This window comes from Suricata suricatta, chromosome 17, assembly GCF_006229205.1.
Source record: "Suricata suricatta isolate VVHF042 chromosome 17, meerkat_22Aug2017_6uvM2_HiC, whole genome shotgun sequence".
NCBI classification, from domain to species: Eukaryota; Metazoa; Chordata; class Mammalia; order Carnivora; family Herpestidae; genus Suricata; species Suricata suricatta.
In genome coordinates this window covers 50,400,881-50,472,509 of record NC_043716.1, presented here as the reverse complement: position 1 = coordinate 50,472,509, position 71,629 = coordinate 50,400,881, and the positions used below count along the sequence as shown (strand labels likewise).

The following is a 71,629-nucleotide window of genomic DNA, read 5'->3' as shown; positions in this document are numbered from 1 at the left end:
AATCCAAGACCACTGTCTGCAGAGGTGGGTACGGGAGAGAAGGTGAGAACCGGGGAAATGGCATCACAGGTGGGGAAGGAAGCAGTTCCCACCGTAACCCAATCAGTGCCTCATGCGATAAAAACACGGATTTACCCCTGCAGAATCTGTGCTGTCATATGTACATCTTCTTGCCCTGTACCGTGTAGAAAGGATCACTGGGGTCTTTTAGGGGCAGCTCTTTATCCACCGCTTGGTTATTTAACTTGCAACTGAATTCCAAGCTTCTGGGAATGCCAAGTGCAATGAGAAATGATGGAGATGGACACGATCTGGTGTCTTGTTGAAGGAAAGGGTGGTAGACCCACACCCTCAAAGGCTGGGGCAAGCCTGCAGGGTGCTCATTTGCTTGTCTTCCCCGGGCACCCTTCTCTGGACCCCATGAAGCCCTCCCTGCCCTGTGTGTTGGTAAACGCACAGAAGAGAAAAACCACAACAGAAAACGGATCACCGGCTTGCTGTTTGATTTATGTGTGGACACATTTTCGGGCACTGCAGTGTCTGAATGGGCTGAAGTTAAAGCAAACAAAGGTTGTGGCAGAGCTGAGTTCTGGAAGAAGCTCTGGAAGAAACCAAAGAGAAGACAAGAGGCGTGTGCCCCAAGGTCAAGGAGGCCAGAAGACCACAGGGGAGTAAAGTGACATTAGTCCACTGTATCAAAGCTCACCTTTTGCTGTATCTCTTTAGTGGCAGTGGGGAGGAGGAAGTCTGTCTTCTTTCTGAGCACCTGGTTGGAGCAGGCACTTTCCATTCACTGAGGCTGCTTAAGGATCGGTGGTACTAAGTTTTGTCTCCTTCTGGCATTCAAAAGAAACTGAGGTTCAGAGAGGCCCACCAATGCTCGAAGGCACATGACCACCACCCTGCCCCCGAGAGACTGGCAGACCCAGGACTCACACCAGTGCTCCCAGATTCCAAGACGTTCCCCTCCACAGAACCGCCCACCGCCAGGCCCTGCCGGAATCTTCCATTTACCCTGGCAGAGCCTCAGAGTAGACGTGGCAGTGGGGAGGGCTCCCGAGAAGGTGGACTTAGTCATAAGTGGCCTCGCTCTGTCCCCAGCTGCCCACCAGCGCTTCCCCTCCCCAACGATTTCACCTTGTCTCCTTTGGAGAAAACATGACTTTAGCCATTGATGGCACTCTGAGGCCAACAATACACCCATTGCAAGCACACCCCATCCTTTACCCCAGAACAATCTTTAGGGCTGGCAGTCCCCTCCTACCTCCTAGCCCCCCACCCCACCTGCCTTGACTTTCCTTAGTGGGGAGAACTCTCTGCATGACAATGTCTGGTCCCCCCTGCCCCGAGCTGCCCTTTTGCTCTTAGCACCTAATGAAAATGTAACCGTATTTAACCCCCCACAGTCCCAGATTAGCAGGAGAGAGCCCAAGTGGGTTTAATTCCTTTGTATGATAAGCATCCCGCTCTCCATTTGGACGGTCCAGCCCCTTCTCCCTGGAGAGGACGCAGAGCCGTGTAGGGCTAGCTCGGACCTCTCAGCTGTCCGGGCACAATGGGGAAAGTATCTTTTGTGGCATTAACGGCTTTGGGGAGGGGAGAGGGGAGGGTACGGGCTGGTGGGGAGGGGTGCAGTTGAAGAGGAGGAGAACAATGTGTGAGAAGCTGAGGCTGTGGGTTTCCCACACGGACCAATATGTCCCCCCCACCCCCCTCTGGGAGAGACAGATCTGCAGCGACCAGCCCACAGCTGATCCCGCCTTGATTGGCTTTTTTTTCCCATTGTGCTCTCTAGGGACGAAAATCCTTTTGTGGCGTGAAAAGAGAGGCGTTCCTGCAGTCCCCTCCCTCGAACTGATTGGCTATGTCACAAGATGGCCAAATCCACCCGGATTAATGTGCGGCCGACCCCGGCCCAGAGTGAGGATGTCTGAGTCCGCCCCTTCGGGCCAGCATGTCTGCTGCCCTGGGAGCAGGGAAGGGGGACCCGGAGGGGCAGGCCACCACCTTCTTCATATTTATTATTCTCCCCACCCCCCAAGCCCCGCGGGGATGTTTATTCATGGGCCACATCTGCTGGCTGGCAGGCGACACGTCTCTTGTTAGAATGCCTGTAGTCCCCAAGGAGCCAGGAAAATGGGGCACATTCCTTAGGACCCGCCTCTTCACTTTGCTCACATCGCCCTTTGGCTTTCCAGCCCACCTGTAGACTTGGGTCTCCCCACTGCTCAGCAGCCAGCCTTGCCGTGCCCCCAAGCCCTCACCTGGAGATTCTGGGTTCCCTTAGCTGCCTCCTATGCTCCGAGCTGGATCAGAAGGAGAACGCCTTCTCTCTCTGCCCTCTGCCCCTCTCTTGCTTCCACCTGAATCTCATTTCTCCGTGTGACTTCTTGTAGGAATGAATCCCAAGCCTTTAAAACCAGCTCAGAATTTTGTCTCGCTGCCTCTCTTGATCTGAAGAACACTTGTCTTTCTCTGGCTTCTTATATATACATGGTAAAGCCTTGGTGTACGAGCATAATTTGGTCCAGAAACATCCTTGTCATCCAAAGCGCTTGTATATCAAAGTGAATTTCCCCATAAGAAAAAATGGAAACTCAGGTGATTCATTCTACAACCTCAAAATATTCATATAAAACGATTACAATACTGTAATATAATGCAAAATAAGAAAGAAAAATAAATTAACCTGCACTTACCTTTGCCAGCCTTCGTGGCCAGTGTGAGGGAGACCAGAGAGAGGAGGGATGCTGTGTAGGACACGTTCACTATCACTGATGGGATCGCTGTTACCTGATGGCTCAGTGGAATCTTCTTCTGTCTGAGGACCATTGTCTATGTTCGCACGGACGTTGACTACACTACAATATTAATAAATTCTTGTCATATGTTGTATTTAATGTAACTGGCAATCAGGCAGCAGGATAAAGGGTCTGTATGTGCAGGCAGCCTGACCTAGAAGGAAGCAAAGCCTTCCTAAGCTCACTCTTGTCTGGAAAAGTAAACGGCTTTCCCATAGGTGTTTTGAAGGGACAAAAAATACACCAGTGCCAGTTGTGGGCACCTTCCAATGTTCTGAAAAATCACTGATTCATGCCAAATACCGGGGCCTGAGAGCGAGCATGGGAGATGATCACCCACAACCCCCCCGAGAGAGAGAGAGAGAGAGAGAGAGAGAGAGAGAGAGAATAACCATTGGCTCATTTGTGATCATGTGATGTTCAGGGTCATATACTACTTGCATTTCAAGACATCACTCGTTTATCACGTTAAAATTTATTAGAAACGTTTGTTCGTCTTGTAGAACCCTCACAGAACGAGTTACTCGTAATCCAAGGTTTTACTGTATATTTGTTACCTCTTTCATCGTGCGTACCGTTCTCTACCATAAGTAATCATGGCTCCTGGTGCGTTGCTTCCTCTCAGAACCTACAGGGTCCTGGAGGACAGGGTTTGTCTCTGGTTTACCTTTGTCCCCTCACCTGCCCCAGGTGCTGATTCGTAGAGTGTGTGCACCCCACAGCTGTGGTGGAATGGAGCGAATGAACGCAAGCTGGACCCAGGTCTTGGACCTCTTTCAGACCTACTGTGGGTACTGGGACTAGTCTAGAAAGTATGCAATTGCCTTTCTCCTCCATTTGAAAGTGACACAAGTCTGCTTCAACGTTGCTTTCCATTCCTCGGTCCCATATGCGATGTTAGCAGTAGCGCGCATCGCTGCTTGACATCTCTGAAGATGAGATGCGAGGGAACTCAGAAGACCCCAACACGAAGAGGAAGCAGAGACCCCAGATTTGAGGGACAGGACACTCCATCGAGCCCCTCCCAGCTCTGTGTGTCTGTAGGATCAGCTCCGTGGCCATCAGGCTAGTTACTACTTTTATGTTGGGAGCTGGGAACACCTTTGCTGTTTTCCATCATACTCACTATTGGTTCTGGGAACAGGAATGGCCTGCAACATGCTTAGAAATATGGGCAAGGAGAGAAAATATGGGGAAAATGAGGGAAAGTGTAGCATTTTTATGGACAAGCTGGGTCAAAGCTTTACAGGGTTTAAGTGAAGAAGTACTAGCATACCAGGTTGTGTTGGAGTTATATAATTTTAGCAGCTCTCACTATCAAGAATCAGATTAGACAGTGGCTAGTTCTCGATGTGAATGAGGAGTATGTCAGTGAGATCCTGGCAAGGGGTGGATGTGGCTTCTAAGTGGGATAATAAATAGGACTTCTTTGAGGTATGAAGTGGAGGGATTAGAAGAAATCAGAGAATTGGAGTGTGACTGGCCCATGGACGCTTTTTACCTCTAAGTACTGCTTAAAAGTTGCTCTGTAGTATCAGTCATTCACACATTAGTATGAACTACTTCGATCACATTGCCATTCTTTTAAATCTTAGCTGATATCACCTGCCCTAGGTAATGGGAACCTGATTATCAGGAACAGATGTGGGAAGGGGGGAATGAAGGCTAAGAAAGCCTTAAGGTCCTCCAACAAAGGTTTCCAGGAGGGAGAAAAATGCAGAAAGGGAGAGGTGTGGTTTTTCAACCAAACTCTACCCGCTTGGTAAAAAGAAAATGGGTAATATGACTTTTCCACCCCTTTGTTCCCAGAACCCCGCAATAATACTTGTTGCTGCAAAGTGCATCCTTAAAGGTTAAAGAAGGGGACCTAAGAACCAAAAACACCTGTTCAAAAGGAAAGAACAAAAAAAAACCCCACAATATGAGCTCCTAGTTCCAATTAAGCTTGACACATACTATTTGGAATACAGTACATTCCCAAATAGGGATCAGTGCATTGGACTAGGTGTAGGGGCTGAAATCAAGGTGGGGGGGGAGGCATGGAGGAAGTGACCACGCCTCTCAGGGTATCTGATCCTCCTCCTCTGATTAATGCAGAATCCCAGGGGTGTATACATACCACGCACCCTAGTGTGTCTTCCACGGGGGACTCGTGGCAGTGACCTGGAGTGTGTCAAGTAAAATGCAAGTCTGGGTCCCTGAGCAAAACCTGGCCTCTTGAGAATTTGGAAGTGGGAGGGCCCCCTGGGAATCTGCATTTCCACAAACACCCAGGTGATCCTTATGCACACACAAGTTTGAGAACAACTGGGCTAAGTAGAAGGAGCCGAGTCCAAACCCCTCATGGCCCCTCAGAACCCACTGGGGTACCCACCGCCCTCCTGAGAAGATGCTGGGCTGAGGGGAAGCCCCCCCCCCGTGATCTCAGAGTTAAGCAGCAGTGGGGGTGATTAACACTTAAAATGGAAAAAAAAAAATCCCACTTCGAATTCAATTAATTAACTCTGAGAGCCTACTTCTTTTTTTTAAGAGAACTAGCTTTCATAGAAAAACGTTAATGTTTGAACATGGAGATTCACCTTCCAAGGCATAGAGGGTTAACCGGTAGCTTTGGGAAAGTGATGAGATAATGGAAATTTTGAGACTTTTCTTTTTAAAGATACAATGTTCGTCTCTGCAGTCCCTGGTTGCCAACAAAAGGTCAAGTGCCCCTCAGTAGGTTCATGCAAACTCCTATGCGTTTATTATCTGCTTACCTACATCAATGCACAAATAACGCATTTATTTATTCTTCGCTTTCTAAGAACTCAAACGTCGAGCCGCAGTTTAGTCTGAGGGAATGTTGCACGAGTCCGGCTTTATGCTAATGTTTACGCCTCCATTTCAAACTGGGTTGAATTGGGCTTAGAACAGCTGGGGAGAAGATGGCCCAGGCAATGCATTAGGAAACAAAATCTCGGATGAGTTTTGGTTTATCCGAAGAAAGTGTTGAACTTGGTATAGTTTCTCTCAATGGAATCCAATAGCTATTTTGTACTTAAATGTCTATCTTTTATTTTAAACTTTTTTTTTAATGTTTTACTTATTTTGATACAAAGAGAGACAGAGCATGAGAGGGGGAGGGGCAGAGAGAGAGAAGGAAACACAGAACCGGAAGCAGGTTCCAGGCTCTGAGCTAGCTGACAGCACAGAGCCTGATGCGGGGCTCGAACCCACAGACGTGAGATCTGACCTGAGCCGAAGCCGGAGGCTTAACTGACTGAGCCACCCAGGCGCCCCTATCTTTTATTTTAAATAAGAAGAAACATCTTTAGCTCTGCTTCTGGTCTGAAGAAAATCTGCCATGTTTTTAAAGGGCCAGTTAATTAGAGCTGAGTTAGGGATGTCCTAATGAATTACTTCCCAGCAAGGTGCATGCATTCTCTTAGATTCCTCTTAAGAGTTCTCTTAGGACAGAATTTACAGCCTCCAAGGACAGTTTTCTAAAACAAGCATTTTAATGAAGTAGTTTGTTAGAATGTTCTCTGGCTCAACGCCTCAGAACGGTAGTAAGGAGTATAAATACCATACATGCCAAAATTGGATTATAAAACCTATAAATTTTCATACGTATTAGTTTATGTTTACCACAGTTATATGCACAGTTCTTTGCTTTTTTTTTATTGAAGTTCAATAATATGCCTGTAGAATAGTGCTCAAATTACAAAGGTGAGCGGCTCCGTGAATTTCATGAGCTGAGCACTCCTTTGAAACCAGCTCTCGGATTAAGAAACGGAAGCTTAGAAACCCCTTCAGGCTTCCTTCCAGTGATTCCTCCCTCCTTTCTGCCCAAGGAAGCCCTTATCTTGACTTTTAACACTATCTGTTTGCGTGGCTTATTTCCGAAACTTCTAGAAATGAAATCACACGGTACCTGTGGTTTTGTCTCCGGCTTCTTGTCATCCAGTCTGATGGCTGCAGAAAGTCATAGACTGTTTATTCTCATTGTGGTAAAATATTCCATTGTGTGACAATACCACAATTTATTTTTCCGTTCGGCTGTGGATGGACACTTGGATGGTTTCCAGGTCGGGCTGTCATAACTGGAACATGCCAAGAGTTTGAGGCGTCAAGAGCAGGTTGACAGAGCAGGCAAGATCAGTACGCTTTCTAATTGATAAAATCCTACTTAAAATTTGAAATACGATGCTTAAAAAAAAAGCACTCCCAAGTTGTAATCCTGTCATTATACTATGGAAAACAAACAGAAGTCGCCCTGTCTCCAGAGGTTATAATCTAACATAGGCGAGAAGGTAGCATGTAAGAACAGACGGCACAGAACTACTGCAGGAGCTCGAGATGATGATGTAATGGTAGTTTATTGAAAATGCTCACAATTTGCATGTGTCAATTTTAATTCAGAACTGGCGCTATGCTTTTGTACTACTGGTGCCTCTAGAGGATTTTACTTGTCCTTGACCTGGTTTGCCCCGGGAGCCCAGGACCGCTGGGCCTCATGAGAACTGAGGGCTGGGCTCCCCCTCCCCTTCTCACGTCTCAAACGCCAATGAGAGCTCTCTCATTTTTGCTTTGCTGATAGATCTGCTTCCCAAGCCCTCTGCAAAGTTGCTTTGCTGTGTGTGCTTGTAGTTTCTGCTGCTCCATAACAGTGTGCCCATGACCGTGGCTGGCCAGACTAGACTCTGCTTTTTCACCTCCTCACTCAACTCCATCTGCTACCTGGGACCACGTCTTGCTCTCTGTGTCCTAAACCCCAAGCCCTCAAAGGTGGAATCTGCCTGGCCCGTTCCTGTCGTGTTCACTTGGTGCGTTGGATCGATCGCCTGTGAGTGAGGGGAGACAGTCAGCTATTATTTGGATGGTGGGTCCACATGACCTGCCGGCCTGCCAAGTGGGGTGAAAGTAGCTGGGGGTTTTCTTGGTCGTGTTTTTAAAATACTTTATTGTCAAGCTAACATACAGGGTACACGGTGCGCTCTTGGTCTTGGGAGTAGATTCCCATGACTCATCGCTTACATACAACACCCAGTGCTCATCCCAACAAGAGCCCTCCTCGATGCCCATCGCCCATTTCCCCCCTCCCCCATGCACCCCCAATGCTCACTTTGTTCTCTATAGCTTAGAGTCTCTTATGATTTGCTTCCCTCTCTGATTGAAACGATTTTCCCTCTCCCTTTCCCTGTGGTCTTCTGTTAAGTTTCTCAAGTTCCACTTATGAGTGAAAACATGTGGTATCTGTCTTTGCTGACTGACTTATTTCACTCAGCATAATACCCTCCAGTTCCATCCACGTGGTTGCAAATGGCTAGATTTCATTCTTTCTCATTGCCAAGTAGTATTTCATTGTATACATAAACCAAGTCTTCTTTATCCGTTCATCCGTTGATGGACATTTGGGCTCTTTGGCATTGGCTAAGTTTCAAGTTCCCTTCCAGTGTGGACATTCTGTGAGTCCCAGAATGTTGGTCCCATCCAGTCCCGTCTCTGCCCAGAGAGAACTTCATTGTCATTCACCATTATCATTATCATTAATTTTGATATTGATGCTCCACGATTCAATTACTAATTTTACATTTTTATCTAAATGCAACACTTCCTTGCCGGCCAGAAACAAAAAGCAAGGCTCAAGTGCACACAAGGAGTAATTGGTGCTCATGGGGGTAGTTAGTCTGGAAGTCTTCACTGAGCCCTGTTTGGACTGGAGCCAGGTCCCCATGTCCCCTCGGGGCCTAGCTCTAAAATAACGACACTGCCCGAGGAGCAACAAACATGTTCCTGGATCTAACTGAACTGTGTGTGTCCTTTGTATATGGAAAAGATATTGTGGGATTTAGAACATTGGTTTTTTTAATAGTATGTTAAGCATATACATGCATATGAGCATATATGATATATATGGACATAATACATGAATATAATTAAATAGGTGAGCAAATACACAGATGTGTGTATATATGTGTGTTGTATATAGATGTGTATATATAATATTATAACATAATTTTATTAATATATACCTTTATTATATTAATATAGAACATATTGATATATAATATATCCTATAGTTTATTACAGTGATATTTCATATGAATTCTATTAATATATAATTTTGCACAAAAACAAGTGGTTCTCTGAGTCAGTGTGATGGCCATCTCATTAAATTCCTGGAATGTTGGCACTAAAAGGGATCTATCTCTTTGCTTTTCTAAAGAGAGGGCGAAGCGTAGAGAGGAAAGCAGACTTGCCCAACGTCACAGAACAAGCAACTAAGAGCCGGAAGGACTAGACCTCCCTTCTCTGGCTTCGTAATCCGTCAGTGATCTGCCCATTGGGTTTCCTTTCCACTGTCGCTTCCCCTCTGCAGTGGGACTGGGCGGGCTGAACTCACAATCAGGTGCAAAGAACCGGTGCCCTGCTCCCCCAGGGCGGTGTGGGCTGGAGAAACCCACCAAAGGGGACTGTGGACAGGGTGGTTTTTACTCTTTGGAGGAGTGGGCACGTCTGGGGTGCTTGAATGTCCGGTTATGGGAGGTGGACCAGCGAGCACACCATGACAGGAAGGCCTCCGTTCTGTATCCCCAGTGCCGGAGTGCTTGGAGCGAACTAGAGGTCCAACCAAACACGTTCGCTATATCAACTTTCTTATTTAATTAGCTTTCAAATATAAATGACTACAGGGTGGGTTTATATTTTACATTGTCACCTGTAAGCCATGCTTTGGCACTGATGAATGAACGAAATGTCCGGGAAGCAGGCTTTCTATCGGGGAGAGCGAGATAATGTGAAATCACCGGGTTCTGGGAAATGGGGAGTGAGAACAGGCACCGACCAGGAAAACACTCACATCCAGGGCAAGTGCGGTGTGTTTCACAATCTGCACTTGGACTGCCCCCGCCCCCAGGGCCCCGGTGGCCATGCGAGAAGCCTGTCCCAGGGGCTAAGCCAGCGCCCCGCAGGTGATCCTTCCTGGGTATTTGTCCATTTCCTATTTCCCCTGAGTAACTAGATGTTTTCTTTCTTTCCCTTACTGGCTTGAACATCATAATGAAGACACACTTTCCAGCCCAGTGTCCTTACCTATGAAGCAGTAGTTACAGCCACAGACCGCAACCCCCCCGCAGTCAGGCTGTGGTCCACTGGGTCATTGCTTCTTCAACCTGTTCCTTAGTTCATCCGATTGTCTTACCATTTCTGAGTGTCTCCTTGCAGCAGCCTCCATATACAGGTTCTAGTTCATCTTTCCACGACAGCCTTGTGTAAAGAGTAGGTACTTGTTTCCACACCTTATAGATGAGGAAACTGAACTCTCCTCTCCAGTAAGTGACAGAGTTTGAATTCAGAATCTCTGTTGTCTGATTTGAAAGTCCCAGCTCTTTGAGCAATACCACAATTATCTTGCCCAGTGAGGTCTTCAACTCCACACCCTTCATTAACACCATGAACATGTCGTTGGTGACTTTTCAACAGTCTGGCCTTACTCAGATCTGTTATTCATCCTTCTTTCCAGGCTTCACACATCCTCACATCCCTGGCATTGGGCCAAGCGTGACACACTTATTAAGGTGCATCAGTCAGTAATTTTTTGTCTTTTCTTGGCATCCACCAGCATCTACTTGAAAGTTTCTCTAGTTTTAGGGCACCTGGATGGCTCAGTAGGTGGAGTGTCCGACCCTTGATTTTGGCTCAGGTCATGATTTCATGGTTTGTGAAATCAAGTCCGGCATAGGGCTCTGCACTGACAGCGTGGAGCCCTCTTGGGATTCTAACTCTCCCCCCCGCCTCTGCCCCTCCCCTGCTCTCTCTCTCTCTCTTTCAAAATAAATGAACTTAAAGAAATTTTCTGTAGTTTCAAGGGCTGAGCTGAAGTTTTAAATTTTTTTTTAATGAAATTTTTAAGTTTATTTATTTTGAGAGACAGAGAGCAGGGGAGGGACAGAGAGAGAGTGTGAGAGTGAGGAAGAGAATATCAAGCAGGCTCCAAACAGCCAGCACAGAGCCCAATGTGGGGCTCGATCTCACAAACTGTGAGATCATGACCTAAGCCAAAATCAAGAGTTGGACACTTAACCAACTGAGCCACCCAGGTGTCCCTTAGCTGACATGTAAAACTGAAATCTAGAAAAAGGGATCTGATAATACTCTGATGTCACTGGACAACAGTGAGTTGTAAGTAGAGAAAATCTTGATTTGGGATGTGCTTGCCATTCATTCATTCATTCATTCATTCATTCATTCTTCACTCATTCTTTCAGCCCTCCAGACATCTTAAGCATCCCTGAAGAACCAATAACTTCAGAACACAGTGCTTCCTCCCAGGTCAAGGCCCCCAGTTGCCAGCCTGACAACCCTGTGTAGGATGCTGCACACAGAACAACTTAAAAGGACTTTGGAGGAAAGTAGAAACGCTACCAACTGCCTCTTGCAACCACTGTCTTGATCATTAGTGTTAGATTAACCTGCATTCAACAAGTCCCCTTCTCTCTTTTAGGGCCACTGCCTCAGATCCAGAGACAGTGGTGATGAGCTTACAGGCGTTTCTGCTACAATCACACTTCTACTCCAGCTTAGGAAAGAAACAGAACAGTTTGACCCTAATGTTCAGCGTAAGGAAGGTACATCATCTTTTCCCCCCAGTTTACTTCTTTCCAAGTGTTGAAATGAATCAGTTACATCATTACACAGCCACATCATAATTCTTTTCCTTTCCATCTTTTGCTTTTTCTCTTTGGCTCATCTTCAGGCAACTTTTCTTGTCGGTCAGTCCTGCCAGGATTCAAGGTGTGAAGGGAGAATAAACGATGGTGGCACCATTTCTGGGAGGCTGGTCACCGGGAGCAGATTTGAGATCAGTGTTAATAGCTACCTTTGTCCTCATGGGAGGGAAGAGGTGAGACACTGACACTCACAGGACACACACAGTGCATCAGACACTTTTATGCAGGTTTCTCCCATGGATCCCCAAGCGAGCAGTGAGATCAGTGCCATCTCCAGACTTTCCCACATGGGGACACTGAGGCTCAGAGAGGGTAGGTGACTGGCCAAAGGTGCTCAGCCTGCACCAGCAGAACCACTTCTGTACCTGACTGGGCTGGCTACTGCACCCTTGCCCTTCACCCACCCCCGGGTAGGCTGTCCTCTGGTGGTGATGCTTCCATCTCCTTCCAGCCTTCAGGAGCAGCAAGACAACGGAAAGAGAAAGGGAAAGTGTGGCCCACCAAAGACTTAAATTTAGATGGGGCATGCAATTGAGGGCAAGGAGTCCAGGAAACCTAGAGATCTGGTCCTGGGGGGCAGACAGACCTACGCTCAAATCGTGACTCTGTCAGTATTTTGCTCTATGTGCTGTTGATTTCTCTTCACTACAACAGTGAAGAGAATTAATGCTATGGAGTTAATTGCAAGCAACGCTTACCACGTAAGAAAGGTCCTGTATTAGCAGGCGTTACCCAGTTACCAAGGTGTTTGCGGAGTCTGGGCTCTGCGATGGATTGTCCCATCGTACATATATACTTTTGGGAAAATCTTGGGGCTACGGTGCATTTGGTGAGCTCACCTGCAGAATGCACTCCACTTCCTTAAGGGGCCTCTGCACTTGATAACCAAAGTAATTGAACCACTCTGCGGCCAAGGACTGTGATCCTTTTCACTCTGGCTTTCAGATCGCAGGGCTGCATGAGAGATGGTCTAGGAGTCCAGCCACACCTTCCTCCACCACCTCCTTCGGAAAATGCAAGCATATGCCCTTGCGACTCCAGTGGGTGGAAAGCGTGGCCAGGGGACACCGGAACAGACCAGCTTCCCCAGGCCTGGATCCAGGTGGGCTCATAAATGCCGATGCCTCTCACCGAGCTAACCCACAGACTCCAGCGCCAATGCAGACACAGACAGAGGAGGGGACAGCCAAGACCCCCAGCTACGGCTGCAGGCTCCCCTCAGAGCTCAAGCTTTCCAATTCCTCCTTCATACCTGTCCTAGCCAACGACTTTGACCCTTGGTAGAAAAAAAGGAAATAATTTAAAAAAATTTTTAATGTTATTTATTTTTTTAATGTTCATTTACTTTTGAGAGACAGAGAGAGACAAAGATCGAGCAGGGGAGGGGCAGAGAGAGACACTCAGAATCCGAAGCAGGCTCCAGGCTCTGAGCTCTCAGCACAGAGCCTGACGCAGGGCTCGAACCCATGAACTGTGTGATGGTGACCTGAGCCAAAGTCATACGCTTAACTGACTGAGCCACCCAGGCACCCCAATGTTTATTTATTTTTGAGAGTGAGAGTGAGAGAGAGAGCGAGAGATAGCAGGGGAGGGGCAGGAAGAGAGGGAGACACGGAATCCAAAGCTCCAGGCTCTGAGCTTTCTGCATGGAGCCCGATGTGGGACTTGGACTCACAAACCGTGAGATCATGACCTGAGCTGAATTTGGATGCTCAACCGACGAAGCTACCCCAGGCACCCCTAAAAAGGAAAAATGTTTGATTGAAAACCAAGAACCCTCAGAATTTGAGATATTCAGGCTGCCTTTTTTGTGAGAACCCCAGAATTTAAAAATCTGTGCAATTCAAGGTTGTAACGGTTTGTGGTATTCCTAAAGCATTTAGACAGAACAAAGGAAGTTTCCATAACACTCACAACTGGACTGATTTTATGAATATCCTTACATGAGGGTTAAGTCAAAACTCTGAATTCAAGGTGCTTTGGAGACTCACAGCCTCCTCTCAGCACAGTCTCTGCAGATAATAAATCTTCTGGCCAGCGGTCTTGGTGAATTGCTGCAGGATTCCTGGCCTCAACTGGTATCTGAGAGGCATTTCAGGCTCGGGGCTGAGCGTTCAGGGTGCAGTTCCCAGGATTCCAGCACTAAGCTCTGGCCACCTGGACTTGCATGAAATAAAACTGGAACAGCAAAATCTGCGCCCCCGGATTGAAGCTTCTGTGGTGCCTGCAGGTCATCCAGCCCCCCAATCCTTGCACCAGATCCCTCTTTATGCCCCCAAACACACACCTGAGCAACAGCCTCTGGCTGCCCCGCACTGCGGCCAAAGCTCTCTGGACACAGCCGGTGGGGGACTTTGGATGCCATAGCGTTTTCCCAACCGACATGAAGTGGCCTCCGAGGCCCAGAGGGAGGGGCCGAGGCGGGGAGGCGGGCAGCCAGGCGGGGCTGGGACTGTGTGAGCGTGGCCGGGCATATTGTTCCGCAGCTTTGTGCTTCGGGCCTCGATGGGGCTGATTTAGAAATCCTAATCAGAGAGCTCTCAGGACTTTCCGGGTGTGACGTAACTTGAGCGGCTCTGGGGGGTTCTTTGTTCTCTGCTGACAGCTGACTCGGTCTCTAGTGGGAACAGTTTGAGCGTAACTGCGCACTGCATGCCCGGGTAGCTGCAGCCTTAACTCTTTGTTACCCGCCTCGGGGTCCCCTCTCTTCTGCAACGCGTCAGTAATGCAAGTCACCTTTCTGCGGAGGGAGGAAGGGGGGGACGTGCTGACTGGGGGAGGGCGCCTTGTGTGCCACACCTGGGACCCTCTTGGGAAAGCAAGTGTCCCCGGCCCCCGTGCAGTCTCCCTCCACCGGCCACCTGGTCTGACTCTGGCACAGGCTAGGACCAGTCGCGTCTCCACAGGTGGTCGCCGCGATTTCTTTCCACCCCTGGCGCGACCATAAATACATGCTCAGCCCTAGGGGATTCTTCTGCTCTAAATACAGAGACGATCTGTTCAGGAAATCTAACGAGAAGGCCACGCAGGCAACCCGTAAGAGCACTGGGCTTGGAGTCAGGCAGACCCCGTGGGGTTGCAGGGTCACGGACATCAGGCCAGATGTTTCCTCTCTCTGGGCCACCGTATGTGCACCTGTAAATGTGGAGATGGCGGTAGGGACAGCGCCACCCCCTGGACTGCTGGGCGGTGACAGGAGGCTGTGCAAGCACCGGGTGGTGGTGGGCATTACTAGGTGTCAGTGAGACCAGAAAACTCTCCAAAGAGAAGGTGTGGCTACTCCAGGAAGCACGGAAGAGGTGAATTTTGTGGGTGTCTCTTAAATTAAACCATCGTTAATTTTCCCTTTGGTCACGAGCTAGCAAGGCAGCCCTAGAAACTTATCTTCGGCACCAAATCAGTTCTTCATTCCAGAAGAGTGCCAGTGCTGAATGGGCACTGAGGGTAGCCGAGATGACAAAGTCACAGACGTGGGCTCCAGGGGCTGACATGCAGGGGGCTGCATGGTTAGGACCGTTGGTTGCAAACGTAGAAGTCCAACTCCAACTAGCATACGTGGAAAGAGAGTTGAAAGAAAAGATGTTGGGGTGGCTCGTGGGATCCCGGGAAAAGTCATGTGGCAATTCACCTGCCGGCGAAGGGAACAGCAGGACCAGGGGGTTGATTGTGGTCGGCCCCCTCTCTAGGGTGACTCCCCACTTCCGTGTGTGCTGGCTCCACCGTTCTGTCTCACTGCAGGCTATCGTGAAGCTCAGCGGACGGCACAGGTGGGAACCATTCCCGAGTTTAATATTGCAGAGAATTCCTGCTGAGAAAACTCATTGACCCAACAATGGTCAAATGCCCATTCAGGCCTGAGCAATTCTGGCCGTGGGACAGGCTCCTGTTCTGACATGGCCATGTCTTCTGAAGCCCCACAAATGCAGACAGGTGGATTTAACCAATTCTCAAAAGAGTTACTGGAAAGACAGTTGTACGAGAAACCACTACAGAAGCAGGATGGGATTAGGAATAGGGTTAACTTTCTATCTCTAGACCAAAAGAAACCACTGAAAAATTTTAAACCGAGGAATAAAAAAAAATGGCCATGTGTATATTTCCCAACTATAACGGGAAGAGCAAATGGAAGGGAAGGGGATGATTTTGGAGGTGGAGAGACCTATCAGAAGGCTACTGCAACAGTCCAAGCATTAGATTATGAGGGCCTAAAGTAGGGTGATGAACACAGGGGATGGCCAGAAGGTGACAGAAATGAGAGATATTTAAGAGGTGATCTCAACAGAACCAGTTAACTAGATACTGAAAAAGAAGAGAGAAATGATGACTGTGACCCCTAAGTCTCCCCTGGGAAAACACATGTTTAGAGACATGGACTAAAGGAATAGTTCACTACTAGTCGTATCTGATAAATTGGTGGGTCAGTAAAACTCCCAGGAGTGTGTGTGTATGTGTGTACATGTAATGTAAATTTGATGTATATATACCATATATATAAATATACAAATTGTGTATCCTTTACAATCTACCTGGAGGGGTATGTTAGGATTGTTTTTGTCCCTGGGAAAGAGGTGAGGAGACAAGGTTAAGTTGCCAACAGAATAGTGACCATTCCCTAGCCTGGTCCCAAACACAAGCCTGACTCCCTACAGAAAACAGTGGCCCAGAGTCACAAATGGGGTATATCTAGTTGACACAATGAGATCCAGAGATGGAGAAAAAGGAAGACTTCCCATTGCCTCAAGGCTCTAGAAGCAACCACAGGCCAGCGATGATGAAGGGACACCACAGTCTTTGGCAATCCTGACGTTCTGTGTTCTCAGCATCTGCTCAGCAGCTTTTTCCCAGAAGGTACCAGTGGCGGCAGCAGGGGGGAGGCTTCAGCTGTGGAGTGAAGCCCCACAAATGAAGGGTTACCAAGGGACTGTCATGGGGGGCAGTGCATCACCTGCTCTTCTACCCCTGCTCCAGCTTTATCCAAAGAAATCTTGCTTTTTTCCATCTTGTGGAAGGCTTCAATCTGGGAGGACACAGGGGTTCTTTTGAAAGAGTATCACATTTTATTCTGATGGATAAGATGTAAAAGCATCGGAGGAGGACTGGAAATAAGGAGACCAACTAAGATTGAATTACAGTGTTTAAGTGATCTGTTCATGAGAACCTGAAGTAGGGGGTGGGGGTAGACAGAGCAAGGAGGGGGCAAGATGAAGACCAATAAACAGATGGGCTCTTCACGGCTTACAAGTTGCACGCGGGGGCCAGGTAGGAAGTGAGGAACAATTAAGATTTCCTAATTTGGGGCTTCAGCAAAGAAAACGGTGTTTCTATTAACAGTGTCTGAGGAGTCGATAGTGTGGTTGGAATTCAATGAATCTGAGACACATACAAGTCCTCATTTGAGAAGGAAAAAAATAGGAAGTGGTATATGTATTAGTCAGATGCTAAGACCACGTAAGGCCAAGACACAAGAGGTAGTCTTCCACCATGAGATTTGTTGAGATAGCTGAAATGGTGAAGATTACAGGACCTGCATGTGTGATGAATGCTATTGTAGAATGTGTTTTGGACCAACAGTCACAAAATGAGAGGCGAGTTCCTGCCTTTGGAAGGAATGCTTCAATTTATGATGTGGTGTGGATTAGTGTTCTTTTCATTGAGAGCTCCACCTGTCATCTTTATATCCATCCATCCATTTATCCATCCAACCATCTATCCATCTGTCCATTATTTTTGAGCATCTCCTATTTTCTTAACTCTGCAGTTGTGGGGAGTCAAAGAACAAAGCATAGCTTCATCCTCAGATTAGCAGAATGCAGCCAGTAAATCACTAAATCTCCAAAAAGAATATTTGGCATTAACTTCTCAGTACTTTCATTTGTGTATCTGGTCAGAGTAATTAAGGGGTCTTCTTGCAGACCAAAGATGAGTTAACATGTTCTTGTCAGCTACATGACAAATAGTTTAATTCCGGTAGAATGCCTAAAAGTTTTTCTCAGCAACTGGCATTGGGATTATCTACATATTACATTATTCATTTCTAATTTAAATTCCTTATTGGTTTCTGGAATGCTTGAGCACTTGCAACATCTGTTCTTCACAATGGCCCACATTATATGCTCAGAGAATGCAAATTCATTTAAATATTAGCTTTAGCTACCTATAAAAATAGATCTGCTCTTCACAGAACATACAGTCCACTGTAAAATGTTCACTGTCTTTCCTGACTTTCCCCCCACCTTTTAACAAGAGCTACCAAGAGTTGACTGTGCTTGAATACCATGAACAGCACAAGCTGGTGAGACAGTTTGGTGTGTTCACCAAGGTGTACCTCTCTGAACAGGAGATTTCATTTGTAATCTTAGTTTCCAGATCTCCAAAACTTGCTTTTGTTGGTCATGAAAGGGCAAAATTGTCAAACAGATGGCAGTCTTGGTTGGTATATTGGTTAGGTTGTTTATTACTTTTAGCAATTTTTAAATAATTTATTAGGACTCTTGTTTTGAAAACAAAACAAGTAAACAAAAAGACAGCCCATCTCAAACTCGCTTCAACAACAGAAGGATTTTTTGGCCTACCCCATTGAAGAAAGAATGAATAAAATGGAATTCAGGGTTGGTTTGATCAACAGATTAATTAAATCATCAAGGAGTAGCTTTATTTTGACTTTGCTCTGTCTTCATTGAGGCCATCCTTATCTTCAGGGTGGCAAAATGTCCAAAACTCTAGGAATGTCATGCTTCAAACCATGCTTTCCAGGAGTGAATACATTGGCTTTGGTGATCCTCCCTGACATAGTTAAGAACTTACTCTCTCAAAAGTCCTAGCAAAGTTTCCCTCAGGATTCAGGAAAATGCCTTTTGATTGGCATAGACTCCATTTACCTCAACCAATCATTGTGGCAGGAAGATCAGAATCTAATTTCTGATTGGTCTGACCCTGCAGCTGGATGGAGTCAATCTCTATTTAACTCCAATAACTGGTATACAAGGGAGGAAAGAACTCTTAGGGATTCAGCTTTAATTTCTAGTACAGCAGGGCTTAGAATTTTCCAGTGTTCAATCAACCAGCGTGTTTTGAGTACCATGCTAGTTTTTTTGGCAACTCATGCTCCACAAAACCAACTACAAGAGTTCTCGTCTTGATCCTTACAACTACTGCAGTGACAAAGCAATGTTGTGAAAGTCTAGAACAATCAACTCAATCTGTCCTCCAGCTGCAGAGGTGAGTGCTGTGAGTGTCTTGTTAAAAGAATCATGGCAGTTACCTAGAATTAGAACAATGCAAACGACTAAGTTCAAAGTACCTAAGTAGGAACATGCTATTTGCATTTTTTAAAAAGTAGGAGTACCTAGGAAGTTCCCTTCCTCCCATATTTATGTTTGATGACAGTTTTGGGAAAATAATGTCCACTAGACCTACTGGGCTGTGATACAGGTCCAGTTAATATTTGACTGTTAGCTTCCTGTTATACAGAAAACTAATAGTGAAGAATAAACCACAATATCTCTTAAAAAGATGCCTTTCTGCTTGTCAGTTTTGAGGAGGTGTTTACTGTTTCTCCCAACAGGAGAGAGTGGGGAGCATCCTTTGTCAGTATGCAGGCCTTATTTTCCAAAGTGATTGAAGGAGTTTCCAGTGACCAAGTCTTCCAAATTTCTGCCAAACTTCAAGGCTTCTTGAGCATGTATCCATTATTCATACTTGTGGGTGAAGTAGAAAAGGGAAGAAGAAATGGGCACTGCAAAACCACTAGAGCTTTCAGTGTGTGGTATCAGAAGGATGCAACTCTCAGTGGCAAGAGAAGAGGCTCTTGGTCCCAAGGACAAAGCCCACCTGTGTTGCTGAGTCCACAGTCCCCCATCTCACTCTTTCCCCCTCCAACTTTCCATAGACTAAAGGATCTTGTTGGATCATATTGATTCCCCAAACACCTGTGTCCACCAGACTGTCCTTTATGGATATTTCCTGATCTCTTGGCTTCGGCTGGCTGGTGTTTCCATGGTAACAGGGAGGGGGGAGGGGGGTGTGGGGGCAGCTCAGCCCATTTGTCATCAATTGCCACTGTTTTGTTCTGCCTGGTGTGTGCCCTCAATTGAGTCCTGGAAGAGGCAAAGCAGAGCAGAAGGGATTCAGCTGACAGGCTGCCCACGCCTTCTGAAACTGGGGGTGGAGGGACGTAAGGAAGGGAACTGCCTTCAGAGAGAACCAAGGCACGGGGATCGCAACAGAATGCCCAGCTTTCTGGGAGAATAATTTTTTTGTAACTAAGACTTTTGTTTTAGGAGGGAGGGTGGCTTTTGTGTCAGCCCAAAGACCTTTACTATTTTGTTGAAGGAAGAGGGAGGAAATTTTGCCCGTAATATGGAATAAGATGTTCTCTTTCTTTTTCTGTGTTGGAATTCGATGTTAGCGAAAAAGATGATTGGTCTACCACAGTGCCATTGCCTTAAGCAGAGCATGAGTTGTGCGTCCTGCTTAATTGTGTGCCCCTCCAATATGGATTCATTTAGATAATTCACAGAAAGACTGCTCCCCTACCCCCTACCCTCAATCAGGCTTTGAAGGGTGGGAACACTCCTGGTTGGACTCAGCCTACGAATGTTCTTCTTGCTCATGGCCCAATGAACTCTGTTTTCTTTCACTCCCATATTTGCTCTTAGCAAAGGCTTGGACTAGGCTCCTCCCAGAATCGTGGCAAGTTGAGTGATGGCTTCTCTCTTATCCCATGAGGAGCTCACCTGTGGGTCAAATGATGGGTCCTTCTCCATGTTGTTCTATGTGACTACTCTGCATCGTGTTCAACCTACCCCCCCTCCTCTTCAGGCCCCATCACCCAATTTTCCAGGTCCTCTTTCTTCCTCTCTGTTGACTCTTCTTGACCGTGTTTTTTGGGTCATTTCTTTCCTTCAGTTGAAGTTGGTATTATCTAAGGATCTGTCCTTGGTCCTTTCTTTACTCTTCTCTTCACTTCTTGCAGTGTCTTCTTCTCCTGCAGCCTTAACTGTGAACTCTGAGGCTGGCCCTGAACCTGTATCTAAACCAGGTCACCCTCCTATGCAGCCAGCACTGAGAGACGGCTCTGCATGGATGTGGACAGTCAAACCATTCAAAACAAATTTGACTTTCCCTTGAAATTCCCCCCTCCCCATTTTCTTCGGGCATTGTTAGCATCCCTCCCAATGCTCAGATTCAGAAATTTTGTCTCATCTTTAATTACTCCCACATATGAAATGACTCTCAACTGCCTCACTTTCCTATTCCGCCTTCTTTCTCTTCTTCTTCTCTGCCTCCCTCCCCCTCTCACCTCTCACTCTGTCTCTCTGTCTGTCCCATTGATGCAGACCATCTCTGTACTCCATTTTTACCCACATACCCCAGGGCTCTATGCTTGTCCATTTTCTCCTCCTGTTTTTGCCACTTCTGGCCAAGTCCATCTCTGCTCAAAATATAAGTCTCTAATCCCTAGAAATCAAAGTCCAAGCTTATTGTCACCCAAGGTCCCTCCGCAAACACGGCTTGTACTTTGACCCCCACACCCCCTGCCCAGCTATTCTCTCCTGCTCACATGTCCTCTGACTAAACCTTCCAACCCCTAGACGTGGCTGCTGGGATTACAAAAAGGCATATTTTGGGGGAAAATACACTAAAAACCTTGAAGGTGTAACCAAGTTATTCCATTTCTGGGGATTTATCTTAAGGAAATAATCAGGCAGCTGCACAAAGATATGTGCCTAAGAGGCCTCCTTACAACATGATTTGCAATTATAAAAAAATGAAAACAATGTTCAGTGTCCAATAATATCAATACAATGGAACACTAGGAAACCATTTAAAAATTATATAGACTTATCTATTGACATGGAAACATAGTTCCAGAATTTTTCTGGGTTTTCTAAGTAAAAACAAAGGCAGGTGGAGATAGAAATATATACTTAATACTTATTAATATATGCTTTTTATAGGTAATATATGCACAGAGAACAACTCAATGGGACAAGAATATGTATGGATCTATGCACATACATCCTGTTGCTGGAAATGAAATTAGTGGTTTCTCTTTTCTTTTCTGACTTTCAAGAGAAGGAGAGCACAAGCTGAGCACAGAAGTGGGGGGAGAGGGAGAGAAAGAGAGAGAGAGAGAGAGAGAGAGAGAGAGAGAGAGGGAGAGAGAGAGAGAGAGAGAGAGAGGGAGAGAGAGAGAGAGAGAGAAAATCTTAAGCAGGCTCCACATCCAGCACAGAGACCAACGTGGGGCTCGATCTAACGACCCAGAGATCATGACCTGAGCTGAACTCAAGTGTCATTCAGACACTAACCAACTGAGCCACCCAGGCATCTTTATTTTTTCCTTTTTCTTATCAGTATTTAAACATTTGTATGCAATAACCATGGACTAAATGTATAAAGTAATGAATAGTTAAATTTCCACTATGCTGAAGAAAGCAGTTTAAAAATTCTTTTTTATAAAGTTTATTCATTTATTATTTCTGCAAGAGATGAGGGAGGGGCAGAGAGAGAGGGAGACACAGAATCTGAAGCAGGCTCCAGGCTCCGAGCTGTCAGCACAGAGCCTGATGCAGGGCTTGAACCCACCAACGGCGAGATCATGACCTGAGCCAAAGTTAGACGCCTAAGCAACGGAGCCACCCAGGCGCCCCAATTAAAAAAATTCTTAGAAGAAAAATGCCTTCCTCTCTTTTGTCACATTGTCTTCGTTAATCTCATCACTGTGCCTATCAGTCTTCACTCCTCATGTTGCTGTAAAGTATTATCCATTTCCAAGTACAATTAAATTCATTCTTTGAGGAAGAAACAAAGAATCTGGGGTCAAAGGTCCAAGGTTAGTGTCCTCACTCTGCTCTTCACTATCCCAAATTTCTTCCTCTCTAAAGGAGAGAGGGGTGGCCAGATCGAACTCATGGACATGACATGAAGGTCAGACAATGGATGGGAAAAGCATTTACAGAAGGACAAAGTATCACGTGGCAGTCAGGAAGGGAGGTTTGTTGTTATTATTCAGGCCCTTGGGTCTAACTCTGTGGACTGAATTGCCACATGAGGGTTGGAGCCTTTTCAGCCTCAGCCTTGAGCCCAGTATGGACACAGCCCAAGCTGCACATTAGTTCGAGCCCAGGCCCCCAAGAGTTGGCTGTGTGGGGTGGAGGGGAGGGGCATGGTCCCTCCTCATACACCCAGGACTTTCTGTCCCTTCCAACGTTTCCAAAGCAGTGCTTAACTCTAGAAGTTACGAAGAAAACCCTGGCCCAATCTGTTTGGCACCCACCTGCGTAGATACCAGTGCAGCCTTGTGGTCTGTCTTCTATCAGTCCCTTCCTTGGGATCTGAGAAGGTGACCATTCCCAGGATCTGGGGGCTCTCAGTGCCACTGACCATGTGGTTCAGAAGAAGGCTTCTGTTTCCCATCCTAGCCCTGGCTGGAGTGCAGGCTGGGTTGCTGTGTGTGTGTGTGTGTGTGTGTGTGTGTGTGTGTGTGTGTCCCTCACCTAGTTTAAAGTCTCTGTCCACAAGAAGACTGAGCCTACTGCATGCTTTTTAAAGTGACCCAAGACTCAAAGGAAAACAACACCTACCCAGGTCCCTACCAGATCACGTGGGAAGGAGAATCTGGGAGGAAGTAAGGAGGGTATGTGAGGATCCACGTCAAGCTCTGGGTAGCCAGTGACGTGGGCATGGAGGGCAGAATCAGCCCGGTCCAGCTGGGCCTGCTCATTTGCCTGTGGAGCAAGGGCCATCTGGAGGGGCCCCATGGGGCGCCTTGGAGGTGGACAGCAGTCCAGGAGGAGGACTTGGAGGCATGGAGGGGTGCAAGTGCTGGAGATCATCTGTCTTGGCGTCATCGGGATGCTGTTTGGCCAGGCAGACTGAACCTGTCAACAGCTGGAAAGTGAGGTCAGCTGGGCGCTGGAGGCCTCATTAGCTATCTCCAGAGCTCGCATCTCAACCTCTTGAATCATCCATGATGAAACTCCTTATCAGCCAGGGAGGAGACAGCCCCGGGGAACAACAGTCCTGTATAAGGCTTGATTTTGAGCAAGGCTACATCCGGCAGGACTGGCCAGGATGAGTTAGCCCTAGTACACACTCCAAGATAACCAAACACGCTGACTTGCCCAAGGGAGTTATTCAGTATGCTCCATCTGGGATCAGGGGAATGCCGGTGTTCTTCCAAAGTCAGGCTAACTTAACCCTTCAGTTCCCCGCCTTCATCTTCCATCTCTCCCTGCAAACCCCAGCCTCACTCGGGAGGGATGGAGGAAAACCACAGGGCTGGCTGAGAGCTGGGGTGCGGAAACAGCTTAACTTTTGCAGGAAGATTAGGAATCATTGTGAGGCTGGGAGTGATTGGCCTGGGGGAAAATTAGGAGTTTTGTCACAGGGTCTGTGCTATCAAGAAGCAACTGCCATCCTCCCTCAGCGCATTTGAGAGATAGGAGAGAGGGCGAATGTCCTGTGCCTCCCATTCTACAAATGTTTCAAGGCCACCTTCCCTCCCAACAGCCCCCAGGGGAGGCTGGCCTGGGGAACATCCTGTGAGCGACAAAGAGGGACAGGCTGCCGGGGCTGCTAATCCTGGAAACTAGAATCTTGAGGGAGGCTGGAATTTTTAGTACAGCCTTGAAAGAAACGATCAGCCCACCCCACCCCTGGGATGGGAATATGATAGGAAGCTAGCAAAATAAATAGAATCTGTGGTCCAAACTGACCAGGCAGAAATTGTTACTTGAACGGCAAAGAAAAACATGTGCCCAATACTCTTCCCAGGCATGTTTCCCATCTTCTCTTCCTTGTGTCCCTTCATCAAAGTGTTTCCCGGAGGATGCCCCAGAGGGAGCAAGTGGGTAAAAGCTGAAAGGGAGCGCACCTGGAAAAAAACATGTGAGGCTTGGGGGTGCTTGGGGTCCTGCAGGCTGGCATCTCCATCCCCTGGAAGGACACCCCTCACTGGGGAGTTGGCTGACACCCCCAGACATAGGACTGGCTCTCTGGATGCAGTGTGGACATCTTCCTCAGACTGCCCAGGGACCCTGCACTAACAGAAAGGAAAAATGGCCTGCATAGGGCTTCCCGAGGAATTTCATTTAAGTGAGTTGGTTTGGTCAGTTAAGCACCTGACTTCAGCTCAGGTCATGAGCTCACAGTCCGTGAGTTGGAGTCCTGCATCGGGCTCTGTGTAGACAGCTCAGAGCCTGGAGCCTTGTTTCAGGTTCTGTATCTCCCTCTCTCCCTGCCCCTCTCCTGCTTATGCTCTGTCTGTCTCTCTCTCTCAAAAATAAATAAACATTTAAAAAATAAAATAAAGTGAGTCGGTTTGCAGCCCCAGGGAGTTCTGACTTGTTCTCCTTTGAGTTTTAAGTCTGTTGTTCTTGAATCTTTTGTCCATAATGTTGCCATCAGCAGGGAACCAGAAAGATGGCTGAAGAGGTCCCTGCTCCAAGCTCTTCTGTCCTGCCCCTTACTGGGTGGTGGCCTCGCTGTAGCCTTATGGGTGAAATTAATTTCATTGCAAAGCGATTCTGCACTTACGGGGTTGTTACACTGTTAGGCCAACCATGAAGGCCAACTCGATCCCCTAAAGGGTACGTTCAGTCATTTCGGTAGCAGCTGCTGTGCTGCCGGACATCTGGGCGAAGGGGGCTGCTCGGGAGCACCCTGGGTGGGCGGCTGAGTTTCTCAATCTCTGCGTGGGCTGCACCAGCACAAGGTGACCAGAGGAACGTGCTAGGAGCCTCTCCACATGGAGACAAGTCAGGAACTTTGGGGAGCATGCACTCTGGAAGGTGCCTCTTACGTTGTCCCTGCACCTTGAGCATATCAGTCAAGATGTGGATGGGAGACACGGCCAGGGGGCCTGGGAATGAGTTCGCTGTGAAGGTTCAGAAAAATAAGCTTTGTAATCTGGATGCTCGCTAAACTTCCTGTGTTTTCTTTGTTTGTTTTCCTTTGGTTTTCTTTTCTCAGTCTCTCTGTGTGTCTCTATCTCTGTGTCTCTGTGTCCTCTTTCTTTCATTAAAATTTCGGTCTTTCAGCTGGGCTAAGGAAACCAAGGGGGCAGATGGCTGGCCACACGTGGGCTGGAACTCTGAAAAATGGACAGTAACTTGGTGCTCTGGGCTGACATGGTCGTGGCTGTGAGAGTCAGAGGGAGAGAAGGGCAAGGGAAAGAGGAGACTCAGGTCTTGGCTCTGCTTGGTCAGCACCCCCGCCCCACCTGGAGAGTTGGCTTCCAGTTTTAAAGCCTTGGGGACTCTGTGTTTTATTTAAATAAGGGAATCTGTTTCCCTTACATCCTTTCAAAAATAAATAAATAAAAAGGCTGTCATATCATCTTACAGACACTGCTACCAAAAACAAAGGTTCAGAACTCTGGCCACGTTTTACAAAATTAAAAGATCAGAAGAAGAGAGTAGGGTGCAGGAAGGATTTTAGAGACAGAGAAAGCCAGTTACCTGGTTTATTTATGTCTTGTGCTCTTTTTACTACCACCGCTAGTAACAACAGGGGCATGCCCCCACCACCACTACCATCGCCACCACCACCACCACAAGTACCATCACACCATCATCATCACTACCATTGCCACCACCATCACCACCATCACCGTCATCACTACCACCACCACCACCATCATCACTACCACCACCACCACCACCAATAACACCATCATCATCACCACCACCATCACCACCATCACCGTCATCACTACCACCACCACCACCACCACAAGTACCATCAGCACCATCATCATCACCATCATCATCACCACCACCATCACCACCACCATCATCACCACCATCATCACCATCATCATCACTACCACCACCACCACCACCAGTACCATCACCACCACCACCACCATCATCACCACCACCACCATTATCATTATCATCACTAGTGTCACCACCACCACCACCACCATCAACATCACTACAATTATCATGAACAACAGCATTTTCACCACTACCATCACTACCACCACCACCACCATCATCATCACTACCATCACTACTGATATCACCATCACCACCATTACCACCATCATCATCATTACCAACAACATCACCATCACTACCACCACCACTATCACCACTGCTGTCACCGTCACCATCATCACCAATACTACCACTATCCCCACCATCTTCCACACCGTGATTGCCCCATTTACCAACCCACCATCACTACCACTTCTGCTGCCACTGCCACTCCCCCTCACTACTACCACCATAGCCACCGCCAAGTAACTCCTAAAAACACCAAAGTTAGGGAATGCCATCCTTAACTGAAATGATGCATTTTAGATTGTTGGACCCAATGGGGGCTCCTGAGCCTTTGAATGCATTATTCCAGGTGATGGGACCAAATAAGTACATTCTAGAGGAATCTCCAAACTATTGGGCAATAGTGGAATGTGTTGGAAGGTTTCTGTGTCTGGAGCCCAGAGACTCAGGTTCTTGCCTTGGCTCTGCCATTTACCAACTATGACCTTGAGCAATCCCCAAAGTCTTATACATAAAATGGAGATAATCGGTATCCATGGCCTTATAAATTTTAAAAGAGAAAACTCATGTAAAACACACTTCACATTACTTAACCTATAAAATGTTAAAAATCCCTCCATTTTTTCATCCCTCCCTCGTTCTCGCCCTTTGTTCTTCCATTTTTCCCTTTTCCTATTATTCCCAGATTTGAGACCCTCATCCATCCCCAAACTGCAGACTCAGGCAAGGAACCATGAACATGGGATAGTAAGAACATTCCGCACATGAGCCTCATATCTGCTCCCACCATCCCAGAGGATGGAAACTAATCCCAGTCCTTGGGCACCCAGCACGTGGAAGATGGGTGAGGGCCACGGCGGAAAAGTGGAGGAGGAGGTCCAGTTCCTGCAGAGAACAGGGTCAGGCTCTGTGCAAGGGCTAATTAAAAGGTTAGGCCCCATTTCTTGTGTCCTCCAGGAGAGCTCATAGGGCAAGCGGGGGGAAGGCCGAGGCTTCCTGAAACAGCCTGCCAACTTTGTACTGCAGCTGCTTGCTGGAAAGCGACTCCAGAGAGCTGTTTGCTTTGGCCAGATGCGTGACACGGAAACAGTAGTAGGACAATGTTGGGGGAGTGGCAGGGACTAGGGCAGAGGGGGCCCTGTGCATTTTCAACAGGGAGAAAAGTTTTCTTTACAGGTGCTGTCAGGCCTCGGGCTGTCTTGAGGAGCCAGCTGTGACTTGGGTTCAAGATGCTGGCCTGCGGGGACATCCAAGATGCTGGGGCTGAGCGTGGTGGGAAGAACAGCTGTGCGTGTTAGTGCAGAAGTGGGCAGTGTGCCGAATGCAAGTTAAGCAAGGGCCCAAGGAGAGCCAGACTTTGGCTTTTTTTCTTTTCTTCTTTTTTTTATTTTCTTGACTGTCTCCATTTGGGATAGTGAAAAGTCTGTGGCTCGTGTGTGTGCTCCCGACCCAAAGAGGAGATGACCAGAAAGCAGAGGATGGGGGCCTCCTGGACAGGACATGGCGCTGGTGAATGTGACCGCTCCAACATGAGCTTCCAGGTCTCACCCTTTTTTAACTTTGCAGGAATAAGATCTCTTGAAGACCAAGTGCCCTCACAGTGTTAGTGCTTTACATACATATTCTCATTCAGTCTTTTTTTAAAATAATTGTTTTAGGTTTATTTATGTTTGAGAGATGCACAGAGAGAGCATGAGCTGTGGAGGGACAGAGAGAGAGAGAGAGAGAGAGAGAGAGAGAGAGAGAGAGAGAGAGGATCCAAAGTAGGCCCTGTACTGGCAGCAGAGAGCCCAGTGCAAGGCTTGAACTCAAAACCCATGAGATTGTGACCTGAGCAGAAGTCAGGCACTTAACCAACGGAGCCACCCAGGCACCCCTCTTATTCTGCCTTTTAAAAATAAACAAGAGATGGGGGCCCTCCAGCTCAAGATGTTCAGATAGGACGGGTGCCCCCGCTAATGAGATCCGGGTCGAGTCCTGTCTGCCTATCAGCCTGGCTGTGCCGTAGCCCTGTTGTGCAGCACCCGGGAGTGATAAACACTTCACAGCAAGACGCACAGCTTCTCCAAGGACGATGCAGGGACAAGACCGACGCGGGGCTGAAGACATCATGCGTGATACTACCAAGGGCCAAAGTCAGGGTGAAGCCGAATCAAAGCTGGATAGCACTCTCTCCCGACCCCAGATAAAAGTCGCTGGGTCCTCCCGAGTCTTGGAGAAACAGCATCTCTGCGAGCCAGCTGTGATCTGCTCAGATAACTGGAAGACTTTCAGCATGGCTGGGGCTGAAGGGGAAAGAGGGCTAAGCCCGGTGACAGAGGACAACCTTAAACCTACAATTCCTTGAACGGAATTGCTAAGGCTGATCCGAGTCTCTCACACTTCCACCTGTTGAGCAACTCTGCGAGGCAAGAACAGTCCATGTGAGCCCAAGCAATGGCAGAAACCCCAATGGCGCTCCCAGGCCCCCCAGACTGTGAATATACCTTCCCTTGATAGAACCCAATAGAGTGTTCCTGGCCCCTTGGTCGTGTACCTTGTTGCCCTTGGGGTCAAATAAATATCCAGGAAGGATTTTTCTGCTTATTCTGTTCTCTCAGAAGAATTCAAAACAGCTGGGAGAAGCAGCCACATTTGGCTTCTGGGATTGTCCAGGGGCCTCAGAATGAGTGGAGGTGGAGTTAGACAAAGGATTGCTATCCCATCATTTAAGGAGAACCCCAACTGAGTTTGTAGCCTCTTAGCTTCCCGGCACCATAGTGGGTCTCTTCTGCCTACCCAGCCCCCAGCCTACCCAGAGCACAGAAGAATGGGTCCATGTCCATGGAGGAAGTTTGGACTTTCAGGCTCCAGCCCCGAGCCTGACCCCAGCCTGCCACACGCCTGTGATCTTCTCCACCCCCTCCTTCCTCTGGTCTGACTTTCTCCATGTTCCAAGGAGGGGGTTCCAAAACGAAGAGGCTAACACACCCTTGGCAAGTGCAGGGAAGAGGGAAATGTGTTTGACACGTGCTCGCCCCAAGTGCTCGGGAGGGCTCCCAGCAGGATACAATTAATGATCAAGAAGAAAGAGGAGATTGCAACAATATGGGTTTTTCCCCACCTCTGTCCTCCCCATATCCCTAGTTCTTGGGCTTCGGCAACATTTCATTGTAGAGAGAAGAGCATCCCAAAATTCTGTAAATAAATCAGCAGAGCACATTGGTCTCTGGAGTAAACTGAAGATAGCTTTAAGGTATGTTGCTCATCCTGCAGTGGAAATCCAAGGATCTCAGAAGAAAACTGGGTTTTAAACTAGAAACCAGCTAAAAGGCATTGGGAAATGTTCCTCAATTTTTTGAGTCTCTAGGTTAATTTTGAGGAAAAAAAAAAGGAAAAAGGATACAGAAGGGAAGCAGAAAAACTAAAGTTATCAAAAATTGGTTAAATTTAGGCTAAGTAATCCATGAGCATCAGAGTCTGATAGGAGGTCAGCATTGAAAACAGGAAGGGGACTTTGTGTTTCACATCTTCACAAGCAGAGTTTGGTTCCTGGATGTCTGGAGAGCATAGAAAGCCAAAATCATACTCCCTTTGAAAAAAATCTACTTTACAGTCACCAAATCACCAAGTGTCTTTTTAAGCCATAAGAGACTTACTGACCCATCATAGACCTGCTGTATTGATACTGTATGTAGTCTGCCGGCTGCTGAAAAAGCCCTATGTGGACAGAAAACTCCAGAATCCGGAGCTGTTTGCTGTTTTCCTCCCATACTTCTGGGGAAGAGAGAAAGAAAAGAAAGAAAGAAAGAAAGAAAGAAAGAAAGAAAGAAAGAAAGAAAGAAAGAAAGAAAGAGAAAGGAAGGAAGGAAGAGAAAAGAAAGAAAGAAAGAAAGAAAGAAAGAAAGAAAGAAAGAAAGAAAGAAAAGAAAGAAAGAGAAAGAAAGAAAGAAAGAAAGAAAGAAAGAAAGAAAGAAAGAAAGAGAAAGAAAGAAAGAAAGAAAGAAAGAAAGAAAGAAAGAAAGAAAGAAAGAAAGAAAGAAAGGAAGGAAGGAAGGAAGGAAGGAAGGAAGGAAGAAGGAAAGAAGAAGGAAGGAAGGAGGGTAGGAAGAAGGAAAGATAAGGAGAAAATGCTACTGATTATACATTGTTTAGGGGAAATGAGATCTAGGATGATCAGAATAACAAGTTGGAAAAACTTTGAGCCAAATCTGTTTTTCTGGGACAGAAAATACAGGACAAGTGGCTGCCCTGGTCCACACCTGTGAGATTTCCTTTGTGGATTCTCAGCTATCTTTTGAGGATAAGTCGGGCGGACTCTCAAACCCCCATTCTGTAGGGGAGACAAATGAAAACACTAGTGAGTTAAAATGACCCGAGCAAATTCCATAGCTTCCAAGCCTTAAGGTTAGGACCAGACACCAGTGTTTTCCTTTTGCTCATCTGCTTTACTTTATTTCAGTTTTCTTTCCCTGGACATGATGCTCACGAGCTGTGGGGCGTGATTTTGTAAAGATAAAGTGGTTGGTGCTTAGATGCAGCCAAACCAGCAAGGTCTACGGTTGCAGTCCTTCCCCCCCTCTCACTGCCCTCCTCCCACCTCTCGTCGGGAAACATGGCTCTCCTAGATTCTGGGTGTATCAGGTGCCCAGCTGCATACACAGTAATCAGCAACTAGTGCTCTGCGTACATATCGAGGACTTTGGGGAGAAAGAAACAGAGACCTTGGACATTGCTCCCAGCCTCTCTTCATGCGTGTCCTGCAGGTTTGCCTGATCTGCTCCTGGAAGGTTATTACCTATTGTTTATTTTATCTGAGGTAGCCCAGTAGGCTCTATGATCTTGCTCTGTGATCTTTCTTGGCACAATGCTAAAGCTAAGGTTGGAATATCTGGGTGTGGGCTCAACAGAGCTTGGGGCCAAGGCAACTTCCTCCAAGCCAACAAAACGAGAAATTTCAAAGACCAGCACCGGGAGAACCAACCCTGGCTGAAGAGGGCCCATTTGGAAATGCCCTGAACAGAGCCTGACATCAGGAGTTGGAAAGCCACTCTTGACCAGCATCAACGAGAGCTCTTGGTTCTCATTCGAGGACAAGGTGCAGCTTGACGGCTAGAAGTTGAAGGAGGCTTGTAAACGTTAGCCTTTGAAAGAGCTGGTCGCTGCATGATGTCTAGGAGGGCAACGGTAGTGAGGTTAATGGAAGAAGTCCACATTCCTTCCTGCCCATCCCTTCTTTTGTCCAATGGAATCACGCCTCCTCCCTTTCCCCACGTGACATTGGCTGTCACAGAAAAGCCTTCGACAAATATTAGCTCAACCTGGATCTGGCTGCAAGTACATCTTGCTCCCGGTTTCATCCCAGGGTTTGGCGAGGAGGCCAGCCCTTCAGCGCCTGGCACCCTGCAGAGATTTATAGCATTCCAGAACTGGAAGCCACTTGAAAGTTCTTATTGTTCCGCCTCCTGTCCTGGCTCCCAGAAGGGAGCACCGATGGCGTCTCCCCCCACGCCCACCACCCCACCACCCTCGCTCAGGTCCTCCCCACTTCCCCATCATCATTTTGTAGCCTTTTCACCTCGGCCAGTATATAAAGAGCTATTTTAGGGGTCCCCCGGCTTCTAAACAGTGGACATTGAACAAAACTACTGTGGGTGGGACAAATCCTCAACCATAATCTTGGCCCTTGAAGTGAGGGCTGCCTGAATACAGCGTGCTGTTTATGCAAATCCCATGCAAATCAGAGCAACGGGATTAACTGGGGAGAAAAAAAAAATCCCATGGTCTTTCTGAGCCCTCCCAGCACTCCATGTTGGCCTCAGAAAGGAATGCTTTTTGTTTTTAAGGGCTGTTTTCTGTTTGAAACTTCTCTTCTGCCCTGGTAGCCTCAGCCGGACAGAGTCGGTCTCCCAACTTGGCTCTTTCCATGTCTCTGGCCCATGTGTGACCAGGGAGGATTGTTTGTAGCTCTGTCAACGGGGCCTTGTTGGAAGTTACCACACCTTAGCCAGGCTTGCCAAGGTCTTTGCAGGGGGTGAGCATGGGGGAAGTGGCTGGCAGTGGCCAGGGCATAGGGAGGACCCAGTCAAAGCACATTTGCTCAGCCAAGGCCAGGGTATCTCAGGCCAGACAGATGAGGAACCTTCCTTGGGGTGGGACTCTGACTTGTTTGTAAGATCCTGGATATCCGATTTGAAAACACAGTCAGTTGTCATTTGACATCCTTAGAGACACCAGCTCAGCCACTCAGCTTGCATATTTATGCAAAACAAAATGCAAATGAGCCCATTGAACCCTTTGTATATATCCTGCCAAGCTGGGAACCTGGGTCTCGGGACAAACTCCCCCTCCCAGCCTTTAATCTCTCCAGAAGAGTTTTTCTAATTAGGACATGGAGCCTCTGAAACTTGGCTCGTTCAGTGAAATTCAACTGAATAAATACGTTTACTGAACTCCTACTAAGTGCAAAGCATGTGTTAGGCTTTTAGTGAAGTACAAAGAAGATGGGAAAAAAATCTAGTTATTTCCAGTCTTGGTTACTCTTCCCACATAGTGTGTGAGCACTACGAGGTGTACTGAGCACCTACTATCCACCAGGTCATCAGCTCGGCACTGGGGATACAGCACTGAACTAGTATAAGAGATTTCCCACCCTCATGAACTTAGATCCTGAAATGGATGAGACAGACGAATAACTTAGTAACAAATGAAATACCAACATGATTATCAAAGGGCTAGGAAGAGAATGAACAAGGGGATGTTTCATTATGATAGAAATGTGCCATGGATGGCATTGGCAAGACTTTTATAAAAGATAAGTTGTATATTTAAGAACGAAGAGTTGAGTTAAAAGCAGTGGTAGCAACGGCAAAGTGAAGAAGGTATTTTCTTATTCCCCACATCCTCTTGCTCCTTAATTGGAATAATGACGTTCTGTTAATTCATGAACTCGGTAAAGATCTGTCAGGTGCCTTCCTGGCCCAGGAAGTGTTTCGGACACTGGGGATCCATTACTGAATGCAACGAGCCATGCACGTGCTCTCACCGTCACGTGGTCCAGACACTAAGCCAGTGTATGAGACACACCACATGACGTAAGGCAGGAGGGTGAAGAGAGTCAATGTGGGACAGTGGTAGTGGGCGTGGAGTGGCAGGTAGGTGGCAAAGGTGGCAGAGAAACGAAGCACAGTCCCTGTGACAAGACCATCAAGAGGAAAGGGTCTAATGGACCCGATATATTTGAGGCACAGGACCTGGTGGCTCTTTTGCAGCCAGGAGGGAGAGAGTGGAATGAGCCAAGGTGTCTGGTCAACATAGGCAGAAGAGGACAGGTGGAGGCGAGAATCTGCCTTAAATGCAGGAGCAGACTCTGGGTAGATGACGAACAAGGGAGTGATCTGGTCTGATTTACAGTTTTGAAGAGATTAATCAGAGGGTGCTGAGTGGTGATTAGACAGCAGGAAGGCAGAAGGAGAACCGGAAATACAGATGTTTGCAGGCGCTCAGGCAGGAGGCAGTGTCAGTTTTAATTAAATGACGACTGTGGAGCTGATCTGGAGGGAGCAAGCTCAGCCATATGTGGAAGGTCAAGCTCACCTGACCAGTAAGTGGACTGGATTTGGGGTGTGGCAGAAATGAAAGATTTAAGAGTGATCCCGAGGCTTTTGTCTGGAGCAACTGGGTGATCAGTGATGCATGATTTAGGCTTCGGGGAAGGTTAGGGGAGGAATAGTTCGAAGCGCACGAAGAGTTGTGTTTAAGACATAAGGAAGATTGGGGTACCTGGCTGGCTCCGCCTTCAGCTCAGGTCATGATCTCGCAGTTCGTGAGTTCGAGCCCCGCATCGGGCTCTCGGCTGTCAGCACAGAGCTCGCTTCAGATCCTCTGTCCCCTCTCCTCTCTCTCTCACCCTCCCCTGCACATGCACTCTCTGTCTCACTCTCTCTGTCAAAAATAAACATTAAAAAAAGCCCTAAGGAAGGTTGAGATGTCCCTCGGACAGACATCCAACTGGAGAGACCGAGAAAGCAGCTCACAGAACCCAGCCAACTTAGAGCCGGTATCTTAACTGGCAGTCTGACATATTTCCACCATTTTATAAAGATACTGGATGCAGTGAGGGCCTCGCAGTCCCTGGAGGGACAGAAGGGGCTGACAGAGTTGACAAGGGGAGGCTCCGAGTGACGGCTAAGGGCCACATATACTGCCTGTGCATTTCTGAAGCAGGAAGAGGGCAGAGCAAACTCACACAGCCTGCTGGTTGCCAGTATCCTGACCTTCCATGGATTTATCAGGCTTGCGTCAAAGAGGTGACTTCCTGGAGACAAAGTGAGGAAATGCTCATTATAATCTGAGGGAGTGCCTGGAGCTCCAGGTGTTCATTCCTGGGGGGTCTGAACTGAAGCCAGCCGGCTGAGAAGAAAGTGGCCTTGCCCTTTAGGCCATCGCACCCTCCCTGCTTTGCAGGTGAGGAAACCGAGGCCTGGAGAGGTGATAGGCTTGGACCAGAGGTATACCATTTAGTTGTAGACACAGCTGGGCCTCGAAGCTGGGTCCTACTAAAGTTCCTACGACAGTCCTTTATGTAGGGACCAGGATGAATGCGCTGTCAAAAGCTGTAACCTAAGAGAGGAGAAGGCTCCTGATATCGACCCTCTGATGGTACCCAATAGGCTCCCAAGATAGGCAGCAGGAGGCCTCCGGGATCTCACCTTCAGAGGCTAATGATGAGTCTGGACCTTGTTGGTGCTGCCTGAGCGAATGATTCCATTCAACTCCCTGCAAATGCTTCTAAAGCGGAACAACGAATCGGACCCCTGGAAAACAAAGCAAAACAGAAGGAAAAACCCGGTCTTGGAGGTGACTGTTTTCATTCGTAAGGCTAGATGTACTGTTATGGCTGTGGGGGTTTGTGTCTATTCTCTCTGGACACCGCCACCTACCCCCGAAACTAGGTTTTACCTGTGTGTTGGGAGGTTTCTTTTTTTTTTAATGGTTAGTTTTGAGAGAGAGAGAGAGAGAGTAGGGGAGAGCCAGAGACAGAGAGGAAGACACAGAATCCCAAGCAGGCTCAAGTCTCTGAGCTGTCAGCATCGAGCCTGATGCAGGGCTTGAACTCATGAACTACAAAGATCATGACCTGAGCTGACGTTGGACGCTTAACTGACTGAGCCACCCAGGTGCCCTGGGGAGATTTCTTAAAATGTCTAACTTTACTCCTTGAGTTTTCTGGGTAAAATATGCTTATGCATGCAATTTAAAAAGAGCAAATACTAAATAGAATAATCCAGAACAATGCTTGCCACCTGATTGGCTCCCAGGCAGGGTGACAGACAGTCTCGGTTTTCCATGGATGTGATTAGTGGGGATGTTGCCCAGACTTTTGGTCCTAAACCTGGGACACATCCAGACAAACCAGGACTCTAATTCAGAGTAAAAAATAGACACAAACACGAAAACTAAACTAAAAGCTCTAAAAGATACATGTAAGGCAACTAGGGAATCTCAGACGGGGCTGCGTAGGAGCAGGTAATGATGGACGGAATGACTGGTTCTTAGGTCCGCCCGTGTCATGCAATTACGTTGGAGCGTGCCAACGTTCTAGGCTTTTGAGAAGCGATGTATCCCGAGCCGTGCAGCTTATTTTCAGATGGTTCAGGAACAAAACACAGATCAAAAATCAAAAATCACACACACACGGAGACAAAGTGAATGTGGCCAAAAACCATGAGCCATTGCTGAGCCTAGGAACTCTCTGCGTTCTCCCTGTGCCCTTCTTTCAAGTTTCCTGTAAGTTTATGCCAAAAAGTTGAGGAAAAGCTTTTGAGGAGAAAGGTTACTGTCCTTTCCTCATTGAGGATGTAGTTTTTTTTTGTCTGAGTTGTCTAAGTTGTAACTCAGCTCTTGGTCACAATTCAGCTGTAAAGGTTGCTAACTGCTAGAAGAATGTACACGATCATATTTTCGTTGGGAAAAACCTATTGTTACTCATCAGGCAGAGCAGGGGGAACTTAAGGCAACCCTCCACCCACTAAAAGAAAAAAAGAAAGGTGGAAAGATTTAGGTGCCAGAAGACATTCTTTCAGCACTAATGTAGTGGATGATGAGCTACGACACTACAAAATTCTCTTCTTGCCTCTTCCACGTGGAAGGTGGAGGAGATCTACATGGGAAAGGAGGCCAATGTTGGGAAATAAAACCGCCATGGGGAAGAGTGGGATGGAAGGGGGTGTGAGGCAGGAGAATGATTTCCTTCCTTGAAGTAACTAAAGATTGTCATAGATTTGAAGCATCTGAAATGCTCTTTAATGCCTGGCATTCAATGGGAAGTAAAAAAAAAAATACTAGTTAAAATATATAATCAAGCTGAATGGATCTGAGAGTCACAGGAGACGTGTTTGGCTTTGCTAGTCACAGAATTGCAGAGAAATATTCTTATTAAGTCTAATCTTCCAGGTAAGGCTGGCATGGTGACCCAGGAATTAAATATTAGTATAAAAGTTTTCAAATTATACCCATTTGGATGTTTCTTTAAAAAGGTGTACTAAATCTTTTATCAGTCTTTTACGCTGTTGAATACAATTTTGCTATTAATTTTTTGAGAGAGAGGGTGCAAGGGGAGAGGGGCAGAGAGGGAGAGAGGAGGAGAGAGAGAATCTTAAGCAGGCTCCATGCTCAGCAGGGAGCGCTGATTCAAGGCTCCATCCCCATGGCCCTGGGCTCATGACCTGAGATGTAATCAGGAGTTGGGTACTCAACCGACTGAGCCATCCAGAGGCCCCTCGATTTTTAATTTTAAAAAATGAGGGGACTAAATTTATTTTTATGATCTTGTTTTCAGATTAAAATCAAGGTGGCCACAAAACAAATCTTGGCTTTCTTGGGCTGTGGACAATGCAGGCAAGGTATTAGGGTTCTCTTGATAGTGTAACTTTGCAGTGCACAAGCAAAGATCTCCAGAGAGAGACAGCAGATGCATTGGTTGAGAACTTGTGTTTGGGATCAGACAGATCTGCCAGGAAGCCCTAACTCTGTTCCCTGCCTATTGCCTCAGTTTCCCTAGCTATAAAATCAGAGAATAATAGTATGTCCTTCATAGAGTTTGTGAGGCTTCTGAGCGTCCATGCAGGTGAACTAGCATCATTTCTAAAATACAGTAGCTTTCAATAAATATCACCTGTTCTTGTGTTCTTTACTCCTAATAAGGACAGTCTTAGACATCTCTCCCTGCCCAGTGTTCTCACATGACAGAAAAGTGGACTAAATCCAGGAAAACACATTGTGAGGACCACTTTCCTTTAAGATCTTCTTGAGACGCATGCAGTGTTCTTCTGAGACTATGACCTTGTGTAAGTATTTGGTTCTAATACACAGCATTTTTTCTCCCTGAAACCACATGCTCTCATTTAGAAGGACTTGAAGTTGTCCATGGTCTTGGAATTTGGGGTTAAGTCCTGGGAATGAGGGGAACGAGAAAGCAGTGCTGAATGGGCGGGGGGAGTAGGGGGTGGAGAGTGCAGTATGAGAAAACCAGAGAAGCAATATTCTGCCCCAGCTCAAGGATACCTGGCCCCAAGCACTCACTCCGGAGGGCAGGTGAGCAAGATAGGGTGCTGGGACCCGTTATGGTGCATAATAACCACTGCAGCTGTGCAAGCAGAGATCAAAGATCAAATCAAATTTCAAGCTGCAGGGACCTCAATCCGATCACCTGCAGAGGTCAAGGAAAGGAATTTTTCTTCCCTGAAGAGCCCCAAGATTGGCTGAATTCCCAACAGGGGGGTTTGGCAGTGCCTTGAAGGATCACATTACTGGCTACTGCCCAGAAGCAAGGGGACACGGCCTCAGGGTTGATGGGACTGGTGTGGCCACTCAATTGTTCCCCAGCGGAGTGTCTGCCAAGCAGAATGGAGAGACTCAGAGAAAGCCCAGGACTTGGCATCCAGGGGCGTCCATGTGGTCAATGCTCAAAAACCTTCTTTTAAGTGTCCACCCTCAAGGTAGGTACCTAGAATGTTGAATGTTGACGCTTCTGTGAGTGCTATGTCGGCTTCCGTCTCATCCTCCTTTGATGAGCCCGGGGTGAGATGGGCTTTTTCCAGAAGGAGGATGAGTGGTTGACGGCATGGCCATCTGCACTGTGCACCCTCCCCCCAGCCCCCATGCACACAAAGGAAAGTGGTTGGAGCTCAGACACTCAGGCCTGTGCCCAGTTGTGTGGATTCTTGCTCAATGTGCCCCGATGGAGACAATGCCATCTGGTCAAAAGGAACACCCTGGCATCTCTGAGCCATCAGAAGGGAACAGCAGGCCCCCTGCATTCACTCTGAAAGGCCCCATGGTACTGGGCTCTTCCACGGCGGATCTCTGTCCTTGCCCGCCGGGAAGAAATTAGGAAGATGAACTGGAGAGCGGATTTCATTTGGTGATAAATGAAGAGAGACCAAAATTCAGTTCTCGAGATATTTAGTAGGTTAGGTTTAAAAAAAAAAAAAACAAAACTATTCCCCCAGTGGTATTTTCAATGGTTTTTAGCAGAAGGGTGTCCTTTGGGGTGAGAAGGAGGTGTGCATAAGCCATGGGGAGGGTGGGTGGAATTAAACGCATCATCCAGTGAACGTGGAGAATGAAGTGAGGGTGCACTTGGCCGCTTGGACTGTGGATGTCAATCAAAGTAATGTGTTGGGGAAAGGGGGAGGAAGTTTGTCACCCTTTTTAATATCAGAAATTCCTTTACTTGGGTGGTAACTTGGGAACAGCTGGAAGTAGCTGAATCAGCCCAAATCCTTGCAGAAACGCTGGTAGGCCCCCTGCCAACAAGTGAGCAATGGCTTTTCAAGCTGGAAGGGAGCAAGTGGACTAAGTAAGGCAGAGTTGGGGGGGGGAGGCAGGGAAGTGAGGGGGGAGCCAGTTTTTAAAAAGCTGAGTTTGGAAGCCGGTGCATATTTAATAGGATTAGAACACATGAGTTAGAGGCTGAAAATTCTCAACCTGCCTCGTTAAACACCAGCCTGCAGGAAAGGCCTGGCTGTCCCAGCAACGACTGCAAAATTGGGGAGGGAGGGAACTAAAACACTTGGGGTTCTTGCAGGGGTGCTGGAGAGATTGGGGGAGTTCTTTTCTCTCCTCCAGCTTCTCTGCAGCCGTGGACCTTCCCTCCGTCTCACTGTCTTGGGTCCGCGAACACACCCAGTTTGTCAATAATGCCTTGGGATGCCCTGTCCCTGTTTGACGGCCTAGGCTTGTCCACCCAGTGCCTGGGCCAGTCCTGGGGAGGGAAGCGTTTGCTTTTGCCTCCTCATGGGGGTGAGTGGGCCCAGCCTGGCCACCAAGGTCTATTTGGATGCTTGTTGGATGTGTCTCAGATGCAGTGCTGAGTCTGGGGTTCGGGACGACAGGTAGCGGGAAAGGGTTGGAGTTGGATGAAATATTCTCCTTCTAAATATGGATCTTTGTTTGCTTGCCTGATGACTTTAGCCTGCAGGTGAGAAGGCTGTCTGGTCCCTGATGCCCCAGCTGGACGGCCTGGCCCGTGACGCTGGGAGTTAGCTGGCTTCTCCCAGGCTATGGGCTCGAACGCTAACTTGGTGAGCAACTTCGGACCGCCCCTCTCAAGCCCTTACTCCCATACTTTCTTACCGAGGCCATAGGTCATTCGAGCCCTGCTTATGGTGGCTTTCAAAGACATTGAAATGAGAAACAAGTCCCAGCTTTGCTACAAATAATTCATCGGAGCCACTATGCAGATCATGTAACGAGGGTCAGAGATCACAGATGCAGACCTGTGTGCACGCGACTGGGGACCACTCGGCACTTCCTGTGATGACGCCTGGATTTGTCTCAACTGTCCAAACCATCTGTGGGCTCTTCATGGCATCCTAGGTTCTATGCTTAGCGGTCCAAAGACATACAGCCTCTCTGAAAAGAACTACTAGAAGTTGTTGAGGCTTAGATACATGAACATTGTCCTTCCTTGGTTTTTGATACTACAAACTGTCCCCTTCCCCTTCCGACTGTTCTGACATGGCCAGAGAGACATCAGCCTTGCCTACAAGCCCCGGAAGCATTTCATCTATTTTACCCTTAGGTGTAGGTAGAGGCTAAAGCGCCTGCATTGAGAACCCAGGTTTTTTGGATTGGACGGGCCTGACTTCACCACTCATTAACTGTGCCAACTTGTGAGCAGTACTGAATCTTTCTAAACTTCAGTGTCTTTGATCTAAAATAGGTCAAAAATAGCATCTTATGGGTAAAAAAAACCCAACCTGCATGGAACATGCTTAGCATCCAGGTGTATACTTCCCGTACCTGAAAACAGTCAGCGCGATGATCATTATTAATCAGATAGCAGTGATGATCATTAATAACAGCTGACATTCTGAGCTTCTCCCATGGGTCAGGCACTGCAGTGAGCATGTTACATGATTCATTCTTTTGCCATCCTCAGCTCAGCGGCCCACTCAGCCTAATTGCCTTCCTTCTTGGTTGAAGCAGTGACGTCCCAAGCCCTCCTTCCTGTCTTGATGCCCGAGGCCCCGGACTTGGTAGATGAAGATCTGGACCTGGCCTGGGGAGGTTCTGAAGGCCCCAGGCTTGGGGCAACCCAAGGGAATTCTTGAACCCCCGTGAAGGGGGAGCTGAACACCCGGATGCGGGGGCCTCAGGAATCCGGGGAAGCAGGGACCGTTCTGACAGCTCTGGGGAGCCCTGATGAGCAGTGTGTGTCCTGCCGGCTGTGTAAACACAGTAACCAAACACGCTGATGATTTCCAGGGCCCACCAGATGGCAACAAGTACAGTGGGTGATGTGGTTTCCGTTTCTTCTCCTCCTTATTTTTATTTGCTCCCCGTGCCTCAGGGCAGGACAGAATGTGAGCCTCCTTGGAAGCTTTGTTATAATCCTAAGTCTTTGCTTTATAGACTTGCAGCCTCCCTCATGGGGTCCTTCCGGGCTCTGCTAAGATGTCCCCTTCTCAGCGCCACCTCTTGGACCAAAGTCAACCAACCAACTTCCCAACACTTCAAATACGCTTCCAGAACTGTCTTTTCCTTCTTAGTGCTCACTATCTGGCATCCATGGATTTGAACTACTCCTTTGTTTTTTTAGTTTTCTTATCCCCTTTCCTCTCCAGCAGAAAGTGAGTTCCTAGAGGGAAAGGATTTTTGTGGAACTTCTTTTATTTTACATTACTCTATCTCCAATCCTGTAACAGTGACTATATATTTTGAATGAAAGGATTTATATATGTTCATCCTGGGCCCGGCTGACATGAAGCTGAATCATGGTGAAATATTTTCTGGAGCCTTAGGGACATCACATGCCACATTTCCAGACTTTTCTAAAAAGGCTAGAACAGAGGTCAAAACGGAATCTTCACATCCATGTTTCTAAGAGAGAGAAGCGCTCCACGTTCAAAGGCATGGCAACAGCAAGTGTACAAGAGTCAGATTGGTAGGACCGCCCCCGGTGTCCTGCTGTGGGGACCTCATCCCAGAGCACACCCTCCCACCTGGCTCTTCCTGCTCTTAGCAGAGATGGGGCTGACGACTGGCTCTCAAGCCTCATCCTCCTCCATGGCCCATGATCAAGTTTCACCCTCCTCCATGGCCCTCTTCACCCTCCTCCAAGGGCCATGATCAAGCTTCACCCTCCTCCGTGGGCCACAACCTCTGGATGTTCCTATCCAGGCTCTGCTCCTCTTTCAAGCTTCAATGCACCCTCCCTTTCACAGAAGTGAAATACACTTTTATATTTTGTGTCGGTCTATTGTTTTTACCACTTTGGGCGGTGAGAACGGAGGTAACAATAGTGGCCAGTGTCCCTGGACACTGCCCCAAAGTCAGCACTCCCAGCTCGCTCTCTGCACTCAGCGTGAGCTCATCAAAGAAAACAGAGTGAGGGAAAGGAAACTGGTCTTGGGACAGATGGAGTCATTTACTAGGAAAGCCGGGAACTTGTGGGGGAAGGGGCAGGAATAGGCAAGCTGAGGTAGGGCTCTAACGGGTTTGCCCACGCCGCTTCTGAGGGTGTCCTCAACACCCTGCATGGTCTCCCTGCCACTCTCGAGAAATCAAAGTCAAGGCCCAAAGTGATTTCCTGTCTGGTTTTGGCTTCTTGCCAGCCTTGCTCTTGGGACATGCGCAGCCGCTCTTCATGGTGGGGGCAGTAATTTTGCCAAGTTCTCTGTCATTTGAGAACAGGCTTCAGTTATGTAATCAATGTAATGAAAAAGCAAAAAAAGCCCATTATTTTTTTTCTCCCTTGCCTGAAAAAAATGCATCTTTTACTAATCTCTTTATCTTCCTTTCATTTTCCTCTTTCCGATTTCTCTCTCTCTATTTTTTCTGAATAAGTTAACAGGTCCCAGAGGAAGGACATGAAAGGCAGAGTTGAGGGATTTCAAGTTTGTCTTTATCTCATTCACAACCTATGTTTTGTTTTATGATAAGAAATGCTAACATAAAAGAAGAATTTCCCCGTACTACGAACATTGCGTGGCTACCAAAGTATGGTTCTGATATGGTCCCCGGGCTCCTGGGCCAAGAAAGGAGGCAAATAAAGATAAAGTGCACACTCCGCGCTCTGCAGAATTTCTGTAACCTGAACTAGGAGTGCTGTGCCAGGTAAGCAGTAGGGAATGAGGGAGGGTGCTGGGTGCCTAAGGGATGGATCTTCAGAGTCTGCCCAGCAATCAAAGGGAGGAGGGCCATTGTAGGCCTAGAAAATATATCCCATGAGGGTATTGAGTGTCGATGGCCTGTTTGGGGGAACTGCAGTCATTGCACATAGCAGCATGTCCGGTCAGTAAGGCCTGGGGTGTTGGAGGTAGGTATGGAAAAGAGGGTGCAGAGGTGGTGGGCTGGGCCCTGGCACACTGTGGTTGCTATGGTAGCACATGGGACTTAGTCTGTGGGTGACTAGGAAGCCTGGAAACGTTGGCCTCCATCAAAAAGTGTGGGTTAATCTGTGTTTCAGAAAGTCAGTCTCACCGACACAGACGAGGCAGTCACACGAGAGTGGAGGGAGGGAGGCCTGTTTATTGGTTTATTAAGCAACTATTTATAATAGAGCTCCTTCTGGGTACCAGCCATCATCCCAGGTCCTGGGATGCAGCAGTGAACAACACAAGATTGTTTTCTGGAAGGCAAAGCCAACGACAAAGGTATGCTACTACATATACAAGTACACACATGCTGTATCAACGTATGATATGTAGTTACATGACGTCTGTGTATGCATGTGCGGTGTGATGAGAGGTGTCAATAGGGCCTTTTAAGAAAAATGGGGGTGGGTAAGAACAAAGAGTAATAGGGAGTCACATTGTAGATTGGGTGACCAGAGAGGGGCTCTCTGAGCAGGTGGAACGGAAGCCTGGGCTGGATAAAGTGAGGGATCCAGTGATGTTGATAATGGGGAGAAATTATAATATCGTGGAGAGAATAAGCATGGCCCAACTGAAATGGTGATGCTAGGGAAAGAGGAGAGAAAATTTTAGGAGGTCAAGTTGAAAGGACTTGTAGCTGTGAAAAATGGGAGGAGGGGAAATGGCCCAAGATAGGGTCAGATGCTCTGGCGTGGTCATCCGGCTGTCTGTGTCATTAAGCAATACAGAGAATGACGGTGGAAAACTATTTCTTTAGCGAAAGATAATGAATATTTTGTCTTTCAGTGGCTGATGGCACATTCCAGGATTCTCTTTCTTTTTTTTTTTTTTTGTCATTTTTCTTCCTGAAAAGTCACTCCAGGTCTTGAGAAAATCATATACTATCCATTCTCCTTCTTAAAAAAGTATTATTTGAGAAAGAGAGAGAGAGAGAGAGAGGAGGGAGGAGAGAGAGAGAGAGAGAGAGAGAGAGAGAGAGAGAGAGAGAATCCTAAGCAGGCTCCACGCCTAGTGCAGAACCTGGCATGGGTCTTGACCTGAGCTGAAATCAAGAGTCAGGTGCTCAGCCGACTGAGTCACCCAGGCCCCCTCCATCCATTCTCCTTTAAGAAGATGACGGAAGATCGCAACCCCAAATGTCAGGAGTTTAGGGACTGATCTAAAAGGTGACTTGGTTTGTTTTCTTGGGCTACTGCCGTGGCCTGTGTCAGGACATGCAGGGAGTGGTGGACCAACCCGTGGAGTTGCCACGGTTACATGCTAGCCCCATGGTGGGATGGTCGGTTACCCATTTCAGCTCCTAAACATGAATATTGTGCCATTTTGACACATGTCCAAGTGAAACAAGAGAACAATTCGATCGCCTTTACACTTGTTTTCCAGCTGGGCTGAAATTCTGGTCCAGGATGGGGGCCCCATCTCTTTGGAGCCTTCTTGCTGCTGATCTTCAGACTTTGAACACCCACTCTGCCTTCTTCCTGTGGGGCATGTGGTGTCAGGGGCTGTCGTGGGTGGCATGACATGAAAGACGCTCTTTGGTTTTGGGGAAAGATTTTAGTGTGGATGGGAGTAAAACTTTAACTAAAACCAGAAGGGCGTGTCCCCTGTGGAAGAGCATGGGGGCAGGAGAGGGGAAGAAGCAGGATCCATGGCTTCCCCGTCTTCTTAGGCTGCAGCCAAACCCCGTACAATGGTCTCCAGGGCCTCCTCGTCCTGAGGTGCCAGCCCTTGCCTGCCTCTCAGACCCATTCTGTGCCCTCCCTTTCCATGGCAGGTGTGCTCCATTAGTTTTGGCCTTTGATTATTGTCTGTTACCCTAAGCTGTGTGCTCTGTGAAGTGAGGGGTCATGTTTATCTGCTCACTGTGTTTGTTGGTTCAGTGAATGATTGGAAGAAGGAAGGAAGGAAGGAAAGGAGGAAGGAAGAAAGGAAGAAGGAAGGGAGAAGGGAGAAAAGGAAGGAAGGAAAGAAAGAAGGAGGGAAAGGAGGAAGAAAGGAAAGAATAAAGAAGGGAGGGAGGAAGAGAGACAGGAAGGAAGGAAGGAAAGAAGGAAGGAAGGAAGGAAGGAAGGAAGGAAGGAAGGAAGGAAGGAAAGATGGACATGGGGAACGTGAAGTTATAAAACTACCATGGTGCCATGTTCAACAGCTCAGCCTTCCAAGCTGGGGCTCAAGGAAAGGTCCTCTTTCAATAAGCTGCCCAGGACTAAAAAGGTTAAAAGTTCTTTTCATAAAGGAGGAGACCCTTCAGAAGCCTGGATGACTTAATCCTGTGGAGACTTGGTGACTGGGGGTCGTGCGTCTGGGAAAGGTGTTACTCTGTGGCCCCTCATGACAGGGTGTCAGCCATAGGCTGTGACTACACAGCGTTTCCACAGACACGCACAGCAAGAGAGTGTAGTGTGGAACCGCAGTGTATACATTCGGAGGAGCGTGCACGCCAAAAGCCATGCCGGTCGTTAACAATTATCCTCGGGGACCTGAGAATAATTTGGCTTCTTTTTTTTTTTTTTTTTTTTTTATGACATGGACTTTGCTTTGAAGCTTTAAAAATAAATGAACACCAAGAAAAAAAATTTTTTAAATAAAAAAGTAAGCTCACTGCCAATTCTGCCAAAGGAAAAGAAAAATAAAGGCGGGTCAAATGTTAAGCCCGGATCACCCTGTCAGGGTGTGTTTAATATGGATATGAGCAGCCGGGTCTTCGGCAGCCAGTTTGCTTCAGTTGGGAGGCTAGAGGGGGCAATCCTGACTCTTCCAGAGGGAGGAGCCAGTTTACACCCCTATAAAGGATGGCTTATCAAGGCTGGCCTCCTTCCAGCAACTTTCATCTTTTTATACTATTTGCCTTGCAACTCCTGAAATCTAAAAGGACCTTGGAATCGAAAAGCAAATTTTCCAGAAGATAGGATATGTTTGAATTTGGATCGGAGGAGCCGGGGGTGGGCGGGGAGAGGAGTGGGGCTTGGCTAGCAGAAGATTCTGGATCGGACCTGGTGTCTTGGCCAGTGGAGGCCCAGCGAGGATTCTAGGTCCGTGGTGTAGAGCCTTCAGAAGTTGCTAGGACAGACACAATGTGTTTGGCTCCTGGGATCTTGCACTTCACCTCTACTTCCTGCTCTAAATGCTCTTTGAGGATGTCGTTAGCATTTATTTAGGGTCTGCTTGCTATAAATCCACCTGTAAGAATCCCGTGTGGGAGAGGGGGGCTCTGACGGGAAGGGCTTGTGGAAGCAGCAGCTAGAGGGCCTGGACACTGGCCAGCCATCTGGGGAGGGCACTGGGCTCGGCGTCCGGCCATTGGAACCCAAGTGCCGCTGTCCCCGTGACCCAGCAGTGTGACTAGCTCTGACCAGCTCACTTCTTGTCTCTGGGCCTCAGGTCTGTGAGGCACAAAAAGAGACGATTGGATGAGAGGACTTAGCAGTTTCAGAGTCTGGAATTGCGCTGGGCAGACCGCCTCGCACGTATGGTGACAGAGATCAAGAAGTTGCTTTGGTTCCTCATGTCAGTTGTGGAATGTGAGATTCTTTTGGAAAAAGCCGCGTTGTCCCTGATGTACAGGACTGTGCTGGAGAAGCCATATGCACAGGTGTGTGTGTGTGTGTGTGTGTGTGTGTGTGTGTGTGTGTGTTTTCCCTTCACAGTGTCTGCACTGTGTATATATAATGTTGAGTCTGAGCCTACAATTATGTTTCATCATATCACCGGGTAATTGTGGGACTAGCTTCTACAGCCGTGTCTCAGAGGAGCAGGGATTTAAAGGCTGGACTTCGATGACAGTTGTCCAGGTGATCTGATGAGGTTTGTACCCCGTACCTGAAGTCAGCAGGTCCTCGCTTGGTACTGGCAAAACTGGGGACAGACGGGAGTGCAGTAGCCAAAGAGCGAATACCTGCTTGCTGGCCAGTTGGAAGCTGGCTCCCGCCTCTGCTCCTTCCTGTGACACGTTCCACCCCATTCCACCAACTTTGGGATGTGTCACGTGTGGAGAGAGGGCACAGTGCCTCCGAGCACGCTTACCTCTCTCAGCTGGACCGCAGCGCGGGCCTCAGGGAAGCCAGAAGCCCTGCATCATGAAGGTTGTTACTGGAGCCAGAAGGTTGCAATCAGGAGTTGGCTGGCCAGGCTCCGGGTCACCAGAAGGGTCACCCCTGACTTATTTCCATGTCCTCCAGTCCTGTCAGGAGGTCTGTGGGGTCCCAGAAAGCAAACACAGGGGAGGGCTCCAATCAGAAACAGCCCGTGACCTCCTGTGGCTCAGAGCAAGCACGACAGTCAACTTTCTTACAGCGCTCCCTGAGGACTTAGGTGGAGGCAAAAGAGTGCGTGTCTGAGTGTCGTCTGTGGGCACGTCTCCACTCTCCGTGCCCCTCTGCAGGTGCATGCAAATCTGTGCCAGTCACGCATGCGTTGTTTGTGAGCCCTGAACACTTTTGGGAAGAGCACTTTCACGGCGATACAAAAGCCCAGAAAAGTCTTGCGTGCGGTGCCATCGAGTTCAAAGTGACCAGCCTCAGGGGCGGCTTGGTGTCCCTTGCTCTTTTGTTGGAAGGCTTGAGGGAACCATCCTGAATGGCGTGGCTAATGGACAAGCGGATCAGACTGCCTCCCTGTCACTCAGTGGATTTGACCAATCCATCAGTATCAGGTCTGATCAGTATGGGAAGGCGATGGAGGAGAACGTGTGTTGAATACGGCATTGAAAGGCATGGAGAGAGCAGACAGCAGTCTCCATTCTTGCTTCTCTCTCTGTTAGGGCCTCACGGTCCCTGCTTCGTGCTTGGTGACAGTCTTTGGCAGCAACGTTCGTACCCTCTTTGACTATCAGATCCCTTTGGGAATGGAAGGTCCCCTGCTAGTATTATGGGCCTCTTCTAGGTCTTTCCGCGCTGTTGTCCTGTACTTTTAATATGCATAGTACCTCACCTATTGACTTCATAGAATGGTTCCAATTTACATGTTGCTTTGCATGTGATTTGCATTACATTAGGTCCATTCCCCCTTCAATGAATATTTATCAACAGTCACATACCATGGGAGATGCTATATAATGAGGAGGAGGACCAAGGATACAAAATCCTCTACTTGAAATCTTTGTTGCTTTTCACCAGCAGCCTCTACCCCTTCCCCGTCCACTAATCCATCTCGCCCCCTACTTTTCTTTGACAGCTTCTTAGTAAAAGTGGATCTGCTTGGGATAATCACTAGTTTGGCTTCTCAGAGCTTAGCCCCGCCTGGAAGACATACCTGAAGGAGCAGAGCGTACTGCAATTGTGACTGCCTGTGGGTTCTTTAAGTAATTTCTCCCAATGATGTCATGATTTCCTGGACTCCTCCCTTGTAGAATGAGTGTCTGCAGTTCTCCTGTACCTTAAGAACACCTCAGAAGGGGAGCCTTTATTCCACTAATACTGAAGAAAGGAAGAAACTGAGACATGAACCTTACGAGGAATTCACCAAAGGCCATGATGCCAAGTTCAAGCTGAACGTGAGGCTAAACTTGATTAGGTTCAACATGCATTTTCTGGATTCTACTCTGTCTGAGTATTAAGCTCGATAAAGAGAGTAGCTGCAAAACCCTGTGCCCTAGAGAGTTTATAATATGTCTTCCTGTCCTCATACGATCCTTCTGAATTCATTTTAGGGGAGTTTCACTTGTGAGGTTGTATCAGACATGGTAGACCTATGTAATATTTGGGTCCAGCTGTTTCTAAGATTTCTTCACTTCTCCACGGAGTAGTGTATCATGGCCCCTCTTTAGAACGGGTCTGTTGGGGCACCTGGGTGGCTCAGTCGGTTAAGCCTCCGACTTCGGCTCAGGTCAAATCTCACGTTCGTGGGTTCGAGCCCCGCATCGGGCTCTGTGCTGACAGCTAGCTCAGAGCCTGGAGCCTGCTTCTGGTTCTGTGTCTCCTCCTCTGTCTGCCCTCCTCTCTCATGCTCTCTATCAAAAATAAGTAAAACATTAAAAAAATTTTAGAATGGGACTGTGGTATAATGTATACAATGTATAGATCATGCTTTAGCAACAAATAAATGTAAAAATAACAATTTGCACAATCCAAAAAGATGGCCAGCTGTCCTCCAAGCTCATGGCCCCGCCATCCTGAAAGTTTTACTTCCAGCCACAGGTCAAGAATAGACAGGTGGTTTAGGGGTCCAGCTGAGAGGTGGCATGAATGGCTTCTGGCCACACTCCAGAACTCAGTGACATGATCAACACCACGGCAAGGAAGATTGAGCAATGTAGAGATGGACAGGAACATGGCTGAACACGGATGATCTCTGCAGTACACGCTTCACTGTGGGCTTGCAGACTAATCACCTGTTGTCTCAATAAGCCTGTTGTTTATCCAAACAAAGGGGACAGAATCCCCTTGCTTGCTAATTTATGAGGATTAAATAAGATAATATATAGGGAGGTCCCGGGCACAGAGCAGAGGCTAAAGAAACGTTTCCCTCTCTTTTCAGTCCCATCCCTCGTCCCATATTCATGGTTTCGTATAACACATAGGAAAAGACCAGGCACAACGGTCTACATATGGTTTTCATTGGATAAAATCAGGATGTGAGAAGAATTCCATTTGCATTTTTTGCTGCTCTTCTTAAGACTAATAAGGAAGATCTAGCTGTTTGGGAAGGACAGGTTTCCTTAGCCCGTATTGAACCCTTCCGCTCTGCTTGGGTGGTTGCTTCCAGGCTCTGTTAAAAACAATAATGGCACAAAATGATGCTGCCTGGGAGCAGAAGGGCACTGCAGCAGGGGCAGTTTTCTGGGTTGTTTTTGTTGGTTGTATGCAGAAAGAGGTAGGCAGCATGTCCCCCAAATTATTAACACAGGTGTGGGGAGCTGACTCAGCGACGCTCTGCTTACGGGATAAGCTGAAGGTGGGTGGATGCTGTATGGACAGATGGGCTCTCTCTCTGACTCAAGTCTCAAAGGTGTTGACACATAGGGCACAGCTTTGGGAAATGCTGTATTTAGGAAGGATTGGCTGATGGCCGAGCCTCTTCTCCCACCCTCCAGAATACGTTAGAAAAGTCAATCGGATTGAAACTCTGGCCTTGCTATCCTGAAGACCCTCTTCCTGCATCCCTGAACCCCCATTAATACCAGGACTCACTTCTTCTTTGTGACCACCTGACAATTCAGGCTGATAGCTTTCACACTCTGTTGTTGCTTTTTAAGGTCCAGTGTAAGGCAATTCTGCAAATCAGCATGGGTCTAATGCCTAAAAAACACCAAATTGAAATAGTAAGGTAAATAGTTGTATGTAAATAGTTGTATGTAAATAGATTGAGCTGTAAATAATAAAACCTTAAGGGCGCCTGGGTGGCTCAGTCAGTTAAGCATCCGACTTTGGCTCAGGTCATGATCTCATGGTTTGTGGGTTCCAGTCCCGCATTGGACTCTGGGCTGACAGCTCAGAGCACATATCCTGCTTTGGATTCTGTGTCTCCCTCTCTCTGCCCCTCCCCCCACATGAGCTCTGTCTCTCAAAAATAAATAAACATTGGGGCACCTGGGTGGCTCTGTCGGTTAAGCACCGGACCTGGGCTCAAGTCATGCATGGTCTCGGGGTTCCTGAGTTTGAGCCCCATGTCAGGCTCTATGCTGGTAGCAGAGAGCCTGGAGCCTGCTTCACATTCTGTGTGTGTCTCTCTCTGCCCCTCCCTTCCTTGTGGTCTCTTTCTCTCTCAAAAATAAATAAATAAATATTAAAAATATTTAATAAATAAATGTTAAAAGAAAAATTGTTCTAATAACAATAAAACTTTAATAACTGGCTTAAAAGTTAAAATCATTTCATTGCCTCACAAGAAAGTCCACAGGATGGTAATGCAGGGCTAGTTCAGGACTTAGTGATGACTGCGAATCCGTGCTTCCATCTACCCTTCTCTAGGGTCTTCCTGAGCTTAACGTGTTGGCCTTTAGCCCTCATGGATGCTGCCTCATGGTCACAAAACAGCTTCTGCAGCTCCAGGCATCATATTTGTATTCAGGGCAAGAAAGAGAGAAGAAATTAATAGTGCTCATTATATCTGTCCCTTTTATTAAGACAGCAGAAGTTAATCTTAAAATATAGGTCAGGATGAATGATTGTTTTCAAGTAAAATCAATGCAATCTAACTTCATTTGCAAAATCTGAGTCCATTCATGTTTCTGGAATCTCTCCTTTCTTCCTTGCTTCTTTGTGGAGGGATATGTTCTCCTATTTCTTCTGGTATGTCTCTTAAAGATGGAGAAGGAGACTTCCAAAGAAAGGAGAGAGAGGGGCACCTGGGTGGATGAGTCAGTTAAGCATCTGATTTCAGCTCAGGTCATGACCTCACGGTTCATGAGTTCGAGCCCTGCATTGGGCTCTCTGCTGTCTTTGCAGAGCCCGCATGGAATCCTCTGTCCCCACCACACCCTCTCTCTGCCCCCTCCCACATGTGCTCTCTCTCTCTCTCTCTCAAAACTAAATAAACATAAAAGAAAAGATAGTAGAGAGAGAGAATATGGATTATCCAGAGAGAGGTGTTTTGACCTATTTCAGTCTATGTAAGCTCAGTTCAACCCCCTTCTCCCCCTCCCAGCCATATCTTTAACATCACCGGCTGTGAATTTATCTGCTTTCCCCCTGAGGTCTTTGATGGTAAGATTTCTGATTCAAGTGGTGATACCAGAATGCCTGTGGATGGATAGGTAGGTGGCTGAACAGTCAGGCTTACAGATAAATTATTGTAGAAGGCAGAAAATAAAGTCTGCTACCACTGTAGAAATCAACTTTTACTGAACTCTCTAGGATTAGATCTGGTATTTGGATAGGAAGGTTTCCATGCCTGCTTTAACATATATAAATAAAAACTGACTTCAGACATCAGTTCATTCAAATATTTTTTAAAAGATTAACTCTTCCTTCTCCTCTTCCTTTTGTATTCTAAGAAGATGGAAAGGGAAAGCCTAGGAAATTAAGAAACCACTCAAGGATTCCTTGGAACAGTCCCATTAAAAAATGATCAATTTTCTTTCATATTATCCAAGGCTCCCACCCAAGGCCACCACTCCTGACCCGATGTTGCTAACCAATCATTGTTAACACACACACACACACACACACACACACACACACACACACACACACACACACATGGCAGACATTGCTAATCAATCACAGAGAACTTAGTGTTGGCTTATCACACCGAACCATCAGGGTTGGTTGCTGCAATGTGATAAAAACCTACCGGGCACCACACCCGTCTGTCACAGACATCTTCCGTTACTGTCTTTGGATAGATCTGAAAACCAGAACACTATTTCAATCATTCAGTTAAAATCTGTTCAACTGTTTCCTGAGATGAGAACTTTTCTCTCAGACATATTCTATCCCAGTCCTTCCCCTCCATTCATAAAAATCTCCATTAAGCCATAGGGTCAGAGGCTGTATGGGGTGGCCCCCAAACTCTGGGGAGCACACAGCCAGCCTTGGAGATGTTCCCAGGGAGAGGTATCAGCTTCCTCTCTGCAGGAAGCAGTGGGTGACAGGGTGACGCCGAAGGACCCCCACCTCTCCTTCCCACAGCTGGGAACATTTGTCGGTGGGTGGGATGTCTTGTGTAAAGAGGCCGTGCCCCAGAATGAGTGATGATATAGCGTATGCCCTTTCCCACACGGCTCCAGCACAACTAAATCTAACACCTGGGCCATTGATTCACCTGGAGCTGAGCTAAAAGGACCTGAAAAGTCCAGGTCTTTGGATTAGGTGACAGTATGGTAAGGGAGAAGCCAAAAGGAAGCAGAGGGCGGAGGCAGACAGAAGGGGTGATATTCACACTGGTGGTAAGCCAGCAGGATAACTAAAGTGTGGCTAATGTTTCTAACTATCCTTCCTGACTAAAGAACAGGTTGGAACATGACTCGAAAGTGCTAGCAAGTGGGCCGACCCTTTTTCAGGTATGCTTTTCTTTTCAAGGCACTTATTTTTGTTATTTTAGTTGTCTCTGACCTTCGTAGGAGGGGTTGCAGAGAGCCTGGCTTTAGATGTGAAGAATGAGGAATTTGAAATTTACATGTGTTTGTACAACACGATTTTCATTTGCAAACTGCTGTCATGTGATGAGGACTCTGAGTTCAGAACTGTGAACACAAGCTCGGTGCTTTTGATCCGGTCTTCCCTCAGGTGGGTGCTCTAGAGGATGTAAATTTATTCTTACAAATTAGTGTCAAAAGAGTCATTCACATTTATTCCCTTTTTACTCTTGCCAGGCACTGTTTCAAGAACATTCTATGTGGGGGCGCCTGGGTGGCCCAGTCGGTTAAGCGTCCGGCTTTGGCTCAGGTCATGATCTCATGGTCTGTGGGTTTGAGCCCCGCATCGGGCTCTGTGCAGACAGCTCAGAGCCTGGAGCCTGGTTCAGATTCTGTGTCTCCCTCTCTCTCTGACCCTCCCCTGCTCATGCTCTGTCTCTCAAAAATGAATAAAATACATTAAAAAAATTTTTTAAAGAACATTCTATGCGTATCTTGAATCTGTACAAATCTTTAAGACAAATGCTATTATCAACCCCCATCTCAGATGAGAAAAACAAATCCCAGAGACGTGAAATGACTTTCTCAGGGTCACACAGCTCTCGGGAACACCCAGATTAGAACTTAATTACTCTGACCTCAAAGCCAGTAATCTGAAACCCAAGTCACTTCCCTATCCCTTTCACCTTTAAAATGCACTAATTATTACTCAACGTCTCTTTTCCTTGAATGAAGGTGAAGCGATCTCCTCTCAAAGCAGAAGCACTGGTTCTAGATGTCACACTCAGGGCTGACTGGTTCGTGTTTTCTGCTTCTTGGCTGCGCCCCGGAGAAGGCTCCCGACCCTCAAGGCGTCAGACCGGTTTCTGGATCTTCGTGGGGTTTTTTCTGTCCCCACTTCATTTTGATGTAGCCCCGGCCGCCCCTCCACTTCCTGGTTGGGCTGCTGGGCGAACATTCCGAAGGCAGCAGAAACTCCAGCGAGGGAGCCTCAGTTGTTGTTTTTCAACTTCCTTTGATCCTATTTTGTGGTTGACTTGGCGAAAGTCCACATCTGTCACCAATGAGCTTTAAAGCGGCTGCAGCTCAAAGCCCAAATCGGATCTGAGCTCAACACACCCAGTTCTGAGGCGTCCATTTCCTTTCAATTCTGGACGAATACACGGGGCTTCCCTTATTGGACATCCATCTTCCCTGCTCGCTGTCTCTCCCTCACCTCCCCCTCAATAATCCTCCAGGCTCAGGAAGGACCTTAACATGTTTCTGTTGCTGTGCAGCATATGTTGTGTTCTAATCCTTCCTGTGTTTGCTGTAGGTATGGCGGGTCTCCAAGACAAATTACTGGTGTTGGGGAGGTCACCCAGGCGTCGTTCGGAGGGGGGTGGATGGGGCAGGAGATGGCTCTGGTGATGTGTCCCCGGGGCCGCCTCCGCCTCCTGGCCCGCTAGGCCGCTGGTTGGAGGCTCAAGTGCAGGGCCCCGGGATCCCAAGCTGCGAGCTGGCAGAAGGGCAAGGAAGAGAAGGGCTATACCTACTGGCCCTGCCATCTGATGCCGGGGAAGCTTGTGCGGGGCAGGCCACGGGCAGCAGATGTTGGTGGGAGGCCTGCCAAGAGTGTGTTAGGGGCAGAGGATTGGTGCATATGTTACTTGACACGGCGGAGGTGGGGGGGGGGATTAGGGAGACCAGGAGGAAACGTGCCTTGTCCCTTCACGCCGTGACACCTTGGGGAGGCGGGTTACGAGAACAGAGAGGCACAGTCCACACACAGACGGGGAGGGACGGGCCAAGGCAGGCAGCTTGAGTGATGCCCCTGCCTTCCTCTGCCCCCCAAACCGCCGCCCACCCCCCTCGCTGGGGTGATTGGCAGGCGTAGTATTGGACAAGCTACAAGATCAAAATCAGGAGTCCTCTGCCGGCAAAACCAAGCTGTGGGCCCTTCCCCCACACTGATAAAGGGACTCGATGTCTTGCCTGGGTCCTGACCTTTCCCCCGGACTTTGCAAATGAAGCCATCTGGAAGATGGACAGAGGGTCCAACCGTTAGTCTTTGTTGATGGCGCTGGGCACAAGCGAGTGTCAGCGAAAATGAACAGTATTCAAGAGGCTCAGAGAAAGCAGGCATGTGACCCCTGGAAACTCAGACTGGACTAAATGAGGTCTAGGCAACACGTGGGAAGAAATGAGCCAGATTCCACGGTTCCTTTCTCTCCCTCTGTGTTAGCCTTTCATGGGACTCCACGTTCTGGAGGCTGGCAAGAGATGGGAACATTCTTCTGCCTGTGAAATGGTGGTGGGGGTACAGGGGAAACAGAAGAAAGAGGGAAACAGTGGAACACTTGGGAAAAGCACATCCTGGTAATGAAATGGCTTCTGGAAATGAATCCAGGCTCTCAATTTCTTTCCTTGGCTGTTGCATTCCCGTAGGAGCAGGCAGGACGACCCACTTGAAGTTTATTACTGGATCCAGGGAAGCCGTGGGAATTCGCTAAGCTGGGGGACCCCCACAAAGAGAGAGCAGGATCATTTATCCCCACCAAGTGAAGCAAGCCTGTAGACCAAGGGCTGGTCGCCTTCCAGAATTCCAACGTATTTCCGCCAGAGATTGAGGAGGGATGGTGGGGGGTGATAAGGGTGGTAGAAAAAGAGTAACATGAGGAGAAAGCAAGAAATGTAGAGAAGGATGGAGCAGAGATGGAGTGTGTCTGACAGAGAATGAGGAAGAAGAGGGGACACAGGAAAAGAAAGGATGACACAAACATGAGAGAACGTTCAAGTAGGGGAGACGGAGAGTTGAGTCGATTTCATCACACTCAGCTCCGGGACCTACCATCTCCTGCCCTGGACTGGCAGGCGCCATGTTGAGGCACAGAATCAAGCCAGGACTCAGACAAGAGGAGTTCCAACAGCATACACCTTGAAGCTCAAAATATCTCCCCTTATCTTTCCCACCGCTGTAGAGTCTGACTGAGTCTTCCCAGAAGTCCTCGGACTCTGCAGACTGTGTTCAGAGCCCAAGAAACTGTATAGGAAAATAGTGCCAAGGTGGAGGCAACTTAGTGTATGACAGGAACCGGCCAACTGTATTTCATCTACTGCTTGTCACTGTTGCTAGGTTTTCCCATTAGAGACGGACTCCTATAGACCTCAGAGGTGTTCTAGAAGTGACGGTGAAACTGAAAAATGCTCTGGGAGGATGGATTCATTCTCTGGGGCTGCCGTAATGAGACTCACACCCTGGAGGGCTTACCTGACAGAGGCTAGAAGTCTAAGACCCAGATGTCGGCAGGGTAGTTTCCACCGAGAGCTCCCTCTTGGCTTCTAGATGCCCATCTTCTCCATGTGTCTTCACGTGGCTTTTCCTTTATTTTCTTAATTCTTTTAAGTTTATTTATTTTGAGAGAGTGAGAGAGTAGGGGAGGGGCAGAGAGAGAGAGAGAGAGAGAGAGAGAGAGAGAGAATCCCAAGCAGGCTCCGCACTGTCAACACAGAGGCTGATATAGGATTCAAACCCACAAACTGTGAGATCATGACCTAAGCCAAAATTAAGAGTCAGATTCTCAACCAAATGAGTCACCCAGATGCCCCTTCACATGGCCTTTCCTTTGTATGTGTCCTCCCCTTCTTTGAAAAATATTTTTTAATGATTTTTATTTATTTTTGAGAGACAGAGAGACAGCACGAGCAGGGGAGAGTCAGAGAGAGAGGGAGACACAGAATCTGAAGCAGGCTCCAGGCTCTGACCTAGCTGTCAGCACAGAGCCGGACGCGGGGCTCGAACCCACGAACCGTGAGAGCATGACCTGAGCCGAAGTCTTGGACGCTCAACCAACTGAACTACCCAGGCGTCCCTAATCTCCCCTCTTCTTACAAGGACCCGGGCACATGACCTCATTTTAACATACTGACCTCTTTGAAGGCTCCATCTCCAAATGCACTCACTGTCTGAGGTGCTGGGACCTAGGGCTTCAACACAGGAATTTTGAGGGAGACACAAATCATCCCGTAACCCAGGAGCTCTAACCTCGTTCTTTCTGAGTCATTCCCACTTTGGTGGGGATCTGACAGCTAGCTGACAAGAATTTCCACAGATAAGGAAAGCTCGGTTCAGAGGAGTTTGGTAGCTTGCCCAAGGACACGGAACTTTTAAAAGGAAAAGCTGGAATTTCAACACAGGTCGGTGGGACTCTGGTGTTGGCTGTTCACTCAAAGGGAGAAAGGGTAATTAATATTGGAAGAGGTGTAAGGGGTGGGACTAAATCCAGGTGTCCCCTCTTTGCCTGGCACTTCTCCAGCACTTAGTCCCTCTGGGGGGCTTCTTCTCCCTAGCCAGCAGCTGCCCCTTGAATTTTGCTTCCCCATAAAACCAGGACGCTTTAGCCTCTGGTTCACAAGGCTTTGACTCCAATTCTGACCTCACCAATGCTACTCCTGTGACAATTATTATTAATTAATAAAATTTACCATCTGTTTGTTTGTTTGTTTGTTTTTGAGAGAGAAAGAGAGAGGGAGAATGGAGAGAGTATATTAGTGAATGGGGGAAGGACAGAGGGAGAGAGATGATCTGATCTAATCACAGCCATGAGATCATGACCTGAACCAAAATCAAGAGTCTGATGCTTAGGGCACCTGGATGGCTCAGTCAGTTGAGCGTCCAACTTCGGCTCAGGTCATGATCTTGCAGTTCATGAGTTTGGTCTCTGTGCTGTCAGCTTGGAGCCTGGAGCCTGCTTCGGATTCTCTGTCTTCCTGTCTCTCTCTGCCCCTCCTTTGCTTGCATTTGGACTCTCTTTATCCCTCAAAAATAAATAAACATTAAAAAAAAAGTGGGATACTTAACTGACTGAGCCACCCAGGTGTCCCACAAATTACCACTTATTAAGCCTCTGCTTTTTCCTGGAGTCCCTGTTAGGCTCTTCAGATAAGTCAGCTCCTAGGCTCTCAATAACTCTGTAAACAATGATTAGCATCAGTTTATAGGCAAGAAAGGGTGTGGTTACAGCATACTGTACAATAGGAAAAAATTGGAAATAAGCACATACATTTGCAAATTATAAATTCTTTATTCTTACCTTTCGGTGCCCTTATGTGAGTTCATGTTAGTCTAGACTCTGCGACCTTGAGGAAAGCATGCTTAAACTGACAGATACTGGCGTGCTGCGCGATGAAAATCCATAGTTACTGACACGTGAACTCACCTGTCTTCCCACACTCTCAGCCCCCATGGATAACATCAGTCCTTTAAGTTTTTGCCACTTGTTTAGATCCATGCTATCTAAAACAGTAGCCACTGACCATGTGTGTCTGTTTAAAGTTCATTAAAATAAAATTAAGTTAAAACTGTAGCTCCTCAGTTGCACCAGCCCCTTTCCACGGTTCACCAGCCAGTGGCTTTAGTGGCTACTATATTGTACAGCACACGCACAGAGCATTTCCATCACCACAGAAAGTTCTCGAGACAGTGCCGCTCTGGGACAAAGAAAGAAATCTCACTGTTTGGGGAGGCATGTGCCTGACACTAATGAGCCTGATCAGCTTTTCATAGAATAATTATAGCAAACTCTTAGGCACACCTAGTACATAACAGGTCATATTCTAAGTACATGATGGAGGCAGTCCATTTAACGTCTTTACCAACTTGATGTTTAAGTGATGGAGAGCAAGCCCAAGAAGGGAAGGGGGATTTGAAGGGGTCTCGGAATGGGATTTAACTGACGCAGCAAGGTCCCAAGGAAGATCTGATGCAAGTGGTTTAAGGGGAAGGAACATGTCTCCCCAAGCCCTAGGGGAGGAGAGGATGGATAAGGTGCTGGCAAGTCTGTGGGTTTAGCAGGATGACTTCTATTTTCTCTTTTTGTTAAATTGTTTTTAGAGAAGTGCAGGAATCCACATGCACATGAGCTGGGGAGGAGCCGAGGGAGAGAATCTCAAGCAGCTCCCCACTGAACCCCAACAGGGGGCTCAGTCCCACAACCGTGAGATCATGACCTGAGCAGAAATCAAGAGTCGGACACTTAACCCACTGAACCACCCAGGCGCCCCTGTTGTCTCTAGTTTTCTGTAGGAGGCATCACTGCTGCCCTGGAGTGAGGAAGCAGAAGGAAGTAGCTTGGAGGAAAGCAAAAGAGTGACACGGCCATTTCCGGAATAGGAACATGAGCTCAGGGAGGAACCACATGATTTCTGGCTGTCTCAAGGGTCCAAATTTCACAGGGGGCCTCCCCAGCCCAACCAAGGGCCCCTTGAGAGGTTTGAAGTTGCGCTGGTCTTGACCTTGTCCTGAGCTACTGATTGTTTACGCTGTCTGTTGGCTAGGGGTAAAGTGGCTAGAACAGATAGAAGTTTCTGCAGGAGGGTCCTTGCCCAGGTCTCTGACGCCTGACAAACAGGTGAAATGAACTCTTCTGGAAACTTATATGCACCTTTGAATCTTTATAATGAATTCCGAACTAACCAATCAGAAAACAAAAGTGCAGCTTGGGAAGTTGCGGGGGGGGGGGGGACAGTTTGCAAGGGAATAGGAATGTCTTCTCAAGGATTTTCTCCCTAGGCCCAAAGTATTTACATTCAGATTTGCATATGATTTGCATATAATTTGTGTCTGGCTACAAAGCCTGTCTGTTGTTCAGATAATGTTTAAGCTAAAGTTAATTTCTAGAATGTCTTTCTTTCCCCATCCCTCCTTTCCCCCATCTACTCAGACACGTGGTAGAAATGTCAGGACTTTCAGGGGAGAAGGGAAGGCCTCGGGTCACATGCTCTCTGTGTCAGCGACGCTGCACATTAGGATGAGTTTTATTGTCATAGAATGTCTAGGACAGCAACAAAAATTAGGACAGGGCTGCCCGGAGGGCTAGAAGCAGTAAGCAGGGAGTGACCTCAGCTGAGCTGGAAAGAAGAGAGTTAGCCAGATAAACCAAAAGAAGGTAAAGTCTGGAAAAATTAATTGATGATACTGGCTAACCCTTAGGAAAAAAATGCTTACAATGTGCCAGGCATTGTTTTCGGTGATTTACATGAATTATGTGTTTATCATCGCAATAGCCCTACTATGTGTATTACTCCCATTTTATAGATGAGTATACATTGACCAATGGTAAGTCACTTGCCTGAGATCCTGCAGCCCCAGAGCTTGGCTTGGTCCTCAGATTCCCAAATTGTGGCTTAGGGTAGACTACCATGCCGTGCATAGAACCAGAAGGCACAGTTCTGGAAGCGAGGGTGAGGCCAGCTCTTACGTATAGGGGGCGATCCGGCCAGGAGAGGGCTCGGGGGCCACATGTCTGCATGTCCAGGGGGTTGGGAGGTGGCAGGAGGTGACAGAGCCCACGCCTGCCGCATGAATGGGTCATCGCTCTGCTCTCAGTCCCTCTGGCTCCATCCAAAGCCATCCATGTTTACTGTTTCTTTTGACAGAGTACACCCTCCAGGGCAAGGGCTGGTCTCAGCCTGTGGCAGTGCCAGCTTAAGCCTGCAGATGTGGGCAAGTGGGAAACACTTGGTCAGTGGCCTGGAGTAAGAGTTTGGCAGGCAAACAATGGCAAGAGTGACTCAGCCCCTTTGTAGTCAAACTCAAAAAGAATCCATCTTACGGGGCCCCCATCTTCTCAGGGGCCCCCATGCCCCGCAGGAAGAAGTGACACTCCTCTGGGAGTCTTACCGTAAAGAGAGAAGGAAATAAGGAGGCCATGGCCCCGTGGGATGCCTGGAAAGGAACCCACCTCCCTCTTCAGCCAGACTCTCCAGGATTGATCTGAAATGCCGGTTTTCCTCTGGTGGTTATTTACTCTGCTTATATTTTATCTTATTTATCGGGATGTTCTCAACCGCTCTCGAATGAAATGTAGCCAGCCTCAGTTGGAGGAGCGAAGGCGCTGTAAGCTGAAAACCTTGCGGGAGTGAAGGGAATAAAATAATTAATGAAAGATGGTGGAGAGGCCACCGGTTAGCATTGGCTGAGGCAGTGTGAGAAACTTCCCTGGGCCGGGGCGTGTTGTCCAGGAGAGAGTGTTGTCATCTGAATTAATTTGCATGACAATAAGCCGAACCCTTATTATGCATAGGGATGCTAATGGGCACCAGACACGGTGCCTTTCCATGGGAAAAGCATCTTCCTTTGAGAGGCAACCTCTTCCTCCACCCCCTTCTCCTCCTCCCCTCCCCCTCTTTCTCCTCCCCTTCCCGTACCTCCTCCTCTTCCTCCTCCCCCTCCTCCCGCCTCCTCCCCCTCCTCCTCCGGTGCCCTCCCCCCTGCTCCCCCTCCTTCCGCCTTTCCCTCCCTCTTTTTCTCCTGCCCCTCTCCCTTCTCATAGCGGAAAGCCCCAGCCCCTCACCCAGTGGAATATCCCCTGGGGGCCGGTGCTCTTAGTGGGGAGGAAAGGGCGCTATGAGGTGGAAAGAATGCTTTTCAAAACCTCCCCAGACCCCCGTTCTCCCTCCCACCTCTTAGGAAACGACCAAGAAAGAGGTGTGAGTGTGTGCAGTTTAATTAAAAACAGACGGATCCTCAACGCCGCCAGCCTCCTGGTCATTGGTGATATTGGGGGAGAAGCCATGGGAGGAGGTGGGGGGCAGAAGACAGCAAACTTAAGGGTGGGAGCTGGGTACAGGGCAAAGGATAGAGACGTAAGTGGCACAGACTATTCAGGGACCTTGAAACCTAGTTCAGAGCATGCTGTTCTCTCCTAGCCTTCCCATCAACACCCCCAGGAAGGACTTGAACTTGGCATGATGCATCTTTCTTCCCTCCTGCTTTCCTCCCTCTGCTCTGGAGGCTGGAGAATCCAAGGGGAGGGTTTGGAGCCAGATTATCTGGGTACAAGTCTGCTCTCTGCTGTCCACCAGCTATCTGACTTTGGCCCCCTGTGACTTAACTCTTTGTTGTCCCCAGTGTCCTCACAGGTAAAATGGAGATCATGGTCCCTTCTCCCATTAGGCAGAGCTCTTAGAACATACTGGGCTTCTCATAACCAGGTGTGATATGTGCTGGGCATCAGTGTCCATCTTTCTTCTCTTTTTCATGCTTCCACTCAGTGGTTTCCACGGTCTTCATGTCCCCTCGCACAGCTTGATGACTCATTGTGCGGACAGCCCATCCCCATCCCTCTGCTGCTATCTCGGGCCATTGCCACCACCGAGGTAGCAGGCTTGCTGGAACTGGACAGCTCGTGATCCGATAGTCGCCTGCTTGTTATATTGTATCTGACAGGTTATTCGAGAAGCCCAACGTATTTTACTGTGGTTGCAGCCAGTTCTAGAAGGTCTTATCTACAACGGTCTCATGGTATGAAGTGTTCTCTCTCCCCCAGGACAAGATTTGATTGCCAGAGTTGAAATTACTGCATCTAAAAGTAATTTTGAGTTTCTTAGCTTTGCTCCACAGTATCCCTGAGAAGGAGAAGGGGCATCTCATGACCCCCACCAGCTCGGAGAGTGCGACTAGCTGCTTTGGCAGCATTTGTCACGTTTTGTAAACCTGACACTCAGTTCTGAGAAACAGAATTCTTCGAATTCCTATCCTGTCATCTAATATTTCAAAATAGATATTTTCACTAAATGCAAATCAAGCAGATGGTCATTTCAATATACGTTTTGCGAATCCTTTACTAGAGGGTGTGACGGAAGGAAAAACTAGCTGTCTAATCTCAACTCATGAAGCTTCTAGCACCAAAACTGGGGTGGGGGTTGGGGTCCCATGGCAGGATGGCACCAGAAAATGGAGGAAATTGAGGTAGATATGAAGCCTGTTGGTCCTTGTGCCCAAGACGGCCATCTTAGAAGCATGTTTCAACTGTTCAGTAGAAGATCGGAGTTAACATGACAGAACACCTCCTGAGTAGGACAGTCATTTGGGTTCCACTTTGCCACCGCCCCCCTCAATGTTTCCAAATGCACAAAAATTAGATAAAAGGCTTATGAAATGTGTTCATGATCAATAACTGGAAGGGATAATTTATATTGAGAGTTGGTAGTGTGACTCCAGATTAGCGAACTGAAATTCAACAGGGTCAAAAGCAAATTCCTGAAGATTTTAATTTCAAAAACCAACCAGTAATGGCTTATATGGGACTGAAACAAGCAATCTGAGTTAAAGGCAAACCCTGGCAGTAAGAACTAAAAGTTTTGAGGGAGTAGCCAAAACAATTGAATCCAATCACATGGTCTACTAATAAAGACACATGTAATTTCCAACTCAAGAACAGACGATTTCCCAAGCCTTCATTTGTAGCTTTGTTTGGGATTCGCAATGTATCTTTTCACCTAGCAGCTCTGTTACACATTAACCAGGCTTTGATATAGCTTCAGTTAAAATCTAGCTGAACAACAGTATAAATAATAACTCTGATTCCCATTTGCAGACAGAAAGACAACCCTGATCTAATTGCTTCCAGACTTTACACGTGTTTTGCTCTTCTTCGTTTCCCCCAGTCCCTGCACATCATCTCCTCACGCCCCTGTCATGCACTTGTTCCTAGCAGCTGGGCTGCAGACAGGGGGAGAGGTGGCCACTGGCCCAGCCTTCATGAAAAAGGAGGGAGGCGGGCAAAGAAAATATGACAAAATTCAAACGCAAACCCAGGCTCCACTTCGGGAAAAAGCATTGTTCTTATTTGATTTGGAGGCAGAACAGATTAGCAACCCCAGGTAGAAAGTCACAACCTGCCTTTAAACAGTTTTCCCATGAGGGACAACTGGGTGGCTCAGTTGGCTGGTGTCTGACTTCAGCTCAGGTCATGATCTCGCAGTTTGTGGGTTCAAGCCCCGCGTCCGACTCTGTGCTGACAGCTCAGAGCCTGGAGCCTCCTTCTGATTCTGTGTCTCCCTCTCTCTCTGCCCCTCCCCTGCTTACATTCTGTCAATCTGTCTCTCAAAAATAAACAAACAGTAAACAATTTTTTTAAAACAGATTTCCCATGAAAGGTACAAGTTTGAGACCCAGACTGTGTTCTACTGGAATTTTGACTTCGTATTTTTTTTTTCTTTTTCCTTTGGAGACCTTTAAATTGTTCGCTCTCACTGTGAATATGGTCATTTCCAGGCAAAGAGAGAGAAGGCATAGCCACCCCATGTTGGTTTCTGGTTTTCAGAGGGTTGAAAATTCCTTCCTAAAGTGGAGAAAATCTCAGTATGGTTTGTTTAATTTTAGTATTTTATGCTGTTTTTACGTTTTAATTCTTGACACCCTTAAGTTTTGAAGATGGTTAAAACAATGATGTACACTAATGACATCATCTCATTAGAGCCCCTGTGCTGGGTGCCTGGACATTGATGTGTTTCTGTTACAGACTGAATGTGTGTGTCCCCCCCATCCCCCACCCTCAGCGTCCACAGTTCATGTGCTAAAGTCCTAACCCATAAAGGCCATGGTATTAGGAGGGGGTCTTTGGGAGGTGACTAGGCCATGAGGGTGAAGTCCTCATAAAGGTGATCAGTGCCTTTATGAAAAAGACCCCAGGGGCGCCTGGTGGCTCAGTCGGTTGAGCATCTGGCTTCAGCTCAGGTCATGATCTTGCGGTTTGTGGATTCGAGCCCTGTGTCGGGCTCTGTGCTGACAGCTCAGAGCCTGGAGCCTGCCTTCATATTCTGTGTCTCCCTTTCTGACCCTCCCCTGCTCACGCTGTCTCTCTCTCTCTCTCTCTCTCTCTCTCTCTCTCTAGGATAAAATAAAACATGAAAAAAACAAAAAGAAAAAGACCCCAGGGAGCTCCCTAGTTCCCTTCTGCCGTATGAGAACACAGGAAGAAGACGGGATTTATGAACCAGAAGAGTGGGCTCTCAGTAGACATAGAATCTGCTGGGGCTTTGATCTTGAACTTCCCCACCCTAGGGTGCCTGGATGGCTCAGTCAGTTGAGCATCCAACTTCAGCTTTGGTCATGATCTCACAGTTCGTGTGTTCAGGCCCCACATCAGGCTCTGTGCTGACAGCTCAGAGCCAGGAGCCTGCTTCAGACTCTGTGTCTCCCTCTCTCTCTGCCCCTCCCCATTCATGCTTTGTCGCTCTCTGTCTCTCAATAATAAATAAATGTAAAAAACAAATTGAACTTCTCCGCCCCAAGAACTATGAGATCTAAGTTTCTGTTGGAGTGGTATTCTATTACAGAAACCTGAAAAAACTAAGAGAATTTCCATCAATAGTCCTAGCAAAGCCAGGATGAGCTGGACACACACAAGATGACCCCTCTTGGAGCATTGTTTTCCTTCTTTTTATTTTGAAAGAACGGAGTTTTCAAAAATCCTGGCCCATGGGCGTATGTGACACTTCTGTAGTCCTTCCTCCTCATGGCCAGCCCTGTCTCCCATTCTGGACTTCTCTCTATCTCCATAGCTTCACAGTGATTCTAGTTGTGAGACTCAAGGAACCTTTCCAAGCCTTCCTTAATGTAAAGGAGTTTGGACATGAACTTGAATGGCCATTGAGCTGATTTTCCAGCCGACAGGAGATGGTTAATGTAAGCTGTCTATAGGAGTCTTAAAAATCTGTCTGGCCAAGTTAATAGCGGCTTGAAATTTATGACTTGAGACCATTGGGGGCGATAAGGAACTCAGAGCCCCAGCAGCTCAGGGTAACAATCCCTCCAGTAGAAAATAAAGCCCAGTGGGCAGATCTCACAGCCCTATAAACAGAGATGATCAAAAGTAAACATGGTCCAGGGTTAGCATCTCTGGAGGCATTATGTTCTTCCCTTCTGGGAGAGCATCTGCTTGTTCCAAGCACACACGGTCAGCCGAGAGTAAGACTCAAGTTCCAGGGTTGTGGGATGGCGTTTGTACATGCTGCAGAGGTGGGCGCTCTGCACAACTTTCTGACATGCTGTTTTAACAACCGAAAGGTAAGCAGGCCATTTATGTAAAGTGGATGAGCGGGTAGATCTTTCTTCTCTCTAGAATTCTGAATCAAAGTGCAGTGTCCACAGTTGTGGAAGGAGGGCACCCAATCTGGGTCCAGGAGAGCATGGAAGCTCTTTCCAGGATATCCTGTTGAGGGATGTATTCTAGTACAATCTCTGAGGGAGAGGACAGGCTTAGCAGGCGTGTGAGCCGTAGCCTCGCTGCCCAGGAGCGTAGACTGCTCGCGAGGATCTGGCTGGTGACCCTCTCCCGTTATTCCTGTCCTAACTGGTCCTCAGATGCCTCAGTGGTTCTTCTAACTGCTACTTGCATACTGAAGACCTGGAAAATCAGGCAAATAGGCCCCGCCTCACCGGGTCATCAGGAGGATATGTGAGACAGGTGCTCGGCACAAGGTGCTAAGTAGATAGATGTCCAGTAAGTCAGGCTACCCGATTCTCACTCTTTCTTTCCCAGGACACACGTGCAGGGGAAGGGCACACATGCGTGGTTAATGAAGGTATGCACTGGGGATGGGGGTGTGAGACTTCTCCTACGTATTTCCACACATCTGCAATGCGTTTAGTGTTCACAACGTGTATGGCATTTTTATAGGTAAAAAGAAAAGCTGAAACACCATTTTGGTGAAAATTGAGGGTCTCTTGCTGTGCCCCACATGTAGCGAAGTAGCTAATGGGAAAACACCTCATTCAGTGTGAATAGTAGTTATTTGGACCCATAGAACAGGTGAAAAAAATGACTCTGAGTATAAGGTTTTTTTAAATGTTTATTTATGTTGAGAGAGAGAGAGAGAGAGAATCCCAAGCAGGCTCCCTGCTTTCAGCCCACTGCAGGACTTGAACTCATGAACTGTGAGACCATGACCTGAGCTGAAAACAAGAGTTGGTCACTCAACCTACTGAGTCACCCAGCTGCCCCTGAGCATAGTTTTAAGGCTTCCCCACTCATGGAGTGAGCCGGTTTTATCTCTTTCTTCACCAACCATGCAGTCTCAACACATGTGCCCACAACCCACATCAGCTGCATTGAGCACCCCCCTTCCTGTCCTCCCAAGAGAAGGCATCTCCTCCTGCAGGGAGTGTTGGCCAAAGGCCTCCACTGCTCTGCGGAGCCAACTCCTTCTTGGTGGAGGAGCCATGCCTCCCCTGGGGCTGCTCCAAGCCAAGGGCTGAGCGCAGCGAAGATGCCAGGCTAAGGGAGATTTGCTCTGTGCATCCCTGGGAGGCCTCCTTTGGCTGGACAAGACCCTAGGACTCCCTCCGCAGTCTAGGATGCCTCTATCTCTCCTTCACTCAGGGTCAGGCTTGCGCTGTGGTCAGATGGCTCTGCCTGCATCTCAGCTTCCTTCCCCACCCCCCTCATACAGGCATTTCCCCTCTTAAAGCCTTTACACACTTGATCTTCTCTGGGCTTCTGCTCCCCAGAAGACCCAGGCTAACACTTCGGGCTTTTGCTTATTTGCTTTGTTCTCCTGTCTGCAACTCCCAGAGAGGAGACATGGGATGATCCTTGCTGGTTTCTTGCTCTGGGGAGGGAGGAAAATTTCAGGATTGCCCTCATGGCCTCGCATGGCCTCCATTGGAATCATATCCCGAGGTGCCCTGATTCCTTCCTTGAGGGGCCGGAGAGCAGCTGCTGGCTGGGCGGTGAGATTTGTTTCCAGGAGAGTGAATGCATTTTGCTTCTCTGACGAGAGAAGTAGATGAGGCATTGTTCAGAAATCCTTGAGCCCAGACTTCGGCATCAAGATAAAGTGGGTTCAAATTCTGCCTCAGCCTTTTCCAAGGTGGGGGCCTGACTCTGGACAGATGAATAGAGGGTGCTCGTCTGTAACACGGAGCCCATAACACCCACTTCCAGGGTCCGTGTGAGAATCACAACCAAATGCATCCGTCAGGTGGTGTGTAGAGTTTCTGAACTTAGTAGATGCTCAGTGCAATATGTTTTGACAGTTTTTATTCATTTTTTTTGCTCTTCCTTGTTAATTTGTATAAATGTCCGTATTTTGCCAATATAAATTCACATTTTGAAATGCATGAATTTAAGCCATTGAAATATTCAAGTGTACATTTTTTATTTAAACAATTTTTTAAATGTTTATTTATTTGGGGGGGAGGGGCAGAGGGAGAAGGGGTGACCCCGAGCCCAAAGCAGGCTCCAGGCTCCAAGCTGTCAGCACAGAACCCGATGCAGGGGCTCGAACTCACAAACTGTGAGATCATGACCTGAGCCGAAGTCAGATGTTCAACCGACTGAGCCACCCAGGTGCCCCACAAGTGTACATTGTTAACTACAAAGCCTAGTGAATTGAATGTTTTCACAAGGATTCTTACAGTTCAGAATATTTATTCATTCTTACTGCCGGTTTTTTACGCACATCTGAATATGCTCATGTGGATATGGCTTCAGCTCTGTGCTAGGTTTGAGGGGCAGTGCGGAAGTGGGTCAGTCAGAGGCCATGCGTTTAAGAAGACAGTAACCGTGTTTGTTGCAGGTTCAATGTACAGAAGAGATTAGGTTTCAGAATACATACTTGTTCCATTGCTTTAAAGATGGACTTTCTGTCTTTCAATCAGTGGCATCTTAGATTTGATGAAATATGACAGTCATTTCAATAGACTTTGCTAGTTTGGAGGAAGGAGAGATCCTTTAACTTCAGTGTGCACGTGGAGGTGGCCAAGACTCAGCAAGCTCTAAACTGTTGAGACGAACAGACCTGGGTGGAAGGCAGTGGGGAAAGGCATTTCCAAGGAAAGAAAATCGTGAGCTAAATAGAAACAAGGGACGCGGCAAGAGCTTGGGGCTGATGAAAACACAAGGGTAATAGAAAGAAAATGGAGTGGAAGAGGTTGAGAAAGGCAAGGTGGGAGGGGACAAGTCCAGGAGTTTGGGGATTTATCATGCAAATGAGAGAAGGCCAGTGGAACTGCTGGCATGAGTAGGTGAGACCATGATGGTGAATGACTAGGGCTATGCTCCAGGACTATGGGTATATGGACACACAGAACGGAGTTGGTGTGAGGTGACGTCAAATGCTAGTACAACAACATGGCGGATAAGTAACGAAGAGAGATGGAAGCCTATCTCTTGGCCTGGCACGATATGCCAGGTATGATCTCATGTGCTCTTTGAAATGACCCTGGAAGTTATTGGGAAAATCCAATGAGTCAACTCGGTCTTCCCCTCTCTAGGCTCACTTGTTCCCTCTGGTCCCACTTCAAGTTTGGACAGACCTTGTCTCCCCTCCTACCCCCCAAACCCCCGAGTCCACAGGAGCATGCCTTGTGTGAGATGTGGTCACTTGGTACCCATTTTGGTTGCTTGGCATTCAGGCATCACCATGCCTTCCATGTCTTCACCACTGGTCCGCCTTCATACACCATCTGGAGGTTCCTCAGTTTCCACTGATGAGACCCGAGGCCTGGACTCTCCTTGCTGCTGCTCCTAAGCGCACTCAACAATGGAAAACCAAAACAAAACTACAGATGCTAAAGCTCCAGGTTTAAAGTTGTGCGTTTCGGGAGGTTTTCCAATTGATAGTTATCATTTATCAGGAGGTGGGGTCCTCTGTGCATCCAGGCCCAAAGCCAGGCTCATCAGGCTTAAGCTTCATGATGATGATTTCAGTGATTTGATCTAGCAGGTGCCAGTAAAGGGACAAAGACAGAGCTGATTAAAGAACACTGTTTGTTTTTCCATCTATAAAGAGCTGTTAAATATCTTTCCTCTCTCTCCCATTCCCTTCTCCCTTTCTTCTGTCCTTCTGTTTTTGCTTCCTTTCACAGACAATTATTCAGAGCTCACTCTGAGCCAGTACTCTGTGATGAGAGGGAAGCATTTCCAAGTGCTACCATTGATGCCTGAGAAAAGGGGGAAGGCACAATCCTGGTCATCTAGAAGCTTGAAAGCTATTGCTCCAAATGGGACAAATCCATGTACAAGAGTTGGGAAGCCATGACAGAGTAAAACACAACTCGGGGAGTAATCAAGACAGCAAGGGGAAGCATGGAGGCAATACCAGCTCAGCCGTGCTCACACAAGGTCTTTGGAGGAGATGATTTAAGTCTTCAAAGCTCTGAATAGGGAGAGGAAGTTAATGTATGGTCCAACCCAACAATTATGGAAACTGACCCATGGTGATGGTTCTCCTGCAGGCCAGTTTTGTCCCTCCAGGGGACATTTGGCATTATCTAGAGACAACTCTGAGTTGTCACTACTGGAGAGGGCTGCTACTGGCCTTGAGTGGCTAGAGGCCAGGGATGCTGCCAAACAGCCTAGGATGCACAAGGAGGCCCAACAATAAAATGCCCAAGTACAGAAGTTGAGAACCCTGCTCTCAACAGGGTTAGTGATCTAGCAGTGTGATGGGGTACGGCACACATGACCCAGAGAGATGATCAGAGATGGATCCATGGGGGCTGGGGAGGTGGGGGATCTGAGATGAAAAAAGAACCTAACGCCTTGCCTGCCAGGGGCAGCGTGGCCTCTAGGGTCCAATGCCGCAGGTGCTTGGATGATCCAGAGACATACGAAAATCCATGCTCCAGAAACCGTTGATAACAGCAGGGAGAAGAAGACAGTCATGCCAACGTCCAAGACCTACTTGTGCCACAGAAGGAAGGAGAGATGGTCATAGTCTGGTTCTCCAATACAACAATGTCCCCAAAGGCCTTGTTTGGTTCTTGGGGATGTGGGGGCTCTGGCTGACTTTTGTAGTGTTGATCTCTTTTAGAAACACCACAATTTTGGGTCACCTGGGTGGCTCAGTCTGTTAAGTGTCCAACTTCAGCTCAGGTCATGATCTCATAGTTCCTCGGTTCGAGCCCCGCATTGGGCTTTGTGCTGACAGCTCAGAGCCTGGAACCTGCTTTGGATTCTGTGTCTCCCTCTCTCTCTGCCCCTTCCTCTGCTTGCACTCTGTCTCAAAAATAAAGAAACTTAAAAAAAGAAGAAACACCATAATTTGTTGCATCTTGAAGGGAAAGTTGCTCTTTTAATACATTTCTCACTCTTCCTAAGCCAAATGGGATCATCTCTCTTAGGCTTTCTGGATGCAAGTGAATTTGCACTGCAAGCTTGAACTACCAGGCCTGGTTTGTTTTTGTTTTTGTTTTGTTTTTTTAAATAGGAAAGTTTAAGTACAAACAAGAACAAAACAGAATGTTCTCCTCGGGAGAAAACCTGTTGCTTTAATGAGGTTTTGCTTCTGTATTTGCTGTTCTTGTCACCATCTACTCTGCCTTTCCAGCTTTCTGAGACCACTCCTCCTCTCCTCGTGTTGCCTCTCACTGCGGGTCCCTGGGGTGTGGACTGGGTGGGTAACATTCCCTTCTGGTTCCTGTTCTTCTTTGTCCTGAGAGGAGCTTGTGGTGGTC

At 47.7% G+C, this 71,629-nt stretch overlaps 1 long non-coding RNA gene across 3 annotated transcripts; it reads left to right on the top strand.

Annotated features, from left to right (window-relative positions):
* The first annotated feature begins 40,018 nt into the window (after positions 1-40,018).
* LOC115281881 lies at positions 40,019-54,682 on the top strand. Of its 3 annotated transcripts, none has more exons than XR_003904443.1 (5): positions 40,019-40,091; positions 42,859-43,128; positions 43,481-43,667; positions 53,370-53,554; positions 54,139-54,682. It is a non-coding gene; the product is annotated as an uncharacterized LOC115281881 (long non-coding RNA). The 3 variants fall into 3 exon arrangements; XR_003904444.1 differs by lacking the exon at positions 54,139-54,682 and adding an exon at positions 53,641-53,669; XR_003904445.1 differs by lacking the exon at positions 54,139-54,682 and having other exon boundaries at positions 43,593-43,667; positions 53,370-53,707.
* The last annotated feature ends 16,947 nt before the right edge of the window (positions 54,683-71,629 follow it).